Source organism: Pan troglodytes, chromosome 22, assembly GCF_028858775.2.
Source record: "Pan troglodytes isolate AG18354 chromosome 22, NHGRI_mPanTro3-v2.0_pri, whole genome shotgun sequence".
Classification (NCBI taxonomy): domain Eukaryota; kingdom Metazoa; phylum Chordata; class Mammalia; order Primates; family Hominidae; genus Pan; species Pan troglodytes.
Genome location: NC_072420.2, coordinates 28,294,109 through 28,366,197, shown reverse-complemented (window position 1 = coordinate 28,366,197; position 72,089 = coordinate 28,294,109). Strand labels below are relative to the sequence as shown.

At 36.4% G+C, this 72,089-nt stretch overlaps 1 long non-coding RNA gene across 1 annotated transcript; it reads right to left on the bottom strand.

Moving 5' to 3' along the window:
* Positions 1 to 12,113: 12,113 nt before the first annotated feature.
* Positions 12,114 to 56,482, bottom strand: LOC134809235 (uncharacterized). The gene is made up of 3 exons (XR_010154437.1): positions 56,348 to 56,482; positions 15,115 to 15,338; positions 12,114 to 14,201 (listed from the first exon to the last, which is right to left on the bottom strand). It is a non-coding gene; the product is annotated as an uncharacterized LOC134809235 (long non-coding RNA).
* Between the last annotated feature and the right edge of the window lie 15,607 nt (positions 56,483 to 72,089).

Here is a 72,089-nt window from a genome sequence, read left to right as displayed (position 1 = left end):
GCACTCCAGCCTGTGCTACAGAGCAAGACCTTGTTTCTAAAACAATAAAACAAAATAAAATAAAATACATAAAGTAAAATAAAATTTTTGTAGGACCTAAAGATGTTTCTAGAACTCTATATATGTTTCCATTAAAGTAGAGGTAATTTATCCAGTGGATATTTTTGTTTCTTTAATAATTTAAGTACTCCAATAGGTAATTTTGATGAAGTAATTAAAGGCCCAAATTATACACAGAAAAAATCAATATGTGGAATATATAGGACAGAATTCTCCAAGGAATAACAGCGGGTTCATTTTGGTTAATTATAATTGCATGTATAACACTTATTCCTTTAAAAAATATGGCTCAAAGAGGATAAAAGGAATGTTTGCCTTACAACAACAATAGAGTGATTGCAATAGAGAAGTTCACTATTCTGAGATAACACCTTTAACCACCGTGTCAAATTTTTGCCAGTTTATTTTAGGTCTCAGCTATATTTTCACAGCCATCACATCTTAGGGGATGACTTTTCTTTATATTCCAAGGTGAAACAGATGTTGTAAACTAAAATCTTGTTCCGTTTTCTGTTCCTCCTACTTCCATAGTTACCTCAGTAGCACCCATACTTACAACCTTAAAGAGATGTACCTAGTGCCATTCACCCTTTTCTCTTGTGCAATTTTGCCCTCTGCCTAACTTGACACTACCTGATAAAATAAAAATTTCTGCCAAATTAACTTTAAAGGAGTTTAATAGAGCAAAGAACGGTTTGCCAATCCGACAGCCTTCTGAGCCAGCCTAGGCTCAAAGACTCCAGCGCAGCCACGTGGTGGAAAAAGACTTAGGGACAGAAAAAGGAAAGCGACGTGCAGAAATCGGAAATGAGGTACAGAAACAGCTGAATTGGTTACAGGTTGATGTTTGCCTTATTTGAACAGGCTTTGAACAGTTGGCTACATTTGACTGGCCAAAACTCAGTGATTGGCACAAGTGTAGGCTACGGTCTGTTTACCACAGCTCCACTTGTTATTGTTCACTACGTACACAAAAACCTTTCGTTCAAACTCAAAATATGTAAGGAGGCAGTTTTAGGCTAAACTTGGTTTAACATGTGTAATCTGTCTCTAAGGAAGAGATTGACTGGTCAACAGAAGCTCTGATGAAAAAGCAGATTCTCTTAATTTTGGGGTTCTAATTCTGTGATATGACCTCCTGCATGCACGGGTGAACATATAGCTGCAATTTGTGTCACTCTGTGGGGGTTTTGGAAGTGATGAAGAGAAGCCAGCTGTGGCTTCTATTGTTAGCAAAAAAACACGTGTGTCTCTGATCCAGGGATCTGATGCCTTTTCTCAGTATACACATGTGAAATTTTGGTATACCAACCTTGTAATTATGGTCAAATCTGAAACTGAGACCTTTCACAGTTTTGACTTACCAGTTCATCTGAGGGGCCGTGTTTCCTCCTGAGTGAGGCTGTTTCATACACAGCAACTGTTAATTGTTACCACTTTAGGTCGCCTCATGGAAAGTGCTAGGGAGATTATATGGTATTGTTCATTAATGACATTGTCTGGTTTTTAGTTTTGCGGTAAACCCTTAAGGCAGCAAAGTTGTAAGCAATGAGGGGCATATATAATAAAATGTTAAAGGCTGAATTTTTATTTCTCAAGAAAGTTGATGATAGCCAGAGAGTGGTGGTGCACACCTGTAATCCTATCACTTTGGAAGGCAGAGGTGGGTGGATCACTTGAGCTCAGGAGTTGAAGACCAGCCTGGGTAACATGGTGAAACTTCATCTCTACAAAAAATGCAAAAATAAGCTGGGCATGGTGGCATGTGCCTGTAGTCCCAGCTACTCAGGATGCTGATGCGAGAGAATCACTTGTGCCCTGGAAGTCGAGATCATACCACTGCACTCCAGACTGGGTAACAAAGTGAGACCCTGTCTCAAAAAAAAAAAAAAGTTTATGATACAAATTGATTTTTCATAAATGCTGTAACAGTCACGTCTACTCTGTGCGCCACAGTAGTTTCACTGGCCATGTGAAAATCAAAAGATGCAACTCTGAGGAAGAAGCATCAGCAACTACTGCAAAAGTTACTTGTATGTTAATGTTAGTAAGTTTATATTCAAGATGGAAATTTAACACATGTAGTTGCAGGTGTGTTTCTTTTTTTTATTATTATACTTTAAGTTTTAGGGTACATGTGCACATTGTGCAGGTTAGTTACATATGTATACATGTGCCATGCTGGTGCGCTGCACCCACTAACTCGTCATCTAGCATTAGGTATATCTCCCAATGCTATCCCTCCCCCCTCCCCCCACCCCATAACAGTCCCCAGAGTGTGATATTCCCCTTCCTGTGTCCATGTGATCTCATTGTTCAATTCCCACCTATGAGTGAGAATATGCGGTGTTTGGTTTTTTGTTCTTGCGATAGTTTACTGAGAATGATGATTTCCAATTTCATCCATGTCCCTACAAAGGACATGAACTCATCCTTTTTTATGGCTGCATAGTATTCCATGGTGTATATGTGCCACATTTTCTTAATCCAGTCTATCATTGTTGGACATTTGGGTTGGTTCCAAGTCTTTGCTATTGTGAATAATGCCGCAATAAACATACGTGTGCATGTGTCTTTATAGCAGCATGATTTATAGTCATTTGGGTATATACCCAGTAATGGGATGGCTGGGTCAAATGGTATTTCTAGTTCTAGATCCCTGAGGAATCACCACACTGACTTCCACAATGGTTGAACTAGTTTACAGTCCCACCAACAGTGTAAAAGTGTTCCTATTTCTCCACATCCTCTCCAGCACCTGTTGTTTCCTGACTTTTTAATAATTGCCATTCTAACTGGTGTGAGATGGTATCTCATTGTGGTTTTGATTTGCATTTCTCTGATGGCCAGTGATGATGAGCATTTTTTCATGTGTTTTTTGGCTGCATAAATGTCTTCTTTTGAGAAGTGTCTGTTCATGTCCTTCACCCACTTTTTGATGGGGTTGTTTGTTTTTTTCTTGTAAATTTGTTTGAGTTCATTGTAGATTCTGGATATTAGCCCTTTGTCGGATGAGTAGGTTGTGAAAATTTTCTCCCATTTTGTGGGTTGCCTGTTCACTCTGATGGTAGTTTCTTTTGCTGTGCAGAAGCTCTTTAGTTTAATGAGATCCCATTTGTCAATTTTGTCTTTTGTTGCCATTGCTTTTGGTGTTTTGGACATGAAGTCCTTGCCCATGCCTATGTCCTGAATGGTGATGCCTAGGTTTTCTTCTAGGGTTTTTATGGTTTTAGGTCTAACGTTTAAATCTTTAATCCATCTTGAATTGATTTTTGTATAAGGTGTAAGGAAGGGATCCAGTTTCAGCTTTCTGCATATGGCTAGCCAGTTTTCCCAGCACCATTTATTAAATAGTGAATCCTTTCCCCATTGCTTGTTTTTCTCAGGTTTGTCAAAGATCAGATAGTTGTAGATATGCGGCATTATTTCTGAGGGATCTGTTCTGTTCCATTGATCTATATCTCTGTTTTGGTGGTTACTGTAGCCTTGTAGTATAGTTTGAAGTCAGGTAGTGTGATGCCTCCAGCTTTGTTCTTTTGGCTTAGGGTTGACTTGGCGATGCGGACTCTTTTTTGGTTACATATGAACTTTAAAGTAGTTTTTTCCAATTCTGTGAAGAAAGTCATTGGTAGCTTTATGAGGATGGCATTGAATCTATAAATTACCTTGGGCAGTATGGCCATTTTCATGATATTGATTCTTCCTACCCATGAGCATGGAATGTTCTTCCATTTGTTTGCATCCTCTTTTCTTTCCTTGAACAGTGGTTTGTAGTTCTCCTTGAAGAGGTCCTTCACATCCCTTGTAAGTTGGATTCCTAGGTATTTTATTGTCTTTGAAGCAATTGTGAATGGGAGTTCACTCATGATTTGGCTCTCTGTTTGTCTGTTGTTGGTGTATAAGAATGCTTGTGATTTTTGTACATTGATTTTGTATCCTGAGACTTTGCTGAAGTTGCTTATCAGCTTAAGGAGATTTGGGGCTGAGACAATGGGGTTTTCTAGATATATAATCATGTCGTCTGCAAACAGGGACAATTTGACTTCCTCTTTTCCTAATTGAATACCCTTTATTTCCTTCTCCTGCCTAATTGCCCTGGCCAGAACTTCCAACACTATGTTGAATAGGAGCGGTGAGAGAGGGCATCCCTGTCTTGTGCCAGTTTTCAAAGGGAATGCTTCCAGTTTTTGCCCATTCAGTATGATATTGGCTGTGGGTTTGTCATAGATAGCTCTTATTATTTTGAAATACGTCCCATGAATACCTAATTTATTGAGAGTTTTTAGCATGAAGGGTTGTTGAATTTTGTCAAAGGCTTTTTCTGCATCTATTGAGATAATCATGTGGTTTTTGTCTTTGGCTCTGTTTATATGCTAGATTACATTTATTGATTTGCGTATATTGAACCAGCCTTGCATCCCAGGGATGAAGCCCACTTGATCATGGTGGATAAGCTTTTTGATGTGCTGCTGGATTCGTTTTGCCAGTATTTTGTTGAGGATTTTTGCATCAATGTTCATCGAGGATATTGGTCTAAAATTCTCTTTTTTGGTTGTGTCTCTGCCAGGCTTTGGTATCAGAATGATGCTGGCCTCATAAAATGAGTTAGGGAGGATTCCCTCTTTATCTATTGATTGGAATAGTTTCAGAAGGAATGGTACCAGTTCCTCCTTGTACCTCTGGTAGAATTCGGCTGTGAATCCATCTGGTCCTGGACTCTTTTTGGTTGGTAAACTATTGATTATTGCCACAATTTCAGCTCCTGTTATTGGTCTATTCAGAGATTCAACTTCTTCCTGGTTTAGTCTTGGGAGAGTGTATGTGTCGAGGAATGTATCCATTTCTTCTAGATTTTCTAGTTTATTTGCGTAGAGGTGTTTGTAGTATTCTCTGATGGTAGTTTGTATTTCTGTGGGATCAGTGGTGATATTCCCTTTATCATTTTTTATTGTGTCTATTAGATTCTTCTCTCTTTTTTTCTTTATTAGTCTTGCTAGCGGTCTATCAATTTTGTTGATCCTTTCAAAAGACCAGCTCCTGGATTCATTGATTTTTTGAAGGGTTTTTTGTGTCTCTATTTCCTTCAGTTCTGCTCTGATTTTAGTTATTTCTTGCCTTCTGCTAGCTTTTGAATGTGTTTGCTCTTGCTTTTCTAGTTCTTTTAATTGTGATGTTAGGGTGTCAATTTTGGATCTTTCCTGCTTTCTCTTGTGGGCATTTAGTGCTATAAATTTCCCTCTACACACTGCTTTGAATGTGTCCCAGAGATTCTGGTATGTTGTGTGTTTGTTCTCGTTGGTTTCAAAGAACATCTTTATTTCTGCCTTCATTTCGTTATGTACCCAGTAGTCATTCAGGAGCAGGTTGTTCAGTTTCCATGTAGTTGAGCGGCTTTGAGTGAGATTCTTAATCCTGAGTTCTAGTTTGATTGCACTGTGGTCTGAGAGATAGTTTGTTATAATTTCTGTTCTTTTACATTTGCTGAGGAGATCATTACTTCCAACTATGTGGTCAATTTTGGAATAGGTGTGGTGTGGTGCTGAAAAAAATGTATATTCTGTTAATTTGGGGTGGAGAGTTCTGTAGATGTCTATTAGGTCCGCTTGGTGCAGAGCTGAGTTCAATTCCTGGGTATCCTTGTTGACTTTCTATCTCGTTGATCTGTCTAATGTTGACAGTGGGGTGTTAAAGTCTCCCATGATTAATGTGTGGGAGTCTAAGTCTCTTTCTAGGTCACTCAGGACTTGCTTTATGAATCTGGGTGCTCCTGTATTGGGTGCATATATATTTAGGATAGTTAGCTCTTCTTGTTGAATTGATCCCTTTACCATTATGTAATGGCCTTCTTTGTCTCTTTTGATCTTTGTTGGTTTAAAGTCTGTTTTATCAGAGACTAGGATTGCAACCCCTGCCTTTTTTTGTTTTCCATTTGCTTGGTAGATCTTCCTCCATCCTTTTATTTTGAGCCTATGTGTGTCTCTGCACGTGAGATGGGTTTCCTGAATACAGCACGCTGATGGGTCTTGACTCTTTATCCAATTTGCCAGTCTGTGTCTTTTAATTGGAGCATTTAGTCCATTTACATTTAAAGTTAATATTGTTATGTGTGAATTTGATCCTGTCATTATGATGTTAACTGGTGATTTTGCTCGTTAGTTGATGCAGTTTCTTCCTAGTCTCGATGGTCTTTACATTTTCGCATGATTTTGCAGTGGCTGGTACCGGTTGTTCCTTTCCATGTTTAGCGCTTCCTTCAGGAGCTCTTTTAGGGCAGGCCTGGTGGTGACAAAATCTCTCAGCATTTGCTTGTCTGTAAAGTATTTTATTTCTCCTTCGCTTATGAAGCTTAGTTTGGCTGGATATGAAATTCTGGGTTGAAAATTATTTTCTTTAAGAATGTTGAATATTGGCCCCCACTCTCTTCTGGCTTGTAGGGTTTCTGCCAAGAGATCCGCTGTTAGTCTGATGGGCTTCCCTTTGAGGGTAACCCGACCTTTCTCTCTGGCTGCCCTTAACATTTTTTCCTTCATTTCAACTTTGGTGAATCTGACAATTATGTGTCTTGGAGTTGCTCTTCTCGAGGAGTATCTTTGTGGCGTTCTCTGTATTTCCTGAATCTGAACATTGGCCTGCCTTGCTAGATTGGGGAAGTTCTCCTGGATAATACCCTGCAGAGTGTTTTCCAAGTTGGTTCCATTCTCCCCATCACTTTCAGGTACACCAATCAGACGTAGATTTGGTCTTTTCACATAGTCCCATATTTCTTGGAGGCTCTGCTCATTTCTTTTTATTCTTTTTTCTCTAAACTTCCCTTCTCGCTTCATTTCATTCATTTCATCTTCCATTGCTGATACCCTTTCTTCCAGTTGATCGCATCGGCTCCTGAGGCTTCTGCATTCTTCACGTAGTTCTCGAGCCTTGGTTTTCAGCTCCATCAGCTCCTTTAAGCACTTCTCTGTATTGGTTATTCTAGTTATACATTCTTCTAAATTTTTTTCAAAGTTTTCAACTTCTTTGCTTTTGGTTTGAATGTCCTCCCGTAGCTCAGAGTAATTTGATCGTCTTGAAGCCTTCTTCTCTCAGCTCGTCATAGTCATTCTCCATCCAGCTTTGTTCCATTGCTGGTGAGGGACTGCATTCCTTTGGAGAAGAAGAGGCGCTCTGCGTTTTAGAGTTTCCAGTTTTTCTGTTCTGTTTTTTCCCCATCTTTGTGGTTTTATCTACTTTTGGTCTTTGATGATGGTGATGTACAGATGGGTTTTTGGTGTGGATGTCCTTTCTTTTTGTTAGTTTTCCTTCTAACAGACAGGACCCTCAGCTGCAGGTCTGTTGGAATACCCTGCCGTGTGAGGTGTCAGTGTGCCCCTGCTGGGGGGTGCCTCCCAGTTAGGCTGTTCGGGGGTCAGGGGTCAGGGACCCACTTGAGGAGGCAGTCTGCCCGTTCTCAGATCTCCAGCTGCGTGCTGGGAGAACCACTGTTCTCTTCAAAGCTGTCAGACAGGGACATTTAAGTCTGCAGAGGTTACTGCTGTCTTTTTGTTTGTCTGTGCCCTGCCCCCAGAGGTGGAGCCTACAGAGGCAGGCAGGCCTCCTTGAGCTGTGGTGGGCTCCACCCAGTTCAAGCTTCCCGGCTGTTTTGTTTACCTAAGCAAGCCTGGGCAATGGCGGGCGCCCCTCCCCCAGCCTCGCTGCCGCCTTGCAGTTTGATCTCAGACTGCTGTGCTAGCAATCAGTGAGATTCCGTGGGCGTAGGACCCTCCGAGCCAGGTGTGGGATATAATCTCGTGGTGCCCCTTTTTTTAAGCCGGTCTGAAAAGCGCAATATTCGGATGGGAGTGACCCGATTTTCCAGGCGCGTCCGTCACCCCTTTCTTTGACTCAGAAAGGGAACTCCCTGACCCCTTGTGCTTCCCAAGTGAGGCAATGCCTCGCCCTGCTTCGGCTCGCGCAAGGTGTGCGCACCCACTGGCCTGCGCCCACTGTCTGGCACTCCCTAGTGAGATGAACCCGGTACCTCAGATGGAAATGCAGAAATCACCCGTCTTCTGGGTAGCTCACGCTGGGAGCTGTAGACCGGAGCTGTTCCTATTCGGCCATCTTGGCTCCTCCCTCCAGGTGTGTTTCTTTAATAGTCTTTAAGACATGGGCTTATCACTTGTATGAAATAATTGTAATTGTAAATTACTTTTGCTCACTTTCAACTTCATGTTTCCTTTTTGCATTCATTATAAGAAAAATAGTGAAAACACAGACACTAATCGTTGGTGCCTTTAACAGTGAAGAATATTCATGGCTCTAGTTTTATATTAGTGATATCAGATACTTCAAATAGAGAATCAGATAAGTAAATTCTAATAATGGTTTTTTGTATCAACAAATCATGGAATCAAAGTAAAATGTTGAAAATTCATTCTGTTGAAGGTGAGACTTATGACCTTATTGTGAATGTTATTGTAAATTTGGTTTCAAAAATGAAGTTGAACTTTCTTTTACATGGTCAAAATTTATAAATTGTGTACAAAATTGACATATTTTAACTATATGAAAAGTAATTGAACTATACAGCCTTTGAAAATACTGACTTTGAACAAAGAAATACTGTAATACTACAGTATGCACTTTCTATCCATCGCCAAATTGCTTGGACTATTGACTTGATGTCAATTACAAATTTTTATAAACAAGCCATTTTAATTTTGATTGCATGATGTTTTCAAATCATTTGAAGATTTTTAATCAAGATATTCAAAAAATAAGCAACCAAAATATTTTGTCTATTTGTATGTAGAAGTTTTGTCGTGTTTGTTATGTTTTTGTTTTACAAAGCTGGCAAGCAATAAGACATTGGATTTTATCTCTCAAATCATGAGGGAAGAATTGAACAAAGTAAATGATGAAAGCTTAAAGCATATTGAGAAAGGGGACTTGGAGTTATATTTGTCACTAGATGTTCTGTTATTGTACTTTGGAGGAACTCAGTTCATGAGAAGAACTTCTGGTGGAGCTCTTAGTTTTCATCAAATATGTTTATATTCTGTACTATCATAGATTGAAATTGAAAATTGCTCACATTTCTCAGCATTGAATAAAGACATGGAATAGAAATGGATTTCATTTGAATTTGGTTATGGTTTGCATATGGTATGCACATCTATTAAGTTCTGATATTACAACAATTAAAAACTGAAGTTTGACATTTCTTTTTGGCATGGTCAACATTTTTACATTTTATCCAAAGTCGACTAATATTGTATACATGCTGAGTATAACTGAACAACAAAATATTTGTGAAAAAGCGAATGAGTGAAATAAAAACCCTATCATTTTTCAGCATTTAATAAAAAGAACATAAATAAAGATGATTTATAATGATGAGTTTTGTTTTTCAAAATATTTGTTGAAAAACATTTAAAGGCAGGAAAACTACTAAATATTAAAATATTTAGGCTGAAATATTAAGACATTCCAATATGAAGTGAACACTAGACTTGAGAAAATTCTCAAATTACTGAGTTTTTCTAGACAGAGTGTTTTCTCATTTAAAAAATGTTAGTGTCTTACAGATAAAATGTTATTTTAAATCATTAAATTCAACTGTGACAACAATTCTGGACAATACCGTATAATCTCAAAAGCATAACTGAAAATTGGAAAAAAAAATTCCAGTGACTTGGTATTTGGGGACAGTTATATCTAGATCAGGTATAGTTAAGAATGTGACTATGTACCAAAGAAAATTATTGTGTTTATATTTTTTAAATTTTGCTTTAATGTGTGTGTATGTGTTTTGGAAAGATTTCTGTTTGAAAATGGTTTATAATAGAAAATTATTTTATATGCCCACTAATATAAACATCAATTTCCTTGTCAAAAAGTTTCAAAAATCAAATAGTTTTAATTATTGTTGGAGTACCAAATTGCTCTCATAAGTATCCAGTATGGATGATAAATTTTATGGTCACCATAGCTCTATCCAGTAACATTGCTTCTGTAATACCTTGGGAGTTTGAATTTCACACCAATCTCTGAGGAGTAATATTCTCTACTTCTTGTTATGGAATTGGTTGAATCTAATAAACATATATCCAAAGGAGGAGGGGAATCCACCTTCTACAGAAAATTCTATTGCCAATATTACCTTCCTAAAATTGATAGCGTTGTGATAGGAGTTTCCTTTTAGAGTCTCTTGCCTCTAACTCCCAGTGTCTTGCATCTTAATGTTCAACTCCCTAATATGTGGAAAAAAGACCACCAAACACACATAGACACACACATACACTTGCACACATGTGTGCATGCACTCATGCGAGCTCACACATGGAAATTCTCTCTGTCTCTGTTGTCTCTTTTTTTCTCTTACTGTCTATCCTTACCTTTATCTCTAACTCTGTCTCTATTTCTGTCTACCTCTACCTCCATCTCGACTTCTATCTCTATCTCTATATATTTTTATCTCTTATCTCCATCTCTATCCCTACCTCTACCTCTTCCTCTGCCCCTACTCTACCTCTACCTATCTCTATTCTACTTCAGTCTCTACGTCTATCTCCATCTCTATCCCTATCCCTATCCCTACCTCTACCTCTATCTGTCTCTACTCTACCTCTGCTTGTCTCTACCTCTACCTCAATCTCTCTCTATCGTCTCTATCTCTATCTGTTCCTCTTCCTTTTTCTACCTCTACCTGTACCTCAACGTCTGCCTCTATCTCTCCCTCCATCTGCATGTCTGTTTCTATCTCCATCTCTATTGCTAATGCTATTTCTTTCTCTACTTCTACCTCTTTCTCAATCTACCTCTACTTTTCCTCTGTCTAACTCTGCCTCTACCTATTCCTCTATTTCTATCTCTGTCTGCATCTCCATCTCTATCCCTACCTCTACCTCTTCCTCTATCTACCCCATCTTCATTTCCATTTATATCTCTATCTCTAGCTCTAGCTCTACCACTCCCTCTCCTTCTACCTCCACCTCTACTCCCATCTCCATCTTCATCTCCATCTCTGTCTCTATTCTATCGCTGTCTCCACCTCTCCCTTTCTTGCCTTTCCAGAACGATCTATACTCTTTTATGATTCCAGGCCTTTGCATATTTTATTCTTTTGTTTTGACCTTCATTTATTTCCTTTTCCACCTAGAAACTCCTTTTCATATTTCAGTTCCCATCTGTGTTGTAAGGCTTTTCTTTTATTCTATAGCCTATATCTTTTGTGAATACGTTATACTTATTTTAACTTCTGTGACTCTCCTATAGCATGAGCTCCTATAGCATGAGCTGCCTGAGTAAGAGAACTGAGGATTTTATTTTTTGACTGGGTGGATTTTATATGCAGTAAAATTAAAATATATACTGTGGCTTTGAAAATGTTCAATGCAATTAGATTCAGAGAACAGCTATTTCATTTAAATAATTAGTGCCAAAGCCCGTTTATATATTTATCTTTAAAATTACTGTAAAAAAGTTTAAATTGTATGTTTCCCTATTGGATGTAAAATTAAGTTGTTAATATAAGTTTGATATCCTTTTTTAGATAAAATAATTGAGGAACACTGATTTAAGAGACAGATTTACAATCACCAGTTATTTAATCTTACTTTTCTCTTAAAATATAATTAAAATATAAATTCTTACTAAAATCTTATTTATAAAACATTTCTTTATATTCTGTATCTGTCTTCTTTTATTAAAATGTAAATTTTATATTCTATTCTCTTGTCTTGAGAAGATAATTATTATAGTCAAAATCTCATTCCTTTTGACAATAAGTAATTTCTCCTTTACTTTCTCATTGTGGAATTCATGAGACATAAAATTTAAAATGCTTAGCCTTATGTTAATGATTCAACAGAGTACTCATTGAGGCAAAACCACTTTGGAAGTCATTCCTGAAGAATTATCTCATCTTTGAAATAATGATCCATGACTAGAGAAGTCCCATGACTCTAGGAGTGAGCGTTAGAAAGATAATGTGATAGAATTACTTGGAGACTAAGAAAGAGGAAAAGAGAAATATTGTCACACTACTAAGGAGCGGCTTGGTTAGTACTCCTGTGTCTATTGTCCCTTGTTTATTTATTTCAGTTGTTAGAAAACTATGCATTTATACTCAATCCCTGGAAAGTACCCAAACACACATGCTTTTTAAATTTATTTTTTAATGAGCTGTATGAAAAAAACTGGTACATTTTCCCAGAGGTGGGCCTAGCCTAACTGCTGAAAAATACCATGAGATTCAAACCAATGTTCTCTGATCAGAAAAGTTTACCAAAGCAAAGTAACCCCATTCTGCAAAAGTTGAAATTTGCCATTAAAGTAAGAACTGTAATGTCCATGCATTTGATCAATAAACTCCTGCTAAATATATCATCATTTCAGTTAGTTTGAAATGAACTCAAATGGCCCTTTTAATTGAGTGAAGGTAGCTATTTACAAATAAGTGTGCTTCCATATAAAAGTGACACAACTAATTCTGAAAATTACCTAATTTGAAAATTCTCCAGTATCAAGAAACTGTCATTAAGGCAATAACATAGAGCTCATAATAAACATTATAATGAATATGAATAGACTTTTGTTGTGAAAAACCTACTTAAAGGCAGTTTGTTACAAAAAGCTTGTATCAAAAATTTTTAGGAAAAATTTTAATTAAAGATAAGTGGATTTATATCTATTTCCCTTCTTAACTTCTTGATAACTGTAGGTTCCATGGTAAAATCAATGGAAAAATGTATAACCTTGAGGAGTGACATGACAAGGGCCATTAGATGTTAAAATAATTTTCTCAGACTGGGGTAGGTAGCTCATGGCTAGACTTACATGTTTTGCCAACTAGATAGAAGCCACAACAGCTGTGAATAAAACATTATTCAAACATTTGAGGTTCTGTCACTCATTCTTCAACAATGTCAAGCTTTCCACTTGTGTAAGCTTGTTTTGGTTTGTTGATGTTTATATCCAGGAGACAATTTGACTCCCTGATGAAGTATTCTAGATATGCAAAGCCTTTTTCATGTAGAGTTAAGGAAGTTAATATACCCAAGTAAAAGAAACCGATGTCGTTCAATAGTACCAACAAGCCCATCATTTAATTGATAACGGCTCATTGTATTTGTAATGCAACATCCAAAAACACGATTTAGCATCAAGATTTTTGCCATTCGTGCCTATTTCGTGTGTATGTTCTCACTCCTCACTTCATTCTCTTAGACCGCTGACATTTTCTGCTGCTGATTTTGGGGTCTCTCTAATACTTTGGTCTGCCTTAACAATGTATTAGGTTGGTGTGAAAGTAATTCACGATTGTTGCCATTAAAAGTAATGGTAAAAAATACAATTACTTTTGCACCAACCTAATACAACAAACTGATTTAAAAACAAACAGAAATGTATTTTCTCACAGTTCTAGGGGTTGGAAGTCCAAAATCAAAATATAGCCAGGGCCACACTCTTTCCAAAGGAAAGAGAGAATACTTCCTTTCTTCTTGTACCTCTGGGGGCCCCTAACCTTCCTTGGCTCGTGGGAGCATAATTCCAATTTCTGTCTTTATCTTCAGGTGACCTTCACCTCTATGTCTCTGTGTTTTTTCCTCTCCTTATAAAGGCATCAGTCTTTGTAGTTAGAACCCATACTAAGTTCAGAATTATGATTTCATCTGAAGATCTTAATTACTTGCATCTGAAAAGATCATTTTCCCAAATAGAATCACATTCTGAGGTTCTTGTGGACTTCAATTCTTGGGAGTCACTAATTCATGACACATTATTAGTAATTCTCTTCTCAGATATTTAGAATTAATTTAACAGAATCCTAAGGCTTGTGTAGCTCTACACTTTTGTGGAAAGCCAACATCCATCTTTGGCAAGAAACTATAAGAGGGTACCATTTCCAATTTTCTACTTACCAGAAAAAATAAAACAAGTACTAATATTTACTCCATCCCACACCACTGTAGTGATATTAAGCTATGTCTCTGGCCAGTGTTTTGGATTCCACATCCCAAGAATTCTTGTTATATGATGGAATGTGCCAGTTGGCAGGCCTGCAGAATTACAGCTTCTGGTGCAACAGCTGTGTCTTGATGTGTGTCCTCAGTTGAAAGAGAGGCCCCAGAGCAGAAATTCTTCGCTACTTCCAAGATAGACTAAAAGAAGGAATCAACATAGTTGGACATGAATGTCTGTTCCTGCTGACATCACTGAAATAAACATGCCATTTGGCAGGGCAACAGTGTATGTGTGCTGGGGTAGAAGGAGTAATGAGTCAAAGAGCCCCTAACCAACAGAGCCTAAAGGAAAGCTTGTGTGCTAATACTTTAGGAATGGGTGCAGTACCAGGTCATTAAGGTTGAGGGGAAGAAAATCACATACAAGTTGGCATGCTACTGAGCTGGCCCCAGGAAGCTCGACTGACTAACGAGTGATGCAGGGTGTCTGTGCAGAGGCCAATGAAAACACCTTCTCCACAGTGATCCTGTGGGGGAGAGAGTGAGTAAACGTGAAGACATAATTTGTTGGCTCCTCAATTTCTTCTGACTCTCAATGGCCAAATATACCCTAATGGTCTGAAATCCTCAACATTTCTGGACTGTGTTACCTAGTCCCACCTTGAAAGTAACTGGGGAGGCCAGATTCTTCCTGGGTTTAGGTAGCTTTGCACTGGGCATTGCAGTTATTACAGCTTTCATGACAGCAGGTAAGGAGAATATGCTGCTGTCTGGCCCATGCCAGGAGGGAGGCTGAACTAGCAAGCAGCGTCATGAGGTGAGGCATGGAAAGCGACAGAGAGCTGGGATACTACATTGAGCAAGTGGCAGAGGCCTGGAAGGAACGAGTAGGATTGAGAAAATACCCTCAGGAAATACCAGAGTTCACTGGTAATAAATAATGGACAAATTTTAGTCAACTTCTCAATCCTTATAAGAATAAGCAGGGCATATCACAAGAACTGTTTGAACCAGAATTACTCTAGTAGGTCTAGTTACCAGCACAGCTCAAATAATCACTTTGAATTAATATTTACACTGTTTTCCAAATCTTAATACCAGGGTACATTACCTAACAAGAAACCAATTCCTTAGAAGAAGCCCATCTAATCAGACAGTGGCTTTCTTCATCAGCTTGGGTTGTTGTAACACATTACCCTAGACGAGGTGACTTCGACAGCAAACATTTCTCATAGCTCTGGATGATGGCAGTTTGAGATCAGGGTTCCAGTCTCATCTGAGAACAGTTTTGGTGAGGGTACTCCTCCACTCCATAGATGGCTATCTTCCCACTGTCTTCTCATGTGGGACAGAGAGAGAATGAGAGAGAGTGAGAGAGAGAGAGAAACAGAGAGAGAGAGAGAAACAGAGAGAGAGAGGCAGAGAAGAAGAAGCAAGCTGTTTTCTGTCCTTTTTTAAAAAATAAGGGCACTTATCTCATCATAAGGAATCTCCTCTCATGATCAAATTCCTCCCAAAGGCCCATCTCAAATTACTATTACATTGTACATTAGGATTTCGACATATGAATTTTGGGGAGACACATTCAGTCCATAGTAGTGGCCTCCAGCATCCATCCCTGTGTTTCCTTTGCTCTTCAATATTCTCTGGAAACACCCTTCCATACTACACAGACTTTACCTATTGTTTTCTTCTCTCTCCTCATCTTATCCTCCTTTCTGATTCTTGACTGTGGTGGACACAAATTCTCACCCTCCAGGCTCAACAGTTCTCAATGACCGTCTGGGTTCTACAGCTTGTCTTTGGGAATACAGTTTCAAAGGGCCAGTTTGTGACAGGCTAAATACTTTGAAAAGCTTCCCCAGGAAAATAGTTTCATTGGTTACTTTAACAGGCAGAGAGTGTAAGCCAAATTATTTTGTGCTTTTGTTTGATCTGTGTATTGCCAATGCTGAGATATTCCAGTTTAATTGATACTTTCTTTTGAGTGGCAATCTGGTGTTAAATTTGTTGCATGAAATGGATGCCAGTAAGTTTTTAAGTGCATAAAACATCTGACCCAATTGTAATAAGAGACATTAAATTAGGTAAATATTATCATTATCCTCTGAAGGTGAAAATGGTCAAGCTGATAGCAAGTGAGAGGCAGATATGGGATGGAGAGTAAGGTCTGATAATATTTAAGTATCTGTTTCCTGATGTCTCTGAGTTCAGCTTCCATTTTGTCATTTTCATAAGTTTGTTATGTGCAATGTGAGCTCAGCTGCCTCAAGTTAGAAATACTATTGGAAAATACACCTGGTATGTAGGCTTGCCATGTACCTTTCTTTTTTTTCTTTTTTGACAGAGTCTTGCTCTGCTGCCCAGGCTGGAGGTCAGCCGCACCATCTCACTGCAACCTCCGCCTCCCGGGTTCAAGCTATGCTTCTGACTCAGCCTCCTGAGTAGCTGGGATTACAGGCGCCTGCCACCATGGCCAGCTAATTTTTTGTATTTTTAGTAGAGACGAGGTTTCGTCATGTTGGCCAGGCTGGTCTCGAACTCTGGAGCTCAGGCAATCTTCCTGCCTCAGCCTCCCAAAGTGCTAGGATTAGAGGTGTGAGCCCCCACACCTGGCCCCATGTTCCTTTCTTAGGCAACATTAAAGAACAGAGGATGTCAGAGAGATCTTGCCATCCTTAATCCTCAGTTGCATCTATGAAGCCAAGTTGGGTCTAATTCAATTGAACTGGCATGAGAAGCAACTGTTATCTACCAGAGTATTTGTTCAAAATTAAAAGCTATATACATGGTACTTACCAAGAATGCCAGTGTGGCAGAACTGGAACTTGTTCTATCAAAATGACTAGCTATGTCCACAGTTAGGGAATCTCAAATCCAAGTTTATTTATTTTATATAAGGGAGACGTTACCTTCCTTGCTTCTCATATTCCAATAGTCTTCTTAAATTTCCTGCCTAATCATAATTACTGGTATGAACAATATAGTAGATGATTCGAGTCTGAAATAATTTTTAAACACTTTAGACTTAATTAAGTCCACATGGTCATAATTTTTGGTTAGAGTCTGCATTAAGAGTAACATTTAAGTGAAAGTCAATCAGTTGATGAAGTCAAGTATCTAAACTGATGAAAATGTCTTTCAAGAATATAAAATTCAGTGAGGCATAGATTTCTCAAAACAAGCTTCACCATCTTGTGTGTGTGTTGCATCCAATTCTATTTGCTTTACAGGCACAGTGTCACTGCTATTAATTATTACATAAATTGAAGGTGTTTGTTTCTAGCTTTATGATCATGGCCCCAATGACTTCTTCTCCCAAACAGATTTTTATACAATTTTACTCCCTGCTCTCTCTCAGACCCTTTGGGGACAAAAATTTTTTTCTCCAGCCTGTGGACATTGAGAGCCCCATTCTCTTTGGGATTCAGTACGTACCTAGATATACTTGTGGAATGTTGAAATACACATGGTCATCTCTAACTTCAAGTTTTTCTGTCCACATCCCCTCCATACTCTGCCCCGTTTTCTTTTAAAGTACTAATATCCTAGAACTTCTCCTAATCCTTCCCAGCCATTCACTACCCAATTGAGAAAGAGTGCTCCAGAACTTTCTCTCCCCCACTAGCGCCCTGTCTAGCCTCATCAAAAACATTTTCTTACTGACCAGGTAAACTAGAAAGAATCTGATATTTCATTTTATTTAATTTCTATTTAATTTATTTATAAGTATTACATGTATTATATTTAAACTGTTTACATATATATATATCCTCATCTAGAGATATTTGCATATTAACAGAGTAAATTGCTTTTATCTAAATCAGTAATCCTCAACCTTGGTTGTATATTAGAAACACCTGAGAAATTTTTAAAAACCATCAATACCTAGGTCTTGGCCCTAGGGATTCTGATATAATTGACCTAGGGTATGACTTGTATATCCTGTATTCATAAAATCTTTCCTAGTGATTCTAATGTGTAGTCAGTGCTGAAAAATTTGCTTTAAAGAAATATGTCTCTTTAAATGCACAAACCTAGACACCTCTCCTTTTATTTAAGGGATCTCTGGCTCCTCCAAGTAATTTGAGAAGCTGCGTCTTTTGGCAGCATAGATCAGCTGTTCAGGGGCTCTCCCCATTCTTCTCCCCCTTTCTCTTTTCGGCTTTGAGACCGGTGCCAAATTAATCACCACTATAATCAAAACTACGATGTTTCACTTTCCCATAATTCCATCATTGTGCGTGATATAAAGTGTGGAACATACAAAAATTTGAGCTTCTAAGAGAAAATAGACATACACACTTGTTGAATCAAGAATCTCTGCCTCTGTCATGTCTGACTCCTTGCACCCATGATTTAAATTTACCTCGTAGCAAAGAAGGCATGAGGGAAATTCTGTACTATAAAAGGGTGCCTCCATGAGATTTCCCCTAAATGTTCAGATAATCAAGGTTATCCATATGGGGCAGCAGGGAACTAAACAAAAAGTTTGACTCATTTGTTCAGCAAATATCCATTAAGCGACTACTATGAGCTACCATATGAAGTGCTGGGAAGACAGTCAAGATGAAGCCCCTGATCTCAAAATGCTTCCGGTCCAGGAGTAGAGTGTGGCTAGAGGCTGGGAGAAGACAAAATTCACTAAGTAGGAATTTAAATATAACCATGGTAACATTGGAAGGTGAAATTCAGGGAGTTGTTAGTTTGAGATGGTTGGTGTGACCCGGAAAAGGTTTTATTGAGGTAATGGTATTTCAATTGAGAGTTAAAGGGTAGGAATGGTGGCAAGGGCAGAATCCCGGCAGAGGAAAAAGTTGTTTAGATTCAGAGTTGGGAATGGCTTTGGTCATTAAAGAAAATAAGTAAAACAAACAAACAAAAATCAATATGCTTGAAACAGAGTAAACAAAAAGAGGGGCTAGTTAAAAATGGGCTGGAGAACCAAGCTGAGGCTGGAATCTACAGAGCCCTGGAGGCCTCCTTAAATTTTTTTCATTTTATCCTAGGAGGAATTAGAAATAACTACAGTTTGTTATATAAAAGATGACTCTCAGAATTTAAAAAAAAGAATTTTAAGGTTTATTTGTTTATGTATTGCTAGTTTGCTCAAACATCACCTTCTTAAAGAGGCCTACTCTGTCTCTTCTCTTAGTACAGCAAGCTGGCTGCATCTCCACCCCTACTCCTCCCGGTGGCCCTTAATACACTGTGGTTTTCTTTATGCCTGCTACCAATCAAGTCATTTACTCATTTATCAAGTTTATTGCCTATTGTTTGTTTCTGCTCACAAGTGCAAGCCCCCCATATGCAGAGCTCTGCAACATCTGATGCTGTATTGCACGCAGCTTCTTAGAGCAGCATCTAATATAAAAGAGAATTGTGCTCAATAAGTATTGACTCAGCACATGAGCTTCCCTAGGCAAAATCACTTATTATGTCTTTGTTCTTCATCAAAAATTCACACTAGGCAGTTTAAACTTAATTAAGGTAGTACATAAAATAAATTGCTTTTTTTTTTTCCCTTGGGAGCTTTGTAATGAATAGTCTCAGCATTATTTATTTAAGCTCTGTAGCAGACATGGTCACATTCTCAGCAGAGAGGTCATGAACAAAATATTCTCATCCAAGGAGATTTTTTTGTAGATTAGACTCAAGAGGTCCAACATTGGCAAGTCAGCATGTGTGATATTTTTCTAGGCCTGTTCTCACACATATCCATTTCTAATTCACAATCCACAGTACAGACTTCACATTTATAGGAGTCAATTTTTAAGTTCACGTAGTGACCCCTCAGATATGTAGCTATGTAATCTCTAGCAAAAGCCCAAGTACTTTTTTACCTCCTGAGATATCAGTGCTGAGAAAATGGTGGGCTTTTGTTTTTAAGGATGCAGCTCTTGGTCTATAGAGGGTTTGAGCAGCTGACCAGTAGAGGGCACCTGCCACTCTTTAAAATTGCCTCGTGTCCTGTCAGTCTAGAGACACAGGCTTCACTGATTTATAAATAAGTTATTATTGCCTTCAGAATATTTTTATTTCCTTTCTGATCATCCAATATTATTGATTTCTAACACAAGTAATATGTCATAATAAAAATAAAGATGCATAAAGAGAAAAACTAAATCACTAATAGTACGATTACCCAGAGATAGCATAACCACTATTAATGTTTGATATTATTCCATATTATAATATAGGCATCTGAATTCCATGTATTTCCCCAAATGGGATCACAAAGTAAACGCTATTTAATAACTTAAAAATAGATGAAATATGCAAGCTGAATCTAGAGCTATATCTTATAATGCCAGAAAGTCCTAAAAAAAAAAAAAGGAAGAAAAGAAAAGCCACAATGATGGGGGCATGTCAAAGGGTCCGAGGAACAAACTGAAAAAGCTCCAAGTGTCCACAACTAGAACAATTTGGGCAACAAAGTAAACAAAGTAGCATTGGAATATGCTCCAAATTATAAAATCAATGTCTGAGTCCATACAGATATCAATACACAATTGAATAGATAGTAGAGAAGAAACAAATCTGCCTTGTAGAAGAATACCAAATAATCAAAACAACTCACTTCTTCAGTATGAGCTGTTAATAGTGACTTTCTTCCAAAGGATGCAATATGGAAAGAGTTGAAAAATAGTAAATTTACAGCAGAAAAACCTAACACCACCTTAACTAGGTGACCAAGGTCAGTATCAACAAGTCATGTTGACTGTATGTAGCTTTAATATGTTGTTAGGAAACTAGCACTTTACCTCTATGATATTCCTCTATAACAGAGGAAATGAAGACCTGAAAAGGCTGAGGCAATTTTCAAAATCAGAATTGGTTGTATTTACTGATCAATTAAAATGTAAAGAGACAGGCAAGGCAATTGAAGTTGGATAAAGAGTTAAAGATGGGCATCTGAGTGAAAACATGAACTGTGTCCACTTGTGAATGGACATGTAACATCACACACACACACAAATTGGCTGCAATGTCTACAAATGCCAGTTTCCCTGGAAAACATCTACCATTGCTGTTTTTTTCAAGTTGAGACAAGTGAAAAAAAATGTATAGGATTTTGAATTAGAAAAACTGGAGATTGAAACCTAGCTCTGCTATAGTAATTTTGGGTAAGGAAGAGAATGTGAAAAATGAAATATCACACAAGTTTCAGGGTTTTTAAGAGAGCTGATGACATTGCACAGAGAGTTACAAGAAATCATGGCGTTCCTCCCACAACTGGGACCAGACAAATTATCGTAATTATTATTAGCAGTCAAGATTGGCAGAAGGAAGCTATTTTCTGGTTTCTTATTAATATGCGATGATGGAAGATAAATCATTTTCCCAAGCAACCCTTCTGCCGTAAGTAAATGTCTATAGATTGATCACAAATTTAATAATATTATTTTTAATTTTCTGGTTATAAAATGTTCCTTCTTTCAAAAATATTAAGGCCTCCAAGTGTAGTTTCAGTAGTCTTTTAAGCCCTGTGGTAAACTCTGAGTAAAACTTCATGGAAAATATCTGAAGGTGTTATTTCTTGAGTTCAGTGATAAGTTTAGTCAGCTGTAAATTTTCCAGTTCCTGGAGTAGAATTCTATAAGCATAACCTATATTCTATGGCCATTCTATTACATTTCCATAAATGTGCACACTGATGATGTGATACAACTCATGATTTATTTTCAGATTTATTTCTGAAAATTTATTGTAGGAATAATGATTTCCCAATTGATCCACGTGAGATACTAATGTCCACAGGAGATACTAATAGAGTGTACTCGCTATTTTTAGTCTATTACCCTCATTTATGAACATAACAATGTTCGTAACATCAGTTTTGAGACTTAAACTAAACATTTCTTTTACATTGACCAAAATTGTTGTCATTTAAATTGTTATCAAATACATGCAATTAAATAATTAAAATATACAAATAATTTCACACATCCTTTACTTCCAAAAATCTTCTCCATATAGTAGAGTTGATAAGAAGTAAAAGATGTCTGGAACTTCGAGTTGATTCTGTAAGATACTGAGACTCTTGGGGATGATGAGACAGGTGGATGTATTTTGCATGTAGATTGAATTTGAATCTTCAGGACCACAGCACATACTTTGATGGGCAGAATAATGGCTTCCCGAAGATGTTCATCTCTCAATCTCTGGAATCTGTGACTATGCTAGCAACCTTAATATGGAGAAATTATCCGGGATTACCCACATAGGCCCAATATAATCAGAAAGTTTCTTAAATTTGGAGGGAGACAGAAGATTCAGTATCAGAGTGATGCAACAAGTGGAAGACTTGAAAGGCTGTTGTTGGCTTTGGCGATGGAAGACTTCTATAAGCCAAGGAATGTGGGCAGCCTCAAGAAGCTGGAAAAGTCAAGGAAATCATTTCTGTCCTAGAAGATCCAGAAAGAAACACCGTCCTATTGATTCCTCAATTTTTAAAACAATGAGGTCCATTTCAGACTTCTAACTTGCACACTTATAAGATAAATTTGTATTAAGCCACTAAACTTGCTGTAATGTGTACAGTAGGAAACTAACATATTGGTAGCCTTTATGATATTCCTGTAACTAAATGCTCTGGACCCCAAATCAATATAGATCTTATTAGTGATGTTTTGCACTGCAGCAAATAGTTATTGCAAAATTATTGCAAATGGGTAGTTATTAAATCCCCCCCCACACACTTTAGTTAAACTAATTCAGTCAAACTAAACTAATTTAGTGTGTGAGAAAATAAAAGAAGCAATTCATTCTAACTAAAGAATAAGCACATCTTCTTAACAGTATTGTTCTATGCTATCCTTTTGCCTTCCTGCTTTTGCAAAAGCTACTAAACTTACTTTATCATTTTCTTATTAACCTTATCCTTATTTATTTTTGCTGAATAATTTCTATTGTCTTTTAATATTCAGGTCAGGTATAGCCTACTCTAAACAACATTCTTAGACCACATCTGGCCAGTGTAGTCATTTCTTCCAGATGTTTCTGTATGTTTTAACCTAACAGTCCTTCTACTGCTCTGTAATATACTGCTTATGTGTTTGTTTTCTCCATTGCAGAGAAAGTTCTTTGAGTGAAATATCTGTACCTTACTTACCTTTGTATCCCCTGAATGATTCCTACTGCTGTCTATATGGCTGGTACCAGTGTCTTGGTCCAAAATGAAGAAATGCATGAGTTATTAGCCTCTTCTTGAGGTTTCTTAGAACTTTAGGGCATTAAAAAGTCCTTCTTCACTAGTGTATAAACATTTGTATAAACATGCTTAGTGTTTAAAAATATGTATAAACATGTTTAGTGTATAAACATGCTCACTTGTCTCCTATCTGAAACAAAACGAAACCAGCCAACAAACCCTAAAGCTGTTTCTCCACGTCAAATTTCTCTCTACCCTTGGCAGGGCACAGTGGCTCATGCCTGTAATCCCGGCACTTTGGGAGTCTGAGGCGGGCGGATCACTTGAGGTCAGGAATTTGAGACCAGCGCCTGTAATCCCAGCTACTCAGGAGGCTGAGGCACAAGGTTGCAGAGAGCCAAGATTGCGTCACTGCACTCCAGCCTGGGCGACAGAGGGAGACTTCATCTTAACAACAACAACAACAACAACAACAACAACAACAAAATTCTCTCTACTCTAAAAAATGCTGCCTTTAACTGTGAAGCTTATAAGAGTGACCCACATTCATTGCTCCAACTTAGTCCTCATCTTTTCATAAAATTGCCTCCTTCCCAGGTTAATTAATTTGCTGGGGCTGCCATCACAAAACGCCACTGACTGAGTGACTTCAACTAGAGAAATTTCTTTTCTTTCTTTCTTTATTTTTATTTTTATTTTTGTAGATGGAGTCTTGCTCTGTTACCCAGGCTGGAGTGCTGTGGCACGATCTCGGCTCACTGGAACCTCTGCCTCCTGGGTTCAAGCGATTCTCCTGTCTCAGCCTCCAGAGTAACTGGGACTACAGGCACGTGCCACCATGCCCAGCTAATTTTTGTATTTTTAGTAGAGACAGGGCTTCACCATGTTGACCAGGATGGTCTCGATCTCCTGCCCTCGTGATCCACCTGCTTCAGCCTCCCAAAGTGCTGGGATTACAGGCCTGAGACACCACAACTGGCCAAAATTAATTTTCTTACTGAGACCAAGGTGTTAGCAGTGTCTTTTTTTCTTCTGGGGCCTCTCTCCTTGGTTGCAGACGGTCACCTTCTTGCTGTGTCCTTACATGGTCTTCCTTTTTTGCTCACCAACCCAGGGTGTCCCTCTGTGTCCAAATTCCTTCTTCATATAAAGACGCCAGTCAGATTAGATTAGGTTCCACTCTAACAACTCATTTAACCTTTTTGTTTAGTTTTGTAGTGATTTTGTGGGTAGATGTGATATTTTCATACCTGTATACAATGTGTAATGATCAAATCAGAGTAATTAAGATATCCATCATCACTTCAAACATCTTTTATTTTTTTTGAGACGGAGTCTCACTCTGTTGCCCAGGCTGGAGTGCAGCGGTGCCATCTCAGTTCACTGCAAGCTCTGCCTCCTGGGTTCAAGTGATTCTCCTGCCTCAGCCTCCCTAGTAACTGGGACTACAGGTGCACACCACCATGCCCGGCTAATTTTTGTACTTTTTTTGGTAGAGACATGTTTCACCATGTTGGCCAGGCTGGTCTTGAACTCCTGACTTAAGGTGATACACCTTCCTCAGCCTCCCAAAGTGCTGGGATTACAGGCATGAGTCACTGTGCCCAGCTTCACCTAAAACATTTTTCTTTGTTTTGGGAACACTACAAATCTTCTCTTCTAGTTATTTTGAAATATCCAATAAATTATTCTTAACTATAATTTTCCTAATGTACTATCAAATATTAAAACTTATTCCTTCTATGTGACTGTATTTTTGTCCTGCTTAACCAAAGTTCTATCTCCAAATTGTTTACATTCTGAGGCACTAGCTGTTAGGACTTAAACATACACATTTTAAGGGAAATAGTTTAGTCCACAACACCAGCCATATGTCAATACAAATGCTCTTCTTAAGTCCTTCAGTGACTTAATGTTGACTATACAATGAATATCGTTCTTTCCTTTCTGACTGAAATTCTGTTTTTTTGCAAAGTTGAGCACCCCCTTTCTTCTTGAAACTCTTCTTCCTTGATAGCCATCCTGCTGCTCTCTGATTTCTTTTGATTCACCTAGCCTTTATCCTCAGCTTCCTGCATGGTCTTCTTTTTCATTGTTCTTTAAATGTAGCTTAAGCTATAGTCCTCTGTCCTTCCTACATCAGTTTTCTAAGTATACTCATCCAAACCTTTTGCTTCATATTCCATGTGTATGTTAATAAACGCCAATTTTCTATCTCATGCCTCTGTGTCCAGCAGTTGACATATATTAAATGCCTATCAGGCCGGGCACAGTCGCTGATGCCTGTAATCCCAGCACTTTGGGAGGCTGAGGTGGGCAGATCATTCGAGGTCAGGGAGTTCAAGACCAGCCTGGCCAACATGGTGAAACCCCATCTCTACTAAAAAGAAAAAAAATTAGCCCGGCCTGGTGGCGTGTGCCTGTAATCACAGCCACTCGGGAAGCTGAGGCAGGAGAATTGCTTGAACCTGGGAGGCAAAGGTTACAACGAGCTGAGATCGTGCCACTGCACTCCAACCTGGGCAACAGAGCAAGACTCCATCATAAAATAAAATAAAATAAAATAGAATAAAAGCCTATCAGATGTCTACTTTTAAACACAGAATATTCCAAATAACATGTGCTGTATTAATTTCTTGCACTTGTTCTTCCTTTTCCATCCATATTTGCATGCAAGAGACATCCCTTTACCCACAAGCCCACACCATAGATGTGTTTCCTAAATTCATGAATTCAATCCCCATCTTCTCCCCATATTTCTGAGTTATCTCTTTCTAGCTCCCTTCATTTTATTGCAGTCTCATAAATACTATTCAACTTATGACACTCATTGCTACATCCTGAAATTCTGCAACACCCCTTTGCCTGGCTGCTTGGTCTCACCAGCTCTCATACCCCATGTCCAATCCATCTTCCACATTATTTTCAGAGTGGTATTTCTATAATTACAATCATGTTACATAGAGGCTCAAAGTGCATCTATTTTCTCCAACTCTTTTAAGGTAATGTTATATTTATCACAAATGTTGTCATATGAATTTTTACTGCCTCTCATCATTTTTTACCACTCCACTACTATCTCCCTCTGTTAACTGAACCATCCACAGTCCCCACGTGTTTCATGCCTTTGTGCCTTTACAGCTATAATGCCTTGAAAATGAAATGCTCGGCCTTTTACCATCTTGGACTTCCTTCTGGGCCTTCAAAATTCAGACTATACATTTCTTCATCGAGGAAGCTTTTCCTGCCTGCCAAGTCTGACTTAGATGTCTCTCTCTTCTGTCTTCTACGATGATCTCTATATCTTTCTGTTATAGTACTTACCACACTTAATTTTGGCATTGATCTAGATGGATATATTCTCCTAGAGGAAAAGATGTGTCATATTTTATTTATTTATTTTCTTGATTAATTATTTCTTTTTACTATTTCTGGTACTTAGAATAATAATCAGAAATAATTAAACTCTTCTGAAGTAGAGAGATGATGGATGCTTGATGATAATTATTCAGCAATAGTAAGAAGAATGGAAGCAGCAAAAGATTACAGACAGGAAAGCTTTTAAGGAGGTAATAGAATAGCTCAGAGAAAAGTCAAATAAGATTAGCAAGGTCTGCCATTCTTACCTCACAAGATCTCTGTGTGAATGTGCGTGTGTGTGTGTGTGTGTGTGTAAATGTGTGTTAAAGTATCAAATAAGATAACGAATCTGGAGATGCATTTAAATGGTTAAATAACAGCCACATACTCATTTTTATTTTATTGTTGACACTGTTTCAACTTGTACAGATAGAAAAGATGTCACACAGGTAGAATTATTGCAATCTAGGAAAGATCAACACTGAACGTCCACAATAAAAGTCAGTCCAACTTACAATAAAGTGGATTTGCCTTTTGTGTATATCTTTTACATACTTCCATAAACTTACCAATTACTATGTAATAAATCAACCATTTATAAACATAAACACATACACAGGGCTATTTTGGGGCCTCATTTCTGACCCCTCGTTTTGGAATGTCAGATAGAACTGGAAAATTCTATGTGAACCACAGTTTAGACAGCCTTCTTTGGTCACACTATTATAGAGGATGACACTCAACAGAGTCCTCTCCACAATCTCCTTCCCCTTTCAGCAGACTTCTAATCTTATACTCAGGAATTTATCACCTAGTTATTTAGTTATTTAGATTAGAAATACATGTTTTGGGGCAGGGAATTTTCTCTAGGAGATATGTAAATAAATATCTACATATACTTAACATTTATTACACACTTACTACATCCCAAGTACTATGTTAAACACTTTAAAATCTGTATCTTATTTAAAGCTCAAAATAACCTTTGTGATGTAGATATTGTTATCCCACCTTAGAAATGAGGACATTGAGACACTGGCCACACAGGTGGTAAACAGGTAGTAAGCACTGGAATTAGGGTTTGAACTCAGTTCCTGATTATTGATCATAGATTATTGTGCTTGGACATAATACTTTCCCTAAATAACTTCTCTGCATTTCTACAAATGATGATGCTTTCAAATTTGTTCCAACTACATGTATATTTCTGTAGAGCCTTTGGACATGAATATAACTTTACTCAGTAAAACACCAGTTACTAAATGTCAACTTAACTAGTAATTATCCCCTTTTCCTTGGAACTCTGTTCACCATAGCTCAGACGAAAAGTGAAATGGAAACAAAAAAAACTTTTCTTCATATACATTTGAAAGAAAATCAATGTAACTTATTTTTAAATTTGGAGCACACTAGAAAAAAATTATTAAAAAAAAAAAAGTGAGGTTGGCTGGGCTCCGTGGCTCATATCTGTAATCTAAATGCTATGGGAAGCTGAGGCAGGAGGATCACATTAGGCCAAGAGTTCGAGACCAGCTGGTTAACATAGTAAGACCCAATTTCTAAAAATTAAAAAAAAAAATTAACAAATATGGTAACTCCTGCCTATAGTCCCAGCTACTCAGGAAGCTGAAGCAGGAGGATCACTTGAGCCCAGGAGTTTTACGCTGCAGTGAGCCATTATCTTGCCACTGTACTCCAGCCTGGGTGATTTAAATTTTCTTTTTAGTATATTCCCTGCAAGGAAAATAGTAGTCAAAAAACAGAAACAAAAATATTTATTGATGGTACAATATGCATAAATCTTAAAACATATTTTGCTAGTTGCCAAAAAAAATCAGACCCAAAAGCTGTACACGTCATAATTCCATCTGCATAAGACTCTGGAAAAACCAAAACTATATGGACAAAACAACAGATCTGTTATTGCAGGATTTGGGAAAATTGGGGATGGTTTGATGATGAAAAGTTACCAGAAGAACATTTTGGGGGTGATCGGACTCTTCTGTATGGAATTGTTGTGGTGGGTACATGTCTGTATCCATTTGTCAAAACAAATCAAACTGTACACCACAAAAAGTAATTATCACTGCATGTGAATGTTAAAAACATACCAGTCAGTGTATGGGGAAAGATGGAATGTAGATTGCAATAAATGGATCTAAATGTCTTACAAATGAATCACATACCCACACTCAAGGGGATAACGAAGAAGGGAGCTGTTCTTGGAAACTGTGAAAAACATTATTTTGACTGAATATTGTATGGCTAAAGGCAAATAAACTGTACACAAACACTATATTCTAGTTGGTAATGGATTACAAATTCTTAAATTATTTTACTTTTATACTAAGGTTGAAAAGATAAACAAATATATTCTTGATAATAAAAGACTTCCCAAGAAGCTATAAATAAGAAAAGAAGGAAAGAGAGAATGATGCCCATGGTGTTGAAATGAACTGTATGTGTGTGTTAACAGAGAGATAGGTGTGAATGCATGGATTAATGAACATACATACATTTCCTGTCTCTGTCCACCGAGAACTACTAAAAGCACTGACACTCCAATAGCAATGAGCACACTTAACATCCAGTTCTTGGTTTCTAAATATTATTTTCCAACAAAAAGAGTCAGAACTTCTAGGAGATATGGAAGATCTCAGAGAAGGGGCAGGGAAAATATAAAGTGAGCCTGGAGAATCTTGTGGCTACTAAAATTGCTTTCTTACTTGAAGTTAAGAAAGTGCCCAAAGCCAACAAATAAAAACAGAAAAGGATGGGAGCATGTGGAAAGGCTATAAGAGCCCAAATGAAAGCACCAACTTCATAGAATCCTGTTGCTGTAACTGAACAATGTGAATAACAACAACAATTAAATATAGCTTGAAGAATGACACCTGTGGTGCTGAAATGAATTTGTGTGTGTGTGTGCGTGTGCGCACATGCTCACATGTGTGTGACAGATAGGTGTGAATGCATGCAGTAATACACATACATATATTTCCTGTCTCTATTCATTAAGAGTTAATAAAAGCAGTGAAATTCCACTAGCAATGAGCCCACTTAACCCCCAGTTTTTGGTTTCTAAATATTCTTTTTCAGTAATAGCACAATCACACGTGATTCCATGTTGATGTGATAAGAAACAGAATATGTAAATAATAACAGAGAGGGAACATTTCTTCCTTACAAAAGAATCTTAACTAATAAATGTAGAAGAAATGGGGTAAATAGAGCATCACTATTAGAACATCACAGTCGCAGACAAGACCCACTCATGGATACTGAAATTAGTGAGTAAAAGTTTAAGTGGAAACAAGATGCTTGTAAACTCAAAGAATCTCCCCATTATACCCAAATATTTCATAAGTATAAAGGGAAGCATAGTTATTTTCGTTGTAGAATCCACATGGTATCATTTTAACTAATTAATCAAAGTTAACATTACCAGTAATACATATCAATATCATGTATCTACTGATATGAGGTGGAGAGAATGGCACATCGCCTTGACAGTATCCTTCCCGATAATTCATAACCTTAGTATAATCATGAGGAAACACCAGGCAGGTGCACATTAACAGACATTCTATAAAATAACTTACAAGCCTAATCAAAAGTGTCAAGGTCATAAAAGACAAGGAAAGACTGAGGGACTGTCACAGATAGAAAGAACATAGCATACATGTCAAATAAATACATGGGATACTAGATGGGAGCTAGGAAGAGAAAAGGAGCATGACTGGGAAAACTAGTGAACCCCACACCCCACCAAAAAAAGTTAGTAGTTTAGTTACAATAAAGGTACTGGAGTTATTTTCTTTAGCAACTCTTTCATTATGTAAAGTGTTAACATAGAGAGAATCTGGTTGACAGTTACGCTAGATTTCTTTGCACTGGTTTTGTAACTCTTCTGTAAATCTAAAGTTATCCCAAAATAAAAAGTTAAAATATTTTAAGCCCAAATTTCTGTATTCTAATTCCTTTTTTAAGAAACTAGGTATTATAAAAATCTATATAATAGTTTGTGAAGCTTAGTAGAATTTTTGATGACTGTACTAAGCATGAACTGCGCTCCTAAAGAAGCTGTTAAAAACATTTTTTAAAATTTTCTTTCCCAATGTCTAGGTTAAAGACAGCAAAAATAACAAAGTACAAAAGAGTAATGGCAATTAGAAAAATATTGCTACTAATATATTAATTATGAAAATAATCAAAACGTGTCTTTTTTAATTTTTTTACTGAAGAAACAGCAATATTTAAGTTACATCACAATGGAGAAATTTGGAGTGGGAGGAAGAGTTCATTTTAAAAGATCTATTTTTTTTTAAGTAACAATAATTTTCATCTGGTTTTGTTCTAAGACTGAAGGCATTTGAGCTCATTGTAATTGTTAGAATGGCAGTTTTCTCATATCTGTATAATATAAAATAGAAAATGTTTTTAAAAACAGTAGCACACTGTTGCAGACATATTTAACAAAGCTCCATGAAAGTGTATTTTATTAGGGTATCACTCTATTAAAAGTGGCGTTTTAAGTTTTACCCAGATCACTATTAAATTACATCATGGAGAAAACATTTAAGACTGAAACTTTCGTTTCAACTACTCAGAATATCTGCCTACAGCAAAATAACTTTTTAAGGAAGGATAATGGTAGAAGAGTATAATGATAGAAGCAGCCAAGTATCAGAATAGAATGGAACATACTAGTGATTCTTAGCTTTTGAATGGGTCAAAATCTACTGAAGACTGTGATGAAGAATTTAGATTTTCTAACCCCCATCTCTTACCCTAAACCAATATATACAAGCCTGATATGGTTTGGCTGTGTTCCCACCCAAATCTCATCTTGAATTGTAGCTCCCATAATTCCCGCATGTTGTGGAAGAGATCCGGTGGGAGGTAAATGAATAATGGGGGTGGGTCTTTCCTGTGCTATTCTTGAGATAGTAAGAAAGTCTCAGGAGATCTGATGGTTTTATAAAGGAGAGTTACCCTGCACACGCTCTCTTGCCTAACACCACGTAAGATGTCCCTTTGCTCTTCCTTCTCCTTTCACCATGATTAGTTCTGCCATTTGGAGCTGTGAGTCAACTAAACCTCTTTCCTTTATAAATTACCCAGTCTCAGGTATGCCCTTATTAGCAGCATGAAAATAGACTAACAGTAAATTGGTACCAGGTAGTGGGATGCTGCTCTAAAGATACCCTAAAATGTAGAAGTGACTTTGGAACTGGGTAACAGGCAGAGATTGGAACAGTTTGGGGGGCTCATAAGAGGACAGGATGATATGGGAAAGTTTGCAACTTTGTAGAGACTTGTTGAATGACTTTGACCAAATGCAGCTCATCTCAGATGGAGATGAGGAACTTGTTGGGAACTAGAATAAAGGTGACTCTTGTTATGTTTTAGCAAAGAGGCTGGTGAAATTTTGCCCCTGCCCTAGAGAGTCATGGAACTTTGAACTTGAGAGAGGTGATTTAGGACATCTGGTGGAAAAAAATTTCTAAGCAGTAAAGCATTCAAGATGTGACTTGGGTGCTGTTAAAAGCATTCAGTTTTATGTATTCTCAAAGATATGGTTTGGAATTGGAACTTATGTTTAAAAGAGAAGCAGAGTATAAAAATTCAGAAAATGTGCAGCCTGATGATGTGATAGAAAAAAAAAAAACATCTTCTGAGGAGAAGTTCAAGCTGGCTGCAGAAATTTGCCTAATGAGGAGCCAAATGTTGATTGCCAAGACAATGGGGAAAATGTCTCCAAGGCATGTCAGAGACCCTCCAAGCAGCCCCTCCCATCACAGCAGTGGAGGGCTAGGAGAAAAAAATTGTTTTGTGGGCCTGGCCCACAGCCCCGCTGCTGTGTGCAGCCGAGGGACTTGGTGTCCTGCATCCCAACCGCTCCAGCTGTGGCTATAAGGAGCCAAGGTACAACTCAGGCCATGGCTTCAGAGGGTGTAAGCCCCAAGCTTTTCAGTTTCCATGTGGTGTTAAGTCTGTGGGTACACAAAAGTCTAGAATTGAGGTTTTGGAATCTCCACCTAGATTTCAGTGGATATATGGAAACACTGGGATGTCTAGGCAGAAGTTTGCTGCAGGGGAGGAGCTCTCATGGAGAACCTCTGCTAGGGCAGTGTAGAAGGGAAATGTGGAGTTGGAGCCACTACAAAGAGTCCCTACTGGAGCACTGCCTACTGGAGCTGTGGGAAGAAGGCCACCATCCTCCAGACCCAAGAATGGTAGATTCACCAACAGCTTGTACTGTGCACCTAGAAAAGCCACAGGCACTCAATGCCAGTCTGTGAAAGCAGACAGGAGGGAAGCTGTACCCTGCAAAGTCATAGGGGTGGAGCTGCCCAAAGCCATGGAAACTCACCTCTTGCATCAGGGTAAACTGGATATGAGACTTGGAATGAAAGGAGATCATTTGGGAACTTTAGGGTTTAATTACAGCCTTACTAAATTTAAGACTTACGTGGGCCTTGTAACCCCTTTGTTTTGGCCAATTGCTCCTATTTGGAACAGGTACACTTACCCAATGCCTGTACTCCCATTTTATCTGGAAGATAATTGCTTTTGATTTTACAGGCTTATAGGTGGCAGGAACTTGCTTTTTGTCAAATGAAACTTTGGACTGTGGACTTTTGAGTTAATGCTGAAATGAGTTAAGACTTTGGGGGACTGTTGAGAAGACATGATTCATTTTGAAATGTGAGGACATGAGATTTGGGAGGGGCCAGGGGCAGAATGATATCGTTTGGCTCTGTCCCTACCCAAATCTCATCTTGAATTGTAGGTCCCATAATTCCCATGTGTCATGGGAGGTTTCTAGGGGGAGGTAATTGAATCATGGGGGAAGGTCTTTCCTGTGCTGTTCTCATGGTAGTGAATAAGTCTCAAGAGATCTGATGGTTTTATAAAGAAGCATTCCCCTGCACACACTCTCTTGCTAGCTGCCATGTAAGACGTCCCTTGCTCTTCCTTCATCTTCTGCCATGATTGGGAAGCCTCTCCAGCCATGTGGAACTGTGAGTCCATTAAACCTCTTTCCTTTATAAATTATCCATTCTCAGTTAAGTCTTTATTAGTAGCATGAGAACAAACTAATACAAAGCCTATTCTATCAAAATTTTGCAGGCATTCAGAAAAGATTCATAACACCCTGAGTATCATCCTTGGAATTAGGCTGAAAAATTGCTAGTATAAATACATTTAATATGGCTTTAAAATATTAAAGTAGCACTTTGTAAATAGGTAATCTAACTATTAGTAAGTTTAGAAAACATGGCAACTTTTTGCACCAAATTTTAGTCTAAAATGTTAAGTTAACTGGTTGGGCTGGAAAGATGAAAGCTTTATCTTCATAATTGTTTTCATTTCCAAACAATGTTTCACCATCCCCAAAATAATAGAATTGCTTTTTTGGATGGACACGCATATATTTTTCCCTCATGGAACCTCCATTAAAGTCCCTGATAATTTTGTTGTACTTCTATAACCTATTCATGAACACTGTGTTTTAGAACTCCAAATTTGAGAACAAGTATAATAGGTTCTGCAAGTTTCTTTACTTAATCTTTACAACATTTAAAGGAAAACATTTTTCTCACTAACATCTAATATTACTGAAAGACAAAGCATGGCTTTAGTGCAAAGGCCTATTTTTTATTTGTTGATATTTAATTTTATCATAGTAACCATGCCCACTGACACTAGATTATATAAAATGTATTTTTCATATGTTATGTCTGCGCTCAATTGCAAGATGAGGCTGAAAGCCAAGGTTTTTAGCAATGTAACTACACTGTTGACATTTGACTGTACAATATACACAGTTAAGGCAAGTTACACATTTGGCAAATATTCTAAGATCCAAATTTAGCAGGCACTTCAGAATAATTTGGCTTATGACCAGGTTTACTTTAGATTAGGGACATGGCAAGAGTTCTTTGTTTTACTTTATATTCTAAGGAAGGCCGTTGATTAATAATATGTTATGTATTTATCATAGAAGCCAAAGGAGATTTTTACTATGAATATCAAAAACAAATTAGGCTAGAAAAACAATTATTTGTCTTTCCCTTTACTATTATTAAACAACACCTTCTACTTAATGTCGAGCCCCTAAAGTATGTGACAACACTGCTATTTTAAAATGTTACATATCTGTTAGATCCTGTACCCTGGTGATGAATAATGCAATACTCACCAATGAATAGAAACTACATTTTTAATTAAAATCTATTATATTAAACTGAGAAACAAATTGCAAAATCTACAAAAATAGTCCTCCTACAGTTAATTAAATATTATAAATGTGCTCTTTAAGTCTCAAAAAGAATAATCTTTTAATATAGGACTTGATATGCAAAGGCACAGCTTATATTTGTAGTTAAACTGATCATAAATAAGAAGAAATAAAGTTAACTTAATGTTTTAAATCCATCATATTTATACATAATTAAATAGGAATATATAATGTATTACTTTGGGTTTTATTTTTAAATCAATAAAGACCATACCTTGAGCAGTTTGAAGGTTTTATCTAATTGAAAACCAGACATCTTTTTGTCTCTTTTTTTTTCCCACAAGCAAAACACCCTTTTACTTATTCTCCTGATGACTTAATGTAATAAACTTAATAGTGTAGACTGATCCATATCTAATCTTGAATTCTAAAAATTATTAACTAAAATGAACTACATGTCTTTGATTTTGAAATAATATGGCATTTTAGACCCCCTGGTAACCTACTATAGTTGGAATACATATTTTCAGATAAAACATTGGATGACATATTTCACTGTATAGTATGTCTTTTAATAGGTACATACAGCCAAGTATGAAGTAATTTGTCCATGGTTGGAGGTTGATCAAAATGATTTTAGAATTTAGGTTTTTAAAAATAGGGCAGTAGCATAACTACCGCAGTAGTGGATGGTGGAAGTCAAATACCTTTAATACTCATAAGTACCATTATTAATAAATCTGAATCAATCAGGAGATGAATGACATGATTATCCATGTTTCTAGTGTGCGACTTCCAAATATAAAGGTTACATAGAGATTGGGGAAATAAAATTATTTGAGGAGAAAAAGACACGTTGTTCAGTCCAATGAACAATTTATCCTTTCAAACAATTGAAAAATACAATAATCTCTACCATTTTTCAAAGTGAACCAGAATTTATAATTAAGTAAAGTATTATTGATTTTTGATTATCAAGGCCTCTCAAAAATTTAGAATTCAGGAGCAGAAGAATATGGTTAATTACCAAATAATATATTTATTCCTTCTTTTATATCAATGCTAAAGATTAATAAATAATAGGCTATTGGATGTCCGTCATTGGCAACCTGTCTGTTTTATATTACAGTGCATGCTTCATGGAGTGAGTGGTGGAAGACTTTGTATTGCATTTCATATTGTTTTTTACAATGAAGAAACACCACAGAGAGGCTGTAAAGACTACAACAAGATTGTTCCAAATTAAACAAGTTAGAAAGAAAAACAAATTAGCAGTCAAAGGCTGAGTGAAGTGATAGTTTAAAAACAATGCCAGATGTCCTGAAGGGGATTATTTTCTCTTCGTGCATTTGAAAGTGGGAACTCTGCAAATACCCTAGAATAAAAATCAACCAGGGCAGAGTTGATATCAACATATAAACATTTCAGCTCATCAATTTGAACAGCCACTGTAAATGAGTGGAACTAAGTTTTTACACGGTCCAAATCTAAACATAATTTGCTTTGCTCTTGGTATTTGGTTAATATTCATCTCCTTCACTTACGGGTCTTCGCAGCTTTCATGACAACACCACAGGCTTCTCTTCAGACATAGCCAATAACTGAGAGGGTAAGATCTTCTGAATGGGCAGCAAAGTTCAGAGAATATCTATAATAAACTTCAGTGGCGAAAATAATTTCCCTATTCATTTTATATTCGACCAGAGGGGTAAAATTCAGAAACAGGATTTAGTAATTCAATATCTATTATGAAACTGGATGGACTGCTGATTAAATTAATTATTTTTTTATTATTTCTAATGCTTTTCAGTGAACATATGACACTCAGAAACCAGAAGAACATCTGATTTTATAGCACAAACCCAGTTATGTCATTCAAAAACATTTGGTTCCAGTAATCAGAATGCCAGTCCATGATCTCCTCCTTCAGCCATGTCCTCTCCTCCTAGCCTTCTTCTCTGCCCCACCCCCACCTCCTTTGCCTTCTTCTTTCCTTTGCGAATAGCAGAGATGGCTTTCAACCTTATAATCTCAACCTCATTCACTTGCTTATTTAATCATCATGGTCCTAAAATCCACATTTGCAATAAAATAAGATATTGAAAAAATTCTTATTTTTCCCTATCACCGAGCACACTTGAAAGAAAGGAAATCCCTTTAATATAACTCTGTGTATCCAATGTGCATCTGAAAGACTCCAAACCTCTAATCCTATATGACTAAAAAGATGGCATATGAAAGAAAATATCAGTCCCCTGACGTATGCTGACTGCTGAAGCCAAATGTCCCACACATTCACTCATGACATCAGTAAATTTTACAGTGAGCTTAGATGATTTAATTGTCCGTCTTGACCCAAATAAAGATTTAACCCCTTAATGGAAATATTGAATTTGAGATAAGAAACCAGACAGAATAGATGATTTGTCAAATGTATTTAGAAGGCAAAGAAATAAACTAGGAATCACACAACTATTTGTTGTTTTAACTTTCATTCTGACTATAGAAAATTAAATGCATGTTTTATTATTCATATATAAATTAAGTCTGATATTGTTTATTCAAAATAAACAGATTAACATGTTAGCATGTTTAAAGTCTCTAAAAAATATTTGGAGTTAACATTTTCCCAGGTTTTGAAATTTCTGAACTGATATAAATGCTATCAAAACTTAGTTTATTTTTCCTCCTTTCATTAACTCCTATGTGTTGTGTCAAACCTCTTTTATCTGTCCCTGCATAACAAAAACTCAGAAAGGTCCCTGGCTTTTGAGTCACTTGCAGTTACAAATATAAGTTCATTTTTGATAATTACCATTACTCTTCAGGGGTTTAAATTACCAGTTTAACCCAAAACCTCAAGCTTACATTTAATGTAACGCGTCTTCTCTCCCTTTCAGTTGAGGTCATAGCTATGGAACCCATCTCAGAGAACTGGTTAAAACCCCGGGTTTTGCTTCTCTCACATTGTGATTTTGTTTCATTGTCTACTTCTTCTCTTTTGTTGATATTCCAGATCCTCCTTAATTGAGAGTAAAAGAATACTTAGAAACAGGGCAAAATTCTTTATATCTAGGTAGGGTTTTTTGCAGACCTGCCTTCCTTGTCAATATCTCTGAGTGTGACAAGCATCCAAATACTTTCTTTTCCAAGGCCTGTGTCAATGGAGTCTTCAGAATCTCTCCCATAGGTGTGTACACACTGGAATTCCCCGATTCACCGCTGAAGTTTATAAATGGTAGCCTCTTATAACCCACTTTTATCTTCTGCCTTCTGGAAATATCCCTCCAGATAGAGGTAGCTCAGGAAGCTAGCTTTCCAGTTTGGGACCATATCAAGACAGTTCATTCCAGTTATGTTCCATGGCATTTTCTTGGCCCAGAGGAAACACATGCATTCATGTCAAAGCATACTTGCTTCATAGTTTATAGGATTGCGCACTGAACAGGTTGAAAGAATGCATCATGGAGTTGTACAGCTGGGTGGCTCTGCTGGCCATAACAAACGTTGGAAATGCAGGCAACTTCCTTCCATTTCACAAAGCTCCAGAAAATCTCCCATTTTGACCCTAGAGAGAACTAAGAAAAAATAGTTACGGTTTCTGGATAATCTACACTTTCTCTTCTATGGAATTAGGGAGTGTGGTCAGCTGTTTTTTAATGGATTTAATGAAGATTAGCTATAGTTTAGCAAGTTGTGCATGCCACGGTCTAACTGCACATCTCTTACAAATATTGGTGTGGTTCTCCAATATTCTTACTGTTTCGAACTTCAGTCAAAACATTGAGAAAAAAGAGTAAATACCGCATTCAGCATCCATTTACTTTAATAAGTAAGCATTATTTTGGTATAGTCATGTTTTACAGCATGTGTTGTGTGTTGTGTAAATTCACTTTATGGTTTCAAGGCTAATGCTGCAAATATTCCTCGATTAACTATGTTTGCTTCAGGTTTCAAGCTAATGCTCTTTATCAGATTTAGAAAGTCTTTTTTTCTTGATTCTTACATTTGTCTAAATTATAAATTGCTCTTCTTTTTTTAAAGAAGAATTTTTTTCTCTACATCTATTGACATGACCATCTGGATTTCATCCATCAGATCCATTAGTATGGAGAATAGCATTTGTTCATGATACATATTTCTAATCAGTTAAGAGTGCTGCCAGCTGCCATTAAATAAAACTAACAATGACTGAAGTATTTGTTTTTTTCTTCAAGTGAGAGTAAGTTGAAAGATGGCAGTAGATGAAGCAGATCGTTTCTTAAACATGAGATAAGGGATCAAGGCTTTTGTCATCTTTTCACTGTACCATGCTTAACTTATTATGATTTCACCCTCATGCTTTGACCTAAGTGTTTGAAGGTAGCTACTAGAGCTTTGGAGAACATGCCATTATTCAAAAAAAAAGAAGAGACAAGGAAGCGTGGTCCCAGAACCTGTTTCATTTCATTGAGAGAGAACAACCTTTTCATGCAAATGCCCAACCAGATTTGATAACATCTCACTGGCCACAAATATGTTCAAATTGCATGCTTGCAAAGGAAGATGAGAAAGAGAAATAAAAAAAAGGAATTACTTACTAAATAAATAGCTTTCATTGGCAAGTAGAAAATGGGGTGTAATATTAGGTAGGCATGCCTGTAACTTGTTTAGAAAATCGTCCTTAAACTTCTGGGTTATGATGGATTTTATGGAAATCTTCTTATCATTTGTTATGTAGAATATTAAAATATTTTTTCAAAAGTCAGATAAACCTGTAACCTTCCTTTATTACAAATAGTCCTATTCTGATTTGGGTATCAAAACTATACTAAACATAAAAAACAACTTTGTAAGTGTCCACATTGTTTATAGTCTGGATGATTTTATACCATTATAAAATTATTATTCTTTGAATATTTAACTGCCAGATGGAAATACCTTGTATCCCAAGCATAGACATAATGCAGTCAACATTATATGGCCTTCCCTTTCTTTAAAAAAAAAAAAAAAAAACTGTTTACTTGGTATCCTAAAACAAAGCCAATCTTCTTTTTTTTTTCTTTTTTCTTTTTTTATTATTTTTATACTTTAAGTTTTAGGGTACATGTGCACAATGTGCAGGTTAGTTACGTGTGTATACATGTGCCATGCTGGTGTGCTGCACCCATTAACTCGTCATTTAGCATTAGGTATATCTCCTAATGCTATCCCTCCCCCCTCCCCCCACCCCACAACAGTCCCCAGAGTGTGATGTTCCCCTTCCTGTGTCCATGTGTTCTCATTGTTCAATTCCCACCTATGAGTGGGAACATGCGGTGTTTGGTTTTTTCTCCTTGCGATAGTTTACTGAGAACGATGATTTCCAATTTCATCCATGTCCCTACAAAGGACATGAACTCATCATTTTTTATGGCTGCATACTATTCCATGGTGTATAAGTGCCACATTTTCTTAATCCAGTCTATCATTGTTGGACATTTGGGCTGGTTCCAAGTCTTTGCTATTGTGAATAGTGCTGCAATAAACATACGTATGCATGTGTCTTATAGTAGAATGATTTGTATTTCTTTGGGTATATACCCAGTAATGGGATTGCTGGGTCAAATGGTATTTCTGGTTCTAAGATCCTTGAGGAATCGCCACACTGTCTTCCACAATGGTTGAACTAATTTACATTCTCACCAACAGTGTAAAAGTTTTCTTATTTCTCCACAGCCTTGCCAGCATCTATTATTTCTTGACTTTTTAATAATCGCCATTCTGATTGGTGTGAGATGATATCTCACTGTGGTTTTGATTTGCAGTTCTCTAATGATCAGTGATGATGAGCTTTTTTTCATGTTTGTTGGCCGCATAAGTGTTTTCTTTTGAGAAGTGTCTGTTCATATTCTTTGCCCACTTTTTGATGGGGTTGTTTTTTTCCTGTAAATTTGTTTAAGTTCTTTGTAAATTCTGGATATTAGACATTTGTCAGATGGGTAGATTGCAAAATTTTTCTCCCATTCTGTAGGTTGCCTGTTCACTGTGATGATAGTTTCTTTTGCTGTGCTGTGCTCTTTAATTAGATCCCCTTTGTTGATTTTGGCTTTTGTTGCCATTGCTTTTGGTGTTTTAGTCATGAAGTCTCTGCCCATTCCTATGTCCTGAACGGTATTGCCTAGGTTTTCTTCCAGGGTTTTTATGGTTTTGGGTTTTACATTTAAGTCTTTAATCCATCTTGAGTTAATTTTTGTATAAGGTGTAAGGAAGGGGTCCAGTTTCTCTTTTCTGCACATGGCTAGCCAGTTTTCTCAGCACCACTTATTAAATAGGGAATCATTTCCCCATTGCTTGTTTTGTCAGATTTGTCAAAAACCAGATGGTTGTAGATATGTGGTGTTATTTCTGAGGTCTCTGTTGGTTTTCTTTTCTTTTTTTTAATGAAAAACAATGTCACATTTCTCTCCTTGACAATACTAGAATAATATTATTAGTTGGTGAAATTGCTATGTTCTAAGAACTGTATATCTTTTTCTTTAGTAGATAATGTCAAAATATGTTCCAAAGTTGAACCAATTATACTTCATTGGCAATGTATAAGAAAACGGTGGCTCTATATCTTTAACTGTCTAGTAAGTATGTATCTGTACCTCTTTGTGATTATTCAACCATATTTTTATGAAGTAGGATTTTTTATACAATCATCCTTCTGTCTTTTTTCAGTCTTGATTAATTATATATTTTCAGACTTTGTGTTTTAAATAAAGACCTCTGTCTAAAAGTCAAATAAATCTTTACCAACATTTTCTTATTAGTCTTTTTATTATAATACCATCAGGTACACAAATGTTTTTTGGTTACATGTATGAATTGTGTAGTGGTGATGTCCGGACTTTGAGAATATCCATCCTCTGGCTGGGCGCAGTGGCTCACACCTGTAATCCCAGCACTTTGGGAGGCTGAGGCAGGCAGATCACTTGAGGTGAGAAGATTAAGACCAGCCTGGCCAACATGGTGAAACCCTGTCTCTACTAAAAATACAAAAAACAACAACAAAAAAAATTAGCCAGGCATGGTGGTGGGTGCATGTAATCCCAGCTACTCAGGAGGCTGAGGCAGGAGAATCGCTTGAACCCAGAGGCGGAGGTTGCAGTAAGCCAAGATCTTGCCACTGCACTCCAGCCTGGGCAATAGAGTGAGACTCCATCTCAAAAAAAAAAAAAAAGGATTATTGGACCCAATAGGTAATTTTTCTTGTGTAATTCTCTTCCTTCCTTTCTCCCTTCTGAGGTTCTAATATCCATTACAACACACTGTATGCCTTTGTGTGCCCATAGTTAGCTTCCACCTATAAATGAGAACATGTAGTATGTAGTATTTTGTTTTCTATTCCTGAGTAAATTAACTTAGGATTATAGTCTCCAGTTCCATCCAAGTTGCTACAAAAAAAAAATTATTTTGTTCTATTTATGGCTAAGGTAGTAGTCCATGGTGCCTATACAAAAAAAAAAAAAAAATCATTTTGTTCTGTTTATGGCTAAGGTAGTAACCTAGGTGCATATACATACATACACCACATTTTCTTTATTCAGTCATTGGTTGATGGGCATTTAAGTCTATTCTACACCTTTGCAACTGTAAATTTTGCCATGATAAACATATGTGTCCAGTGTCTTTTTGATATAATTAGTTATTTTCCTTTGAGTAGATACCCAGTAAAGGGATTGTTGGAAAAAATGATAGGTCTACTTTTAGTTCTTTGAGAAATCTCCACACTGCATTCCATAGAAGTTTTAGTAATTTACATTGCCATCAGCAGTGTATAAGCGTTCCCTTTCACATCAGAAACAACATCTATTGCTTCTTGACTTTTAAATAATGGCTGGGGTAAAGAACAATCCCACTGTGGTATTAATGTGCATTTCTCTGATTATTAGTAATGTGGAGCATTTTTTCATGTTTCTTGGCCATTTGTATATCTTTATTTTTTAGAAATATCTTTTCATGTGTTTGCCTACTTTTTAATGAGATTATTTGATTTTTCTGGCTTATTTGTTTAAGTTCCTTGTAGATTCTAGAGATTAGCCCTTTGTCAGATGTATGGTTTGCAAATATTTTCTCCCATTCTGTAGGTGGTTTACTCTGTTGATTATTTTGTTGTGCAGAAGCTTTTTGTTTAATTAGGTCCCACTTATTTATTTTTGTTTTTGTTGCATTTGCTTTTGGGATCTTAGTCATACATTATTTGCCAAAGCCAATATCCAGAAGAGTTTTTCTTAGGTTTTTGTCTAGAATTTTTGTGATTTCAGGTCTTAGTTTTATGTCTTTAATTCATCCTGAGTTAATTTCTGTATATGGGGCGAGATAGGAATCCAGTTTTTTTCATCTGCATGTGATTATCCAGTTTTCACAGCATTTTATTGAATAGGGTGTCCTTTCCCCAGTGTGTTTTTGTCTTCTTTGCTGAAGATAAGTTGGTTGTAGGTATTTGGCTCTATTTCTGGAATCTCTTTTCTGTTCCTTTCCTTTGGTCTATATGTCTACTTTTGTACCATTATCATGCTGTTTTGGTTACTACAGTCTTGTAGCATAATTTAAAATTGGTTAACGTGATGCCTCCAGATTTGCTTTTATTGCTTAGGATTGCTTTTGCTATTTGGGCCCTTTTTTATTCCATGTAAATTTCACCACTATCTTTTTAATTTTGTGGAAAGGTGACATAGGTATTTTGATAGGAATTGTATGGAATCTTTCGATTGCTTTGGGTAGTATGGTCATTTTTACAATATTTATCCCTATAATCTATGAGCATGGGATGGTTTTCAATTTGTATGTGTCATCTACAATTTATTTTATCAGTGTTTTGTCATTCTCCTTATGGAAATAATTCACCTCTTTGCTTAAGTATATTCCTAGGTATTTCATTTTATTTGTAAATATTGTAAATGGGATCGAGTTCTTGATTTAATTATGTTTGGTTATTATTGCTGTGTAGCAGTGCTACTGACTTATGTACATTGAATTTTTTTAACCTGATACTTTACTGAATTTATTTATCAAATTTAGGAGTCTTTTGGAGAGTCTTTAGGGTTTTCTAGGTATGAGATTATAGCATCCACAAACAGATTGTTTGACACATCTTCTCCAATTGGTGTGAGCATTATTTCTTTATTTTGCCAGATTGTTCTGGCTAGGACTTCCAGTACAATGTTAAATAGAAGTGGAGAAAATGGGCATCCTTGCCTTGTTCTAGTTTTTAGCAGAAATGTTTTCAACTTCACCCTTCAATACGATGTTGGCTGTGGGTTTGTCATAGATGGCTGTTATTATTTTGAGGTATGTTCCTTCTCTGCCTAGTCTGTTGAGAGTTTTTACAATAAAGGAATGGGATGCTGGATTTTATCAAATGCTTTTCCCGTGTCTATTGAGATAATCATGCTTTTTGTTTTTGATTCTATTTACGTGGTGAATCACTTTTATTGACTCGTGTATATTGAACCATGTCAGAGATGAAACTCACTTATTGATAATGAATTATCTGCTTGATGTACTGTTGGGTTTGGTTGACTAATATTTTGTTGAGTATTTTTGCCTCTATGTTTATTAGGGATGTTGGTCTGTAGTTTCTTGATGATGTTGTTGTCGTTGCTGTGATGCCTTTTCCTGGCTTTGGTATCAGTGTGATAGTGACTTCATAGAATGGGTTAATGAGAATTGCCTCCTTCTCAATCACTTGAAATAGTTTCAGCATAATTGGTACCAATTCTTCTGTGAGTGTCAGGTTCAATTCAGCTGTGAATCTATCTGGTCCTGGACGTTATTTTGTTGGGAGACTTTTTATTATTGAGTAAATCTCACTGCTTGTTATTGGTCTGTTCAAGATTTCTATCTCCTCCTGATCCAAGTTTAGGGGATTGTATGTTTGCAGGAATTTATCCATTTTTTTCTAGATTTTCTAGTTTGTATGCATAGAGGTGTTCATTGTAGTCTCAGTTGGACGAGGTGGCTCACATCTGTAATCCCTGCACTTTGGGAGACCAATGCAACAGAATCACTTGAGCCCAGGAGTTTGAGACAGGCCTAGACAACATAGGGAGACTTCATCTTTATCAAATATAAAGAAAAAAATCAGCCAGGTGTGGTGGCACGTGCCTCTAGCCCCAGCTACTTGAAAGGGTGAGGTGGGAGGATCGCTTGACCCCAGGAAGTCGAGGCTGCAATGAGCTGTGATAGCATCACTGCACTCCAGCCTGAGCAACAGAGTGAGAGACTACTAAAGAAAATAGTCTCAAATAGTCTTTTGTATTTTATGGTATCAGTTGTAATGTCTCCATTTTCATTTCTGTTCGAGATTTGAATCTTCTGTCTTATTTTCATGGTAAATTCAGCTAATGATCTATCATTTTATTTTTTTAACTTTTCAAAGAACCAACTTTTCATTTCATGAATCCTTTATATTGCTTTTGTGGTTTCAGTTTCATTTAATTCTGCTCTGATCTTTGTTATTTATTTTCATTTGCTTGTTTATGAGGTTGGATTGTTATTGTCTCTCTAGTTCCTTGAGGTGTGACATTAGGTTGTCAATTTATGATCTGCCATTTTGATGTAGGCATTTAGCACTATAAACTTTCCTTTTAGCACTGCTTGTGCTGTATCCCAGAAGTTTTGATAACTTTTGTCACTGTTACTCATTTTGAAACAGTTTTTAGATTATGTATTGATTTCATTGTTGACTAGAAAATCATTCAGGAGCAGATTGCTAATTTCCATGTATTTGTATAGTTTTGAGGTTTCCTCTTGGAATTGATTTCTGGTTTTATTCTGCTGTGGGCTGAGAAGACACTTTATATGATTTTGATTTATTTAAATGTATTGAGACTTGTTTTGTGGCCTATCATATGGTCAACCATGAAGAATATCCCATGTGCTGATGAGAAGAATGCCTATTCTTGTTTTGCAGTAGAAAGTTCTATAAATCTCTGTTACATCCATTTCTTCTAGAGTTTAGTTTAAGTCCAGTGTTTCTTTTTTGATTTTCTTCCTCAATAATCTGCTAAGTGCTGTCAGTAGAGTGTTGAAATCCCCTACTATTATTGTGTTGCAGTCTAATTCTTTTTTTAGGTCTAGTAGTATTTATTTTATAAATTTGGGAGCTCTGAAATTACATGCACATGTATTTAGGATTGTCATATTTTCTGGTTGAATTGTTCCCTTTGGCATTATATAACGACCTTCTTTGTCTTTTTTTGTTGTTGTTGTTTCTATACAGTCTGTTTTTAGCCAATATAAGGATAGCTACCCCTGATAATTTTTGGTTTCTATTTGCATGAAATACTTTTTTTCCACCCATTTCTCTTGAGTCTATAAGAATCTTTATGAGTTAGGTGTATCTCTTGAAGATAGCAGACATTGGTTTGTGTTTTTTAATCCATTCTGCTAATCTGTATCTACTAAGGTGGGTCATTTAGACTATTTACATTCAATTTAATGTTGATATGTGAGGTACTGTTTCTGTCATCATATTGATTGTTACCTAGTTGCTTTGTTTTCTTCATTGTGTTACGACTTTATAAGCCCTGTGAGTTTTATACTTTTATGCTTTTTATTGTTTCTGTATTTGAGCATTTCAACCTTTTGTTTAGATATTTACAACTCCTTGTAGCATTTTTTATAAGATTGGTCTCTTGGTGATACACTCCCTCAGGACTTGCTTGTCTGGGAAAGACTTCATTTCTCCCTTAAAATGAAACTTAGTTTTGCCGGATACAAATTCTTGTCTGACAGGTATTTTGTCCTATCTAAGGACAGGAGCTCAATCCATTCTGGCTTGTACAGTTTCTACTGAGAAGTCTACTGTTAGTCTGATAGCTTTTCCTTTATGAGTCATCTGATGCTTTTTCTCACTGCTCTTAAATTTATTTATTTCACATCAACTGCAGATAGTTCGATGACTATATGCCTTGATGATGTCTTCGTTTTGCAATAAATCTCCCAGGAGTTTTTTGAAGTTCTTACATTTGGATGTCTAAATCTCTACAAAGACCAGGGAAGTTTTCCTCATTTATTCCTTCAATTAGGTTTTCTGAAACTTTTTGCTCTTTCTTCTCCTTAAGGAAAACCTACAATTCTTATGTTTGGATGTTTTACATAATCATATACATTTTTAGAAACTTTATTAATTTATTTTCATTCTTTTTCTTCATTTTTGTCTGATTGGGTTAATTCAAAACCTTTGTCTTCAAGCTCTGAAATTCTTTCTTCTGCTTGGTCTAATCTATTGTTAAAAATTTCCACTGAATGTTGTAATTTTCTAAATGCACCTTTCATTTCCAAAAGTTCTGTTTGGTTTTTCTTTAAAATCGGTATCTCTTTATAAAATTTTTCATCCATATCCTGAATTGCTTTTTTTATTTCATTATGCTGGTTTTCAACTTTCTATTGGACCTCACTGAGCAATTTAATAGGCAAAAGTTTGAATTCTTTCTCTGGTATTTCAAAGATTTCATTATGGTTTGAATCCACTGCTGGACCATTAGTGTGATATTTTGGGCATGTTATGGAAGTCTGTTTTTTTATATTGCCTGTATTACTTTTTTCTGGTTCTTTCTCATTTAGGTACACTATTTCTTCTTATTATTTTTTAATTTATTTTTGATTTGACTGGGTTATTTTAAACTTTTTTCCCTTAAGGATGTGACTTTAATGTGTATAGTTTATGGTCACCTAGCTCTGGCTCTGGATGCTTTCAGTGGCAAAGGCTCTGTATGAGTTTCTTGCCTGTAGAGAATATCTGTATGATGACTTTTTCTCAGATGTTGGTTGTAGCAGTGTGCTGGATATATGGGTAAGTTCACTGTCTCCCATGAGGCCAGAATGGCACAGATCCCATGAAGCATACCTTGTTCTCCAGTGGCATGCACACTTTTATTTCTTTCTCAGTATTTTTTTTTCACTGGGTTAAATAGTTCAGCCTTCAGGCCAGTAGTAAGTGTCCATGGATAAAAACTGGCTGCGGCTAACGCCAGTGGGTATATGTAACACCTCAATGATGGGCAGAAGTCCCAGCTTTGACAGAGGTGGCTGGGGAAGCTTTCAGTGTAATGCACTGAGGTTTTTTCAGGGGGAAGGGAGGGAGATGCCTAGCTCTCCTTCAGATCACCAGGAAAGCAATCTACCTCCCTGTTATGCTCCCGTCCTGGTGTTCTGGCTATTCAGATCAGACAGGTACCTCTTTTCATCTGTCGGAATGAACTTTAGATACATAAAGATGTCCTTACCTCAGATAAATACTAACCAACATTTGCTTTTAATCCAAACAATTCCTTGCTATTTTATTTTGAATTGTTATTCTTACAATTTACTTGCTACAGAGGAAAACTCTAACATTCTCGCCTACCTGATCAATTTTACTGCATCATTTGCTAATAAAAAATTCTTCTTATTTGAAGTTTTTATGTAAGCAAGAATCAATTTAACGGCTATTTACTCTGTTTCAATGATCAGTCTATGATTCAGTGACACAGTTTTCGTTGTTGTAACTTTAAAATATGCTTTCATATTTAATTTTGCCATTCAAATAACATTTATTATACAAAACCATAGCATAGCAACTATTAAGTTTCACTCTTACTTAAAAATAATTATCAACTTATTCACTTTTTAATTATTTCATATGAGCTTCATATTTTAAAAGTCTGAATTTAATTTTGAATTATATTAAGTCTATTTTAGACAGTGTTTTTTTATATTAAATCTTCCAATTCAAGAACACAGCAGTGCTCTCAATATTCTTGACTTACCGATTGCCTGTCTGGCTTCTTCCCTTCCTTCTTTCCTCCCTTTCTTCCTTCCTTTCTCATTTCTTTCCTTTAATTCTCAGGCTAAAATTATTGGTTTATTTTGCTTTTAATAATCATGATGGCTTTTTTCTTGCTGGATGATTCTCTGTTTGTACATAAGAGTGGATTTTTTTTCTAATGTCTGCTATCCTCCAACTTCTTTTATTGAGATTCCAGCCCATCTCCAGATGTTTTCTTGGCAAATGTTTAAAATGGGCAAACTAAATAGGCCATCATAATGCATTCCTTTATTACTACAAATATACTTTGGATGACTCCCTCAAGGGAAAAGTATTGTCACAAAAAATTCTAATAATTCTTAAAATCTAGTAAGTTATTACCATTTACCAGGCCCTACACTAATTGCTCTACATATATTAACTCATTTGTTCTTTATACTCATAAAGTTTACTGATACTGGCCCATTTTGCAGAGAAAAATGAGGTACAAAAAGGTTGATTATCTTTCTATAGTTCATATAGCTGTTAAGTGGTCTGGATAACATACAAATTTAGTTACACTTGGGAAGTATGCGTGTTCCTGATCAGTCTACTACACGTCCATTCTGTGCTTTAAAACATTCAAAGAACACACAGATTATGTAGCCCTAAAAGATAGAAACTCATAAATTCAGGCATAATAGAGAACATGCCTGAAGTAATATAGTGTTTTACTGAAGAAGAGATAATTGATAACAAAAGGATAAATAATGTAAATATTAAACATTCTTGATCTGGAAAAACTCAGAATGGTAACAAAAATACATCAGGTAGATAATGGGGAAGTATTGCAGTAAGAAGGTAGATGTTCACTTCAATCCATGTCAGCTGTGAGATAGTTAGAAGGCTCTTGATGAGGTCATAAGTTAACTATTTATGAAAAGGACAGAGATATATGCATAATTTCTGTGATAGAAATAGCTAAAATTATAAAAACAACTCAGTTATTCATACAAAAAATAGAAATGTAAAATCAGGAAGTTAGTGTAATTTATACTAAAGTAGTGGCTTTCACATCTTTTAGATGTGAAAAGGATCCACTGTAAGAAATTTATTTTACATCCTGACCCAGTAGACATGTAAATACCACATGCTCCACAACATTCACATAAACACACACACCCCTCACAAAGTAATAATAATACTGTTAACATGTGCCTTGTATTCTGATTTTTTCAATTCTATTTAATTTTATTTTACTTTTTAAAATGCTATCACAGTCTACTCTGTTGAAGTAATGACTCCCTATGACTCCCTACAGGAATGTGAGAGAAAATAGATAAAACAGAGGCAATGGTAGTATTGAAGTTAATTATGTTGAGGAAAAATGAACACCTATGCATTTATTTAAAATATAATGAGGCCAAAAGCAGTGGTTCATGCCTGTAATCTCAACACTTTGGGAGGCTGAGGCAGGCAGATCGCTTGAACCCAGGAGCTTGAGACCAGCCTGGGCAACATGGCGAAATCCCTTCTTTACAAATAAACAGAAATAAAAATTAGCCATGCATGGTGGTGTATGCCTGTAGCCCCAGTTACTCAGGAGGCTGAGGTGGGAGGATCACTTGAGCCCGGGAGGCAGAGGTTGCAGTGAGCCAAGATCACACCACTGCACTCCAGCCTGGGTAGCAGAAAGATATTCTGTGTCAAAATTAATTAATTAATTAAATATGATGAGAAATTTGCAATTAGACCTGGACTACAAGCTGGAGGAAGAAAGTCAATAATAAATATGAAGTAGACACATGAATTGTAATTTTATCAGAATAATCTGGCATAAGATTAATAGTAGTCAACATTTTTATACCTTAAAACATTTAAAGAACAAAACACACTGCCTTTCCATCAGTTTAAAAGATCTATTAAGCCAATAATTTGTAAGAGTGAGATGCATGAGAATCTTGGAAATAGGGAGCTGGATGAATCTGGGTGAATTTGGAGAAAAATATTCTTTTATGGAATCTTACAGGCTCTTTAAAGGATGTGCGTTCACTCTGAGATCCTCTGCAGAAAATGCACCTGAGTAGAAGTTTAAGTTAAATAAGGTCAAGAAAGTGAGCACAGCAGACAAAGTTTTGTTAATCAAGGAGGGATTTCAGTAATTATTCTTTAGAATTTTAAAATATTTTCAGTGAAAACATTTTCCAGTATTATTATTACATGAATGACTCTGCTCTTTTCTCATTTCTTTTTCTTTAGTAAAAATTATACTGCAAATAATCTCCAAATTTTTACACTACGACAGCTTGGCCGGCTTTGTAGTGACTGTTAACTTCCTCAATGAACATGTTTGCATCATGCCCAAGGAATGCAGACACCATATGGAATTGAACTGTATTTTAGTCCCAGGTCTTTCTCTTCAGTTAATGATTAAACGATAACCTGCTGAAAACAACACCACTTCATGAAAGTGGCCTGTGAAAGGGGCTTCATCCTCTAGTTATTTACAAATTAAAAAGGAGAGCCAGATCTTACCGGATGTTATGAAAATTTTCTGTGATTGCTCTTTGCATTTATAAAGGATGCTGATATATTTTTTGAATTATTTCGAAATTACCTTTCTATAGGTAAACCACATCAATTTAATTAGAAAAACTACAGAAAAAGTCCGACTTTCGTCAAGTTGACTGTAGAAAAGAGAAATAGTGCTACTGCACTCCAGCCTGGGCAACAAGAGTGAACCTCCGTCCCAAAAAAAAAAAAAAAAAAAAGAGAGAAATAAATATGTATTCAGTAGGTCTAAACTTTTACAATATGAAAGGCAGAGGAAAGTTTAGACTCTATAGTCTCCTTTTATCATTAAACATATTGTATTATAAATTGTTCAAAGAATCATAAGTAAATTTCTTAGGAAATGTATCACTCCCTACTTCCTAAATTTCCAATGACTTCGTTAAAGCAAATTGGAGATAATAAAGAATTGCACTCAATTTTATTTCTTGTAAGAGGTGCCAAAAGGCAGATGATTCCCTTGGAACTGGCTATTTTCACATGGAATATAACAACTGTGAACAAATATGTTCACATATCAACCTTAACTTTTCCAAGTTCAAAAAAGTTACTGAACTTTCTGATGATTTGATCCAGAAAAATCTTTCTGTACAGTTCAGCTACAGCCTGAAAGTGTCCACAGCAAAGAAATTTGGAAGAAATGAGCATGGTTGCTATTTTAACTGCCATTTAACATTGGCAGTATTTAACATTAAAGACACCAAATATGATTAAGAATTATCAGTCCAGAATACAGAGTATAAACGTCTGTAAAATGTTCTTAGATATTTTCAACAGATTATATACTTATTTACATATTCAGCATTATACAGATCATTTAGTTTTACTGTAAATGTGGTTATAGATCGGGTGCAATAATGAGAAACACAAACTACGTTTATAAGCAAAATGAAGTGTATTCATTTTAATAATTACCCTTATCCTGTAAGCTTCTGGCATTTTAGGCATTAGATAAAGTATAAGGAATTATTTACTTTGGCTGTAAAAGGAAGAGAACTCTCATCCTTTCCTCTCGAACCTCTTTTGTACAGAAAATTAACTGCTCAAAACAAAGAAAACCAACTATGGTTTCAAATATTTGTTGAACAAAATTATATTCAATATATCGTTACTTGGCTTCCCTTGTAAGGGAAGGAGGAAAGAAGTCTATTAGCTCTGGTTCTTTGCTACTTTTGCAAAATGCTCTCAGTTAACATAATAAAATAAAATGTCTCCTACTTGCCTCTCAAATTAAGTGCATACCCCCCACACTCCACTCCATGTTGGCATTTTAGATCCTAAACCGTAATAATAATCTCAAAAACAAGCAGTGTAGACAAGTGTCATGCACTCATCATCACAGATAATCTTCCCAGCAACATTCTAAGTACTATTATTGTTCCCATTTTGCAAGAATCTGAGGCCCCAATAGGTTAAATTAGTTAACCATAAAACTAGTGAGAGACAGAACAAGCTTAGAATCCAGATACTCACAGATCTTACTTTACCAGGCTGAGCTTCTGTGCCCCTATTCATGCTATTCTATCTCTCACTGCCCAAATTTTAGCAACCTCTCTCATGATTCTCATTCCTTGTGTTCACAATCATCCAATTTCTCACTCCTTTTGGCTCTCATTAAGATTGTTTGCCATATTATTTGAGTAGACATCAGGATCAAGCTTGTTTTACTCATGTCCAGAATGATTTGGGCTACAAGTTACATCATAGACAAATAAACAGGGCATAAACACTTTTTGTTGACTAATCAAGAAACAAAGTTAGAATTGGTTAGCTACACAACACCAAATGTCCTGGCTTTTTGGAGCATTCTACTCTCCCTTCTATAGAGTGTTACTGATTCCTCTGCTTATGGTTCCAAGAAGGCTACAGAGTTTCTAACATCACATCCTCAAAAAACATCATCAAAAGTAGGAAGGAAATGGACGCTTGCATATTTCTTGATTTTTATCATGGAATCCCAGTTCTCAGATCTCCCAAGCAGTTCTGTTGGTCAGGATTAATTAATTTAATTGCTTATTTAACACACATTTCTTTAGTCATTGCTATGTACCAGGTAGTGCTATAAGCACTAGTAATCCAGTAGTGAACAAAACAGAAAATCTCCCTGCTTTTATATTTATATTCTACTTAGGAAGGACAAACACTAATCAGCAAAACAATAATATAAACATATGGCAGGCTGTGATAAGTGATAAGATTTAAAAGCAAGTTAATGGCAGAGTAAAACAAGAGACATTTTGTTTCAGATAAGATGGTCAAAGAAGCTCTCTTTGGGTCGGGCGTGGTGGCTCATGCCTGTAATCCCAGCACTTTGGGAGGCTGAGGCAGGTGGATCACTTGAGGTCAGGAGTTCAAGGCCAGCCTGGCCAACATGGCAAAACCCCATCTCTACTTAAAATACAATAATTAGCCAGGCACAGTGGCACAGGCCTGTAATACCAGCTACTCGGGAGGCTGAAGTAGGAGAATCGCTTGAACCCAAGAGGTAGATAGAGGTTGCAGTGAGCCAGGATCATGTCACTGCACTCCAGCCAAAAAAAAAAAAAAGGAAGCCTTTTTTGGTACAATCATATTTGAATTTAGATATGAATGAAGAAGTAAAGGAATGAGATGTACAGATACTTAAAGAATGTTCTTCTTTTGAAAGTCCTGGGGCCCAGCAAGGATGCACAGAGAAGGAAGAAAATTTTCTGGAGGAAGAAGTTAGAAAATGGTATCAGAGAGGCATCAGGAAATTAGCTTGTGTAGAGCTCTCAGCCTGTAGTAAATAATCCAACTTTTGATCTGAGTGAAATGTGAAATTGATGTTGAGTTTTGGAAATGGCATTGATATGATCTGACCAACATTTTCAAAGATTCACTCCTGCTCCCCTGTGGAGTATGGACTTTGGGAAGGGAATGGGAGCTTGGAGAGATATTCATGGAAGCAGAAAAATCAAATAGGGGCTCTTTTGGACTAACACCATTGAGGTGCTATGGTGGCAGAATGGAAGTGGGTGCCCACTATTAGATTCTGGAACTATTGTGAAAGCAGAGGAAGCAGGATGTACTGATGGACTTAATGTGAGGTGTTAGAGAAAAAGATAAACTAAGAATAATTCCGTGTATTTGAATCTAAGCATATTAACAGAATGGAGATACTGTCTGAGTCACAGCCCCTGGCTTACTAATAAAACAGGCTGGGAAAGTATCTGGTGTTTAAAATTTGTGTAATGAGAGATATGATCTTCTAGCAAAGGAGGTAGAAACTGAGTATTTTTCTTATGTTTCTACTATACCCACACTCATAATCTATTTTTTTAAGGAGACATCTTGTGCCTCTTTAGTCACATCTTTATGGTAACTCTACCAAGTGTAATGTTGAACATCCATATTAGAACTTTTCACCGTTCAGTTAATTAAACACACATAAATAAGGTTACTTTAAGCCTTCATCTTAAAATCAAATACACTGAATAATGGCTTATTATACTGTTACTTTCTATCCTTAAAATTTTATAGATGTATTTAAGGAATCAAGTATTCAGGCCTTTGCGTCAAATGTGTAAAATAAATGCAGAGTAGGATCTTCTCAGATTATGAATCAACATGAAAAGATAGTACTGTGACACACCTTGGTCCATGATGAATGATATGATAGATGATCATTCATTCATCATTGACTAAAATGTTTCATAAGGATTCATGTGGAATGAAGTGCGTAGGTATATTTTTATAGATGAGGCACTGAAGGGTTTTAGAATTGTGGGTTGCCAAAAAGAGGAAAAAGTACTCGTGGTTGGTTAACATAAACGAACGAATGGGTAAAAGGAAGTGAGATAGAAGCATCTGGGGACTTAAGTGAGTAGATCAGTTTATTGGAGCCAGTAGCTCTACCTGGGGATGGTAAGATTATTGGAGCCAGTAGCCAAGCTCTACTAGGGGATGCTAAGATTAAGAGACCATTGAAGATCAGATCAAGGAGGTTAGAAAACCCTGGGGAGCCCAAAGCACAGGGCTTAGTCTAAGGTTAAGGAAAGCTCCTGAAGTTTTGGAAAGAATAAGTGATTTAAAAAGGAAGTGTTTTAAGATGAATTTGGTAGTGGCATATAAAATGAAAGGGGGTTTGGAGGAAAAAGAAGATAAAATTTTCCTGATAATGTTCAGGCATCAAATAACAAAGGCTTAAAGTTCACTGAAAACATCAGGAAATTAAATGCATTGACAGTGGTGGGAGAGAATTTAAAGGAAAAGTTAAGAAGATTTGGGTACGGAGAATAAATGGACAGGAGGGTTCAAAGAGCCCATGATTCTGAAGTACAGTGTTTGGGAAAATGATGCTATTGACAGGAAGTACTGGAGGTTTTCTTTCCAAAGAAAGTAGATAAAATCCCTGAGAAACAGAAGGACAAATATTGTTGATGTCAGTGCCACAGAACAAAGCCAACTATCATGCGGCATCTGTCATAACCATTTAAAATTTAACAGGTGACAGGTTTCTCCTATCTACTCAGAACCCTACTTAGCCTTTACACTACTTTTTTCTTAAATCTGAACACTTAATAAAAAGAATTTTAGATGCTTTTGATAGCCTCTCTTCAAGGACAACAAAAACCTAACAAAATAATGTGGAAAGAAAAATTATTAAGACAATAGAAAATAACTAAAATAAAAACAAACCTCTATATAGTATTGAATAGAAACTTAGTGTATTAGTTTACTAGTGCTCCCATCATATATTATCACAAACTGAGTGGCTTAAAACAGAAGCTTATTCAATTACAGTTTAGGAGACTAAAGTTCAAATTCAAGGTGGCAGCAAGGTTATGCTCCCCATGAAAGCCGTAGGGAAGAACCTGTTCTTGACTCTTGTTGGCTTCTAGATGCTCCTTGCAATCCTTGGTGCTCTTGGCCTCTGGCTGCATAATGCTAATTTCTGCTGTATCCTCACATGTTGTCTCGGTCTGTATCTGTGTGTCTTTTCACCTCATAGAAACACTAGTCATTGGATTTACAGTCCATCCTAATCCAATGTGACTTCATCTTAACTACATCTGTAAAGATCATATTTCCAAATAAATTTGCATGTAGAGGTTCTGAGTAAACATGAGTTAAACCCACTATGTTTAAGACAAAACATAAGATCAGAGTAATATGAAAAGCAAACTATCAGAGAGTAAGAAGGAACTCAAACATAAAAAAAAATGACTGCTTGTATTAGTTTGTTCTCATGCTGCTAATAAAGACATACCCCAAACTGAGTAATTTATAAAGAAAAGGTTTAATTGACTCACTGTTCCACATGGCTGGGGAGGCCTCACAATCATGGCAGAAAGCAAAGGGGAAGCAAGCCAGGTCTTATACGGCAGCTGGCAAGAGAGAGCATGTGCAGAGGAACTCCCCTTTATCAACTGCCAGATCTCATGAGACTTACTCACTATCACCAGAACAGCCCGGCAAAAACCACCCCCCATGATTGAATTACCTCATCACCTCCCACCGGGGTCCCTCCCATGACACATGGGAATTAGGGGAGCTACAATTCAAGATGAGATGGGGACACAGCCAAACCATATTATTGCTTAAACAAAAATCAAACTGAGGGCACTGGAAATAAAGACATGGAAATAGCTCAGAATTTAGAACAGAGAGATAAAGTAGTAAGACATAAAAAAGAAAAACAAAAACAGAAATTATCATTTCAATAAGTAGGAGTTCTAGAAATACTAATCTAACTAAAAAGTTTTAGAAATATCAGTTAGCCATTCTAGATTGTTAAACCGTAGTTTTTCAAATGTCAACTAATAAGATACATATAAAGATTAACTTCTGGGAGTTCTAGAAATCTACTTCTGTTATTTAACAGAAGATCTAACAAGAGATAATAGAAAAAAAAAGAACAGAAAAAAAGAAAATATTTTTAAATAATGTAAGAAAATTTCCTACCCCACCAGAAAACCTTCCAGTACAAATATTCTAGATATTTAATCTCAGAATCAATGAACAGTTAAGCTGAAAAAAAAAAATCCTAAACATTTCCTGAAGAGAAAGCAAAACAAGTCAGTTACAAAGAAATGAGCAACCGATTAGTAGAAAATTTCTTATCATCAAACCGGATGCTAGAATTCCACTGAGCAATTTCTTCAGATTTGTAAGAGTAAATTATTTTCAGTCAAGAATTCCATAAACCATCAATCAACTGTGGGATAGAACCAGAATAGTTCAGATTATGAAATTTGTCACCTATTTATTTTCTTTGGAAGGTGCTTGAGAGTATTCTCACATTAAAATTTAATTTGAAAAAATACAAAATATTTTCTTGAGGAGGTGACATTTAAACCAAAATCTTAATCACAATATGTCAGTCTTGTGAAAATTTAGGGAATAATATTCTAGGGGGAGGAGATCAAGTTACTTAAGTAAAGACATTACTATCATGGTAATGTGTTCAGGATTGGTGTGGACAGGGAGTGGGAGTTTCAGAAGGGTGGAAGTATTTGGAGTGAAAATAAGAAAAAATATCAATTAAATTTGATACTGAAAAGCAGAGAGAATGCGTATGAAATTAATTTTGTCACTGACCTGATTTAAATGATATCTGAATTTGCTGATAATAAAGTCAAAAATATTCTGCCTGTTAATTCAATCCCATTTATTCTCTAATTGGCTTAAACTAAGCAGAGTCATTGGTATAAAAACTATTTGAAGAAACTTTTCCAAATGATTTCAATTTGTCCTCTTTTATATCAGCACGAACTTTTAAATTACAATATATACATCTATATGCTTAAGATAGCAAAGTGATTAGGATTATAGTTCCATCCAGTTTAAATAAAAGACATTAACTAATTAGATATTTCAAATGTATCACTACTACATTTTTAAAAAAATGCATTTAGCGGGATGTTAGTTTTGCATTAGAGGGAAAAAGACCAAGAACTCCTCTCTTACTGTAATGTCATAAACATGCCCCATAGAACAAGTACGGAGACAACAAGCACATTTTCTTCCCTATGGTTCAAATTTAACAGTGCCTTCGCCGTTTAAAGGGCAATGTTGAAATTGATTCTTTGTCCCTCGTTACAATTCACAAGTTGCTCATGACAATCACCCGACTGTATAATTAACTTCATACCTGGGCTTTTGTAATATGTTATATATTTTTGATACTTCCTGGATTTCTAATTGATTGATTGATTGATTTTTTTTATTAAGAGAAAGAACACACGCTGTTTTGACGATATTTTTAATATCATTCCTTCTTAATATCCACCTTAATGTCAGTTCTTAGCATCTTCTATTATTCTATCTTACCCTTATTATTGGACTCACTGGCTTCCTTAACAAATTGACTAGTTCTTTAATTTTTGTATCACAACTATTTTATTAGCCTTTTTCTTCTTAAAGTTTTTGTTTCTTTTTTACTTGCATTTTGTGCTATTATGTAATGCTGAAGATCATTATCTTTTAATTCTGGCAATCCTCTTGTAGAGAGGAATGGAAGATTTAAGTACATTTATCGAAGACAATGTAAATGTTATCAAACTTGACAATGAAATTTCTACTTGACAGAAGTTGGGATGAAAGTGGGTGAAGAAGTGAAAGCAAAATTAGGGGAGCCGCTATTCTCCTCTTAAAAATCTATTCCTCTAGATTCTGTCTATAGTTGATGGAAAATATTTAAATATAATATCAACTTTCAAAGATGGTTTTAAATATCCAAAATAATCATGTAAATATTTATATGTGAATAGAATAAGATGAGAAGCCAAACCTGATAAATCATACACAAGTAATATCAACATATTATTTAGCCACTATAAACCAAAGCATTTAAATACGAATGGTTTTGAAGAACAAGGATAAGCTTTAAGAAAAGCAACTAAGAAAACTAATAATTTGCCTTTGAGCCATTCTGTATGATTTGATTTTTGAAACTCTGTGCATGTATTGAATTCATATACACACATATTTACACTTGTGCATATCCTTTCAAAGATTATAAAGCTAGCTTTTTAAAGATGAGGGGTTAATTTCGGAGTTTCCCAGAAATTGACAGAATGGGAGGATGCAGTAATTAATCTATTAAATAAATATATATTTAATAAATATTTAGTACACATGTATTACATATAGAGGACAATATGCTAGTACTAGAAATATGCATTTAAATGAGTTTCTGCTCTTAAGGAATTCACAGGTGTACATGGGCATATATGCGTATATATGCCCCACAGGTGATAAATACTGTAATAGAATTACAAGTGAAGTAGAAAGGGAACTTGCCACAGGCAGTGGCAAATTCCCAACAAGTGTATTTTGAAGTCATGTGTAGCCACACTGCGGTGTTATTATATCATTATTTTATTTTATTCATAGCTCTTGTAAGTATCAAGTATTTTCTTTAATTTATTCCTTATTTATTAGAAATGAAAGATCTATGATGGAAACTTCCTCAATCTTGACTCCTCAGCATAGAGAATGGTTTCTCTAATACATAGTAGGCCCTCAAAGAATTCTTGAGTGAGTAAATTAGATCAATTGAAAAATGATAATATGTATATATGGAGAGATAATTATATATATAATATATATTATCTTGTATATTATATGTAGTATATTATCTTGTACATATAGAACGTATATATAGTGTGTGTATATATAGATATCTATAAGCCTATATATATATATACACACATAGAGGGAGAGAGAGACAGAGATAGAGATTTTAATAGGATAAGTCAGCAGACTAGAAATTCAGGTAAGAGTTAATAATGCAGTTTTGAGTCCAAATTCCACAAGAAAGAGCAAGCCTGCTGGAAATGCAGTCGTTAGGCAGAATTACTTCTTCAGAGACCTGTCTTTGCTCTAAAGGCTTTCAGCTGATTGGATGATGCCCATCCACATCTTGGAAGATATTATTATTATTATTATTATTTGAGATGGAGTCTCACTCTGTCACCCAGGCTGGAGTGCAGTGGTGCAATCTTGGCTCACTGCAATCCCCGCCTCCTAGGTTCAAGTGATTCTCCTGCCTCAGCCTCCCAAGTAGCTGGGACTACAGGCACGCACCACCACACCCAGCTAATTTTTGTATTTTTAGTAGAGACAGGGTTTCACCATGTTAGACAATCTCTTGACCTCTTGATCCACCCGCCTTGCCCTCCCAAAGTGCTGGCTTTACAGGCATGAGCCACTGCACCAGGCCTGGAGAATAATATTACTTACTCAAAGTCTACTAATTTAAATATTAATCACATCTTATATATATATATATTATTTTACTTTAAGTTCTAGGGTACATGTGCATAATGTGCAGGTTTGTTACATAGGTATACATATGCCATGTTGGCTTGCTGCACCCATCAACTCATCATTTACATTAGGTATTTTTCCTAATGCTGTCCCTCCTGCAGCCCCCCACTCCCCGAAAGGCCCCAGTGTGTGATGCTCCCAGCCCTGTGTTCATGTGTTCTCATTGTTCAATTCCCACCTATGAGTGCGAACATGCGGTGTTTGGCCTTCTGTCCCTGCAATAGTTTGCTGAAAATGATGGTTTCCAGCTTCATTCATGTCCCTGCAAAGGACATGAACTCATCCTTTTTTATGGCTGCATAGTATTCCATGGTGTATATGTGCGATATTTTCTTAATCCAGTCTATCATTGATGGACATTTGGGTTGGATACAAGTCTTTGCTATTGTGAATGGTGCCACAAAAAACATACGTGTGCATGTGTCTTTATAGTGGCATGATTTATAAACCCTTGGGTATACACTCAGTAGTGGGATCACTTGGTCAAATAGTATTTCTAGCAAAAATCACAAGCATTCCTATACACCAATAACAGATAAACAGAGAGCCAAATCATGAGCTAGCTCCCATTCACAATTGCTACAAAGAGAATAAAATATCTAGGAATCCAACTTACAAGGAATGCGAAGCACCTTTTCAAGGAAAACTACAAACCACTGCCCAACAAAATAAAAGAGGACACAAACAAATGGAAGAACATTCCATGCTCATGGATAGGAAGAATCAATTATCATGAAAATGGCCATACTGCCCAAGGTAATTTATAGATTCAATGCCATCCCCATCAAGCTACCAATGACTTTCTTCACAGAATTGGAAAAAACTACTATAAAGTTCATATGGAACCAAGAAAGAGCCTGCATAGCCAAGACAAGCCTAAGCAAAAAGAATGAAGTTGGAGGCATCATGCTACCTGACTTCAAACTATACTACAAGGCTACAATAACCAAAACAGCATGGTACTGGTACCAAAACAGATATGTAGACCAATGGAACAGAACAGAGGCCTCAGAAATAACACTACACATCTACAACCATCTGATCTTTGACAAACCTGACAAAAACAAGCAATGGGGAAAGGATTCCCTATTTAATAAATGGTGCTGGGAAAACTTTCTAGCCATTTGTAGAAAGCTGGACCTGGATCCCTTCCTTACACTGTATACAAAAATTAACTCAAGATGGATTAAAAACTTAAATGTAAGACCTAGAACCATAAAAACCCAAGAAGAAAACCTAGGCAATACCATTCAGGACATAGGTATGGACAAAGACTTCATGACTAAAACACCAAAAGCAATGGCAACAAAAGCCAAAATAGACAAATGGGGTCTAATTAAACTAAAGAGCTTCTGCACACAAAAGAAACTACCTTCAGAGTGAACAGGCAACCTACAGAATGGGAGAAAATTTTTACAATCTACCCATCTGACAAAAGGCTAATATCCAGAATCTACAAAGAACTTAAACAAATTTACAAGAAAAAAACAAACAACTCCATCAAAAAGTGGGCAAAGGATATGAACAGACACTTCTCAAAAGGCGACATTTATGCAGCCAAGAGACACATGAAAAAATGCTCATCATCACTGGCCATCAGAGAAATGCAAATGAAAACCACAATGAGATACCATCTCATGCCAGTTAGAATGGCGATCATTAAAAAGTCAGGAAACAACAGATGCTGGAGACGATGTGGAGAAATAGGAATGCTTTTACACTGTTATTGGGAGTGTAAATTAGTTCATTGTGGAAGACAGTGTGGTGATTCCTCAAGGATCTAGAACTAATCACATCTTTAAAAGTGCCTTCACAACAACATCTACAATGGTACTTGATCAAAAAACTGGGCAAAATAGTCTAGCTAAGTTGACACACAAAATTAATCATCACAATACATAATAGCTCTCTGAGAGGAAATGCTCTCAATTTTTAAAATTAAAATAAATACTTACATAGTACTTACTATGAGCCAAACACTATTCGAAACCTTTTAAATAATAGTTCACTTAATCCTTAACCATCTCTATAAAGTAAGGACTACTATTCCTCATATTTTAAAGATGGGGACATTAACTTGTCCAAGCTGAAACAGCCAATAAAAACAGAGCTGGGATTTAAACACAGCTTTGCTTCAAGCACAGTATTATATTGCCTCATGGTTAATCAAGTTTGAACTGTCTCTGAGTAGCAGAAATGAAAATTAGAAGAGTTCTCTATCCTTCTCATTAAAGAATATATGTTTTCTGTGTAGATAATGTTTGAGTTTGTATTTTAGACTGAGCCTTGGGGGAAATATGTATCCCAGAATCACTTCCAGGTGGTCAAGAAGTTGAAGCATACAAGATGGTTAATCTAACTCACTGTCTTCCTTCTTTAATATTTTAAAGCAATATCAAAATTTAATTTACAAGGACATCCTTAAAATGGAGTGGAAAAAATAAAACCAAAATGACAGTTATGGAGGAATTGCGCCAGGTATGGGCAACATCGGTCTCTGTCTGATTAGCTTTGGTTGCCCAAATGTTACATATTCTTGCTAAAACAAATTACAATTTGAATTATTTATAGGTTTAAATCTATGTGTTCTCATGCTTATTGTGAACATACAGAATTAATTGCATCTATTCTTTCTTGTATAGATGACTACATTGCCAGGGCTGTAATCTGTCCTCCTAGAAAGGAGGAAAACACATCAGGTTCTGTATTTGGCTGCATATAAATTTTACTGACTATGATAACTCATTGCTTCTCTTCCTTCACGTCTGTACTATTATGAGCCTTGTGTGTTCTCAGTGTCTTGGACTCAATACTCTAGACCCAGATATTTTTTTCTACCTTATCTTCTGGAGAAGCATGTTAACTCATAACTAGGAAAATCTAAACCTATGTTTCATTCCCTTTGGTTAACCCAACATATTTATTTGCCTTACTTCTCCAGTACAATTACTTGGCCCCTAAGTTTATAACATTAGAGATGTTGGCAGGGTATATACACAGTGACATCACCCTCAAAGACTGCATGAGCCATATGTTATCTTATACCAAGTGAAAACACTGTATCATCCCAGATACAGATTGACTGTGTTGTATTTCCCAAGTTTGCTTTCTGTATTTCCTGACTGTCAAGTTTATTTGGTAGTTAGACACTGACAGTAGAGCTTCTTGTACTTTACTGTGGCATTGTATAGACATCAAAGATTTATAGTGTGTTGATAGGGACATAACTGACTCATTTGTTTTTGTTCCATGATAAAGACAGTATAAGTAAAGCAAGTCTTTCCAAGTGCTTTTAAGCTGGTAACGCGTGGCATGAAGTTGTACCCCTCATTTTCGTATGTCTGTATTTTTTGGTAGAAAATGGAAATTAGATACCTAAGTTTAATAAAGTCATTGAAAATACACTTTTATTTACTTCAAACATGATAAAGTTTCTGAGATTTTTTAATGAGTCCTAGGAGTTACACAGTAAACAAATAATCAAAATTCAAACTTTCTATTACTGAAAATAATAGTGGGCTGAGAACTTATAACTTAATAAAACATGAAGTGTATAGACTGGCCCTAAGGTTCCCTTCTAGCTCTATGGCCTAATTAATGATTTTATACTTATTGTCTATTTCTCTCTGTTACCACTGAGTCACAGTTTCTGAAAGAGCCAAAAGTTGTTTACTCTAACTTTAAATTATTTCTGCATAATTTATTTTTGTGTGTACTTTAGTGAAATATATCTAAACAATAGGTAGAGTATTTTTGCCTTTAAAAAATTCTGATTTCTTCTGAAGACCAAAATACTGTTTAATCATTTTTATCTATATGACTGGCACTAGAAAGTGTTAAAAGTAAACTATAGTGGGATAAGGCATAGAACAAATCTCTTTTAATGGACTTATCCATGTCCATCTTTTGCCTGGGCTGCTTTCTGATGATAGTAGTTTCCTATCATCTATTCTTGCAATCTTCCTGCATGTTGCCTTCATGCAACCTGAGTGATCTTTTTAAGGGGAAACTCTGATTATGTGACAACTTTAGCAAAGCTCTTTCATAGCTGTACATGGCCTTCAGGATAAAATTCCTAAGCTAAGTAATTTGGGATTCCACCTCAAATACTAATTGGTTGTGAGGTCTTCAATTGTAAATACATTGGCATGGACACAGTGATTTTATCTGTGCTTATTAATTTAAATTGAAATGCTAGAGTAATCAGTTGTCTACTCAGGAATTTAGATCTAAAGACCATCAATTAGTATTATATCAGAAACCCGAGACACATGAAGCCTCAGCCATCATATCCACATTAATACTTTACTGATGGACAGGTAGAAAATTTAAACAGTTCTTATTGATGGTTTTAGAAGAGTTTTCAAGCAATGTGTTTTAGTTAAAATGTATAAAGGATGCCCCTGAATCTTGTACCAACAGTGTAACAAACTCTGGTGAGACATGTTGCTGCAGCATTCCTGCAGCAACTTCCTGAAAATTCTTGTGCTCAAGCCATCGACTATGCAGGAGGGTTTCCAGATGCTTGATGCAGAGAATAATGATACTAGAATAGTGCCTGTAGTGTGTTGGCCCCTTTAATCCATGGCTAGGATATAGGGTACCAAGTCTTGAGGTTGCGCAGAGTAGGGAGTGCCCTGGGCCCAGCTTATGAAACTATTTTTTCCTCCTAGGCCTCTGGGCCTGTGATGAAAGGCTGCTGCCAAGATCTCTGACATTCCCTGGAGGCATTTTCCCCATTGTCTAGTCAATTAACATTTGGGTCCTCATTATTTTTGCAAATCTCTGCAGCTGGCTTGAAATTCCCGTCAGAAAATGATGCTTTTTTTTTTTTCTATTGCATTGTCAGGCTGCAAATATTCTGAACTTTTAGGCTCTGCTTCCCTTTAAATATCAGTTCAAGTCTCAAATCATCTCTCTCAAGTTCAAAGTTCCATAGATCTCTTGAACAGAGGCAAAATGCTGCCAGTTTCTTTGCTAAAGCATAGCAAGAGTGACCTTTGCTCCAGTTCCCAGTGAGTTCCTCATCTCCATCTGAGACCACCTCAGCCTGAACATCATCATCCATATCACTGTCAGCACTTTGGTCAAAACCATTCAACGAGTCTCTAGGAAGTTCCAAAGTTTCCCACATCTTCCTGTTTTCTTCTGATCCCTTCAAACTGTTCCAACCTCTGCCTGTTACCCAATTGCAAAGTTGCTACCATGTTTTCAGATATCTTTATAGCAGTACCCCACTCCTGGTACCAATTTACTGTATTAGTCTGTTCTCACACTACTATAAAGATACTACCTGAGACTGGGTATCTTACAAAGGAGGTTTAGTTGACTCACTGTTCTGCAGGCTTAACAGGAAGCATGGCTAGGAGGCCTCAGGAAACTTACAATCATGGTGGAAGGTGAGAGGGAAGTAGGCACTTTCTTCACAAGGCAGCAGGAGGGAGTGTGTGAAACAAGTGAAGAGGAAAGTGCCCCTTATAAATCCCAGCACTTTGGGAGGCCGAGGCAGGAGGATCACAAGGTCAGGAGATTGAGACCATCCTGGCTAACATGGTAAAACCCCATCTCTACTAAAAATACAAAAAATTAGCTGGGCGCAGTGGTGGGTGCCTGTAGTCCCAGCTACTCAGCAGGCTGAGGCAGGAGAATGGTGTGAACCTGGGAGGCAGACCTTGCAGTGAGCCGAGATCACACCACTGTACTCCAGCCTTGGTGATAGAGCGAGACTCCATCTCAAAAAAAAAAAAAAAAAAAAATGAAACCCATCAGGTCATGTGAGAATTCTCTCACTACCATAAGAACAGCATGAGGGAAACTGCCCCCATGAGCCAATCACCTCCCACCAGGTCTCTCCCTCAACACCTGGGAATTACAATTCAAGATGAGCCTTGGGTGTGAACACAAAGCCTAACCATATCAATTGCTGTGAGAATTAAATGAAAGAATATAATCGAAAACATTTAGAAAAGCGTTTTGTGCTTGGGAAGAATGCAACAAGTATAGATAATCCATGGACCTGAACAATAAGACTCACTTAACAAAAGGAATTCTGTTAATGACCACAGATAATGACCTAAATTCAAGTGTTTAAATATCTAAACCATAAGCAAATTTATTTAACTTAAAATGATTTTGACATCTAATATCAGCCAACTTTGTGCATTTTCTCTTCAAGTTTGAAAGATAGATATCAATGCAGACAAGAACCCACTGAAAAAATCAGTTTTCTCACCTTCAGAGTTGATTAGACTTCTACTTGAGATGAAAACAAAACTCATATTAAAAAGGACCTCATCTAGACATATAGAATGTCTTAGCTATTGGCTCTATATAGTGTATAATTTTTACATGTTAACTATTCAATTGCTTCTGCAGTTGAGTCTCGCTCAGCCAAATGAACTCTGGATTTATATTTAGTCTATATGCATTGGTGACAAAGTATATTCTTTGTAATGCTGAGAATATTGTAAAAATTCTACTCTAGATATGCAATTGGTTGAACTTTCAGGGTGTATGTAGCAAGTGCATATCAGCCAAGTGAAGCACTGTGCACACTTGGTGGGCACAGGTAGACAATATTACACAAGGGGATTATTAGGCTGGAATGGCTTGCCATAGGGAGCTGTCTTATGGTACCTAAATTCTGAAATAGTGAATCACACCAATAATAGCAAAGTGTCTTACACTATACTTTGGCATCATTAATGTTTTTAATGCCATCTGGAAAGGAAAGAAGCAAAAATTTTCCTGGTAGGTGGCTTATAAAACTCTTCAGATATTTAGTGATCACATGTAATGTTTAAAATATTTAAGGCACTTTTAAAAGAGTCATTTGAAGCACTCAAAATGATTACCTCTCCTAATTCACCAAGTGCTTGCAAGATTTGGTTTTTAACAAGCAAGACTGGTTTTGATTTATGAAGTGCCAAAAAGGCACCTGAAAGAAAAAATCTACTTGAAATTTTGCTTTATTTTAAGAAGGCCTGAAAGACAGTTTTGTACAAAAGTAAAATAAAAATAAAAAACATAAATTCTCTTGGGTTAATATTTTACATGCCAAGTTGAGCCTGGAGCTCATTTTTACAGCTGCTTTATGAGTCTTTAAAATAGCGATTTATAATGGAAAGAGTGACACAATCTTAATTATAACATGATGTACCGGGTATTATAATGAGCAAAGGTATTTTTCTCAAACATGTATAGCTTTTAACCTTTTCTGAAAGGCTAGTAGTTGTTTCATTATGATCATAATTCTCAATTTTGCCTAGATACTAACCTACAAAGTTTCTTTTCTTAAGAACTATGAGCATTGTTTTGCTGTTTTTTTGTTTTGTTTTGTTTTTGTTTTGCTTCTCAGTGGTGAAAATGTAGAGGCAAAATATTCCTGGAAAAATGAGACTTTCACTTGAATGACAAAATGATAGTAAAACATTATTAAATAATACAACATGCAAAATTCAGCAACACTCCAGTTTCACATAATTATTTTATAATTATAGAGTTTATCTATCAATATTAGGCTCTGGCGTAACATTAGGGTACCTTCTCTCAAAGCAGCATCTGACGTCTTACAGAGGTGCTACTGTGCGGGGCATTAATGCTTAGAGGAGTTACAATTTCTAAGGCCCTGACAACTACTGGAAAGAAAGGGGAAGGAAATCTGGAAAGGACCTTGGCTTTTAAAGTAGAAGAGGATCTCCTTTGATCAATCTTTCCAGGATCAGGAACACAGAAAGATGTGAGAGCGTATGTCTTTTTGTATAATCAATGCCTGCTGAGAACGCTCTTGAGTGTGTGTGTGTGTGTGTGTGTGTTTGCACATGTGTATGTGACTTAAACTGGATTCTACAGTGCCCTTACGCTATCATAGTAAATAAAAGAATGATCATTAATGTGAATGTCAATGTCAGTGAAGAAAGATTTTATTATGAAATTAGCATTACAAACTTTCATAGACTATAATTAATGTCCTAGTAATGCACTTTCTAAAATGTGGCCTTTTTTCTATTTTAAAAGGAAGCTATGTTCCCCATTTCTGTAGTCCCTAAAATAGAATGTTATGCAACACTTTATTATGAAGATGATATTCATTTCATTGAGCAGAATAAATCATTAAAAAGCAACATTACATGTAATTAATATGATAAATTTTTATGTGCCTTTTGGAAACAGAAATAAAAATATGGTAACAAAATATATATTTAATTAAATACAAATATTTAACAAAATAGAGAAATGCTTATATGTATAAAGGGACAGTGGTCAAAAACTTATTCAGGAAAATATTAAAAACATCAAAAATATTATCTTAATCAGTTTGGAGAACAACATTCATTGATGATTTTAACATTCACTCAATGCCCTAGGTCATTTTGTGGGTTATATCCTAGTTCCCTACTCATGTTATGTAAATGTAGCTGAAAGCAATAATAATGGGTTGCATAACTGAAATTTTAAAATATTTGTATAATGCATCTTATTGTTAAAGTCACTAGCAAAACAATGGTCACATTATGGGTAGTTTGGATAAAACTGGCTTGCAGTCGGAATGCCCCCTAATTTAGTCATGCCTAGAGAAAATGTGGGCAAATTGAATTGTTTGTCTGAACAATCTGTAATTCACAGAGTAGATTTTTAACTACTGATTACGATCAGGAAATTACAAAGAGATTAGTTCATATCTTAGGAGAAAAATTTACCAATTTATTACAAACAAAGATTGGATAGTCATGGTTTGTTTTTTTCACGGTCTCCTTGCTAACTGGTCTTCTGTTTTTCCACTCAAATACTACTATATTGTCGTAAACTTTTACCTTTTTTAAGATATTCACCTTAAATGTCTAATCTGTGCCAATATTGGTGACAGGCAATAGTGATATGAAAAAAATGAATTTAAAAATTAGACAAAAACTTTGTCCTCAATAGATTGGATAACTATGTGAGATAATAGATATGTTAATTATCTTTAATTAACACATCTTTGTGCTAATAACTTCACTATGTATGTACATCAAAGCAAATATAAACAAAACATAAAAAGACAGCTCAGAATACACTGACATTTCTCTCAAAATAAGCTGCAATAATAGTATAAAAGTGTTAATAAGTAAAGTAAAAACCACTTTGATTATCAATAAACTCCTACTGTTGAGTATTTAATATAATAATTTATACCATGTCAATTTTATGCCCTTATCTTGTGACACAAGACAATGATTTATTTTTATCTCTCACAGTCTAATGGGTTGAGTAGCCTCAGATGGGCATTCTCACGGATTCTTGTGTGTAGCTGCTATCAGATGACAGCTGGAATTGGGTTGGATGTCCCAACATAGCACAATCAGTTGCCTGGCAGTTGATGTGGGCTTTGGCTGGGAGTTTAGCTGGAAATAATGTCCAAATTGTCTACATGTGGTTTCTTCACATCACTTGAACTTTCCACAGCCTGATAACTGGTTTTCAAAAACTAGTATTCCAACAAACAGAACCCACTAGAAACTGACAATCTTTTAAAGACTAAACCTGAAACTTGGCACAGCCTCCATTCTCCCATAATCCATTATGGAATTTCCCAGATTCAAAAAGAAGGAACATAGACCGCTTGCTTTCAGTGGGAGGGGTGTAAAAGGATCTGTGGCCATTTTAAATTTGTAACAGCCTGAATCACTCATTTTTTGGTCACCAGTTCAAAGACTCTCAGATTCACCTTCTATTTGAGCTACTGCTATGCTAAGTTCCAGTCATGCTCTATCCAATTTACATGGACACAACCTGGCAGCATCTCATTTTCAACTTCTCACAGGGACTTTCCAGGAACTGCCATATGGAAGACCCATGGGAAGGAGAGTGGGAAGAAAGTCAATACATTAACGCATTCTCCTTTCTTCCCCCCAGACAGATTGTTCTGAAATTCACACCATAAGGTTCTCAGAGTGTCATGTGAGATTGAGCAATTCATTGCTCCAAGTGGTAGAGTAGTTATTATATTGTGCTTATATATCAAGCTAAAGATTAAAAGTTAAGGAGATGTAGCTAAATAAGAGATCATGATTCTATGAACTGAATGGTGTCCTCTCTACATTTATAAATTGAAGTCCTATCTTCCATTTGACTATCTTTGGAGTAAGGAAGCAATTAATATGAAAGATGTCCTAAGGGTGGGGCCTGACCTAATGGGATTATTGTCTTTATGATAAAAGACACTTTCTCTCTGCCATAAGAAGACACAGTGAGAAGACAGCCATCTGCAAACCAGAAAGAGAGCCTTCAATAGAAACTGATTTGACTGGTACCTTGATCTTGGAGTTCCCAGCCTCCAGAGCTGTGGGATAAAAAAAATACATTTCTGTTGTTTAAGTCGCCCAGTATATGGTAGTTTATTATGGAAGCCCAAGCTGAGTAAGAATAATTTTGGTACCAGGAGTGGGGTTCTATTGTAAAAAGTACCTAAAAATGTGAAAGTAGTGTTGGAAATGGATAATGGGTAGAGATTGGAAGAGTGTTGAAGTGCATACTGGAAATATGGGTGAGATCACAGATGAAATAAAGGATCAAGTTATTAGAAACTAGAGGAAGAACAATTTTTGTTATAGAGTGGCAAAGAACTTAGCTGAATTGAGTTGTGGTGTTTTGTGGAAAGAAAACCTGTGGTGAGATTTCTAAGCAAAGTATTGAATGAGTGGCTTTTGTCCTCCCTGCTGCTAATACCAAGTGTGAAAAGAGAGAGATAAATTGAAGAAGAAATTGTTAGCATAAATAAACCAGAACTCTGAGATTTGGAAAATTCTCAGTCTAACCATATTGCAAATTAAAAAAAAAAAAAAGAATAAGAAGAGAGAAAGTTTTCTTTGAAGAGGACACTAATGGTGTGGCTAAACAACCATTTGAAAAAGAGATCATGAATAGATTTAATCAATTATTTCAACAGCAGAATCTAAGAAGAGAGATGGGATTATATTAGCAGAGACATTGCCAATTTGAACTAAGGGAGAAAGCAGAATGGAATGAAGCAAGCAAGCATGTTGAGCTTGTTGGGTTCTACAGGAAGAATCTGTAACAGGCCCATAAGTCTATTTGATTTTGAAAGTGTGTATTCTTCAAAAAAAAGGGGAAGAATCAGTGCCTAAGGCAATTCAGAAAGCCTCAGGGCTGCCACTCCCACCTCAGGCACATGGCTCAAGGCTGTATCCTCCTCAGTTTTAGAGGGTGGAGACTTAGCAGAGGATCTTGGAGGCAGGGCTGCCCTGCAGAGGTGTGAGGCAGATGTTGCCAGCCCAGTGGACCTGTAAGGCAGAAAATCAAGACAAATAAGATGAGTCTTGTGCCTTAACGTCTAATGAAATTTGCCTTGATAGGTCTTGGACTTGATTGGGACCTGTCTCCCTTTCTTCTTTTATATTTCTCCCTTTTGGAATGGGGATGCCTTTCCCATGCGTGTCTCATCATTGTGTTCATAACTTTTCTGATTTCATGGGTTCAGAACTGGAACAGATGTTTTGCCCAGGAATAAAGTGTATTTCAAGTCTCACTTATATCTGATGTAGATTATATTTAGATGAGATGTTGGAATTTAGAATCGATTCTGGAAAAACTTAAGATTTTGGTAGCTGTTGGAGTGGAATGCACTAATTTTGCATCTGACTAAAGTCATAAATTTTGGAGGGCCAGGTTTTGAAATGGTAGGCACTGAATTATGTCCCCTTCAAAATTCATAAGTTGGAA